The 72089-nt window shown below is 36.5% G+C and overlaps 1 protein-coding gene across 2 annotated transcripts; it reads right to left on the bottom strand.

Annotated features, from left to right (window-relative positions):
- Positions 1–40083: 40083 nt before the first annotated feature.
- Positions 40084–60261, bottom strand: LOC141713069 (nuclear-pore anchor). 2 transcript variants are annotated; one of them, XM_074516300.1, is made up of 48 exons: positions 59794–60261; positions 59558–59704; positions 58592–58690; positions 58353–58481; positions 58178–58270; positions 58028–58093; positions 55803–55892; positions 55632–55709; positions 55307–55416; positions 54337–54457; positions 54037–54129; positions 53798–53846; positions 52642–52745; positions 52501–52569; positions 52092–52235; positions 51904–52008; positions 51686–51799; positions 51471–51549; positions 50981–51024; positions 50814–50887; positions 50499–50601; positions 50261–50395; positions 50036–50134; positions 49919–49960; positions 49785–49838; positions 49453–49632; positions 49317–49364; positions 49136–49177; positions 48579–48662; positions 48414–48488; positions 48125–48309; positions 47935–48037; positions 47199–47315; positions 46151–46243; positions 45784–45942; positions 45654–45707; positions 44983–45096; positions 44811–44888; positions 44581–44730; positions 44431–44502; positions 44190–44345; positions 44046–44099; positions 43826–43913; positions 43663–43739; positions 43448–43576; positions 43123–43224; positions 42287–42464; positions 40084–41826 (listed from the first exon to the last, which is right to left on the bottom strand). In XM_074516300.1, the coding sequence occupies exons 1-48, from the start codon at positions 60097–60099 to the stop codon at positions 40514–40516; spliced, it is 6198 nt and encodes a 2065-aa protein (XP_074372401.1). In that variant the 5' UTR covers positions 60100–60261; the 3' UTR covers positions 40084–40513. The 2 variants fall into 2 exon arrangements, with proteins under 2 accessions (XP_074372401.1, XP_074372402.1); XM_074516301.1 differs by having other exon boundaries at positions 48579–48644.
- Between the last annotated feature and the right edge of the window lie 11828 nt (positions 60262–72089).

Raw genomic sequence — 72089 nt, 5'->3', positions numbered from 1 at the left:
AGTAATGCTAACTATATCTTTACTTCTATGTAATGTTGTCTTTGACTTCTCTTTCTGACATGCCTCACATATTTCATCCTTCTTGAATTCCAGATGAGGCAGTCCTCTCACTAATCCCTTTTTACAAAAAAAAAGTTCCTTGTGTTGATGTTCAAGGATGAGAGCTTCTAATGCCATAACTAAACTTTTTTCTATTGAAGCTCTCCAGTCAAAACGGCTGACTCCGCTTTTTCTTGATATTCCCGGTCAGCTACGAGCATATACTTTCCTTCCTCTGTGAAGAGCAATATTTTTAACCTTTCTGCTTGAGATAAAATAGTAATCCTTCATTGAATTGACATTTTGTCATTTAATGTAGAACTGTCTGATAAGAAGTTTTGTGCCTTAATTCTCCAGCAAGAAATATGCTTCCAATTGTTATCATTGACACGATGATTAGTTGTTATCAATGATACCAATTATTGAATCCATGATGGCATTCCTTTTTTTATATAGCTTTGTCCCGTAATGAAAATCTTTATTGTCATCTCTAAAGATTATTGACGGAATAGATTTTGTCAATCACATTTGATTGTGAGGCTCTTTCTTTGATCATATGCCTTGAGTATCAATTATCACGATTACATAATTAACCAGTTATGTCATGCACTCACAAATAGATTAACAATTCTTGGTACCCAACTTATCTATTTAGGTCCAGATGAATTACAGATTTTATTTTTAAGAGTGATAACAACAGCTTCAACCATGACATGCTTATTCTTATCTTTGACTGTCCATTTTCTCCATTTTGATACCCTTGACAAATTTGTCTCTAGGCTTGGAGAAAAATGATTCCAACCTTACATAAGGAGGACTAGCAGTCTTTGCCCTATTATAATCCTAAAACATGCTTTTTTAACAATTAATGCAAGTACTAATAGATGCATTCATGAAATTGAAATAAGCAAGCATTGCATTAAGAATACATGGCATTCGTTGAGAAACATAACACATAAGAATTAAGCAAGACGGACATGATATGGAACAATAAGAATTAACAAATAAATCACTAATTCTATTTAGTCCAATCCTGTTATTCTATGTCATCTTACTGTCCCTATTACCTAATTAAGTCAGTTTAACAAATAGCTTGGTCTACTATATATTCTACTGACAATAAAGGTAATGTATCAATCTATTGAACTTATAAACCTTAACAAATAATTCAGAAAAAATGAGAAAATCAAATTATGATAGGGAAACAAAATATGAGCTTTAAACTAAGGTCTTATATGTTGGAAAACATATATCTCACTAAAGCAATAAATCTTGTCCAACAAATATTTAAACAATTATTTAAGATCATCTAAAGTATCATGCACAAGTTAAACATCATTTCTAGTTACCAAAAAAATATTGTAGAGAATTAGTTTGGCATTATCTACGTGTGATGTTATCATGCTTGTGCGTGTGTTAAACATTTAAACACTAAGATCTTAGTCATGCATTGAATATTGAAAACAAAATATTGCGGTGGTTCAAGAAATTGAAACCTGAGATATCTGAGGTGAATCATCTTCAGAGATTGCTCTGAAAGTAAGATATTCATGATCTTCCTTCTCATTATCTTATCCATCCCAACGTTTTCCTTAAGCAATATTAGTTTTAATTGGCTACTTCCTTATAAAAATATTCCATATTCGTCTCAACTCGTCAACTGAGTCCCTACTCATCCTTGTTTGTCAAGCTTCTTGTTCTCTTGTAGCAAAACCCCTGATAGTTACTTGATACATATTTCTTGTCATAACTATAGTTGTCAAATCTAGTTTTTGTCACAATCTCAGTCTTGTAATCACCTCTTGAACTAAATCCTGAAGAGTCTTTGCTTCGAAATAGATAGGCTTGATCCTTGGATATAGCTTATGTATTCCTTATCTGATCCAACTAAACTTCCCTGACATGTGTAACACTGCCCTGTAGTCCAGTCCCTCAAGTCTATTTAAAGTGTATAATTCACTTTCATCTACATGAGCTTCCTCTTATTCAACTATTAGTAACTCTTCTACTTTGTCCTGAGGTTCCAACTTTAATGCATATAACTGAGATGTTTGTATGTCCACACTATTCTCCCTAACCTGCTTGATTCTTTTTTTATGATCTCTTTGATTCCCAAATAAATATAGCATTGGTACAAACCACTATGTGACTGTATAATCTGGAATCATTAGAGTTACCGTAAAATCTTTGAGAAAAATTGCACTCGTGAAAACTTCATTCCTTTCCTGCATATGAAAATCCAGTGGTATCCTGCGGAGTAATCCTTTGAGTAAACTTCACAATTTTCTTCTATAGGTCTTGAAATCAGCTTCAATGGAATAAGAAAACCATTATCTTGAATTTTCGTGTTCGGGAATTTTTCGTCTGAATAGCACATGGTCTTCATTTTCTTCAAAGTACTAAAGTCATCTTTAACATTCGGAGGAATCTTGAGTCTGCCAATCCCTTAAGAACCTTTGGCTTGGGTAAGGTCAAATTATTTAAATTTCAAAAATCTCAAGAGTTGATAATTTTTAAAAAAAAATCAAAAATATGAGAACTTGATTGTTTGGTCTAACACACCGGATCTGATCTGTATATCGATCAACAAGCTCTGATACCAATTATTAGGTCCTGAAGTATCATAGAAGGGGGGTTGAATACAATACTCACCGTATTAAAAAATTCTTTCGAATTTTTTGTGAATATATAATTTAGTGTTCGGTTAGTGGTTCTGTGTTCCTGAGTTGAATAGTGTTTAATACATTAAAATAAAGAACACAAGATATTCGTGAAAGTATATATTCATATATAAATCCTCGAGGGTGTTGCTACACTCTGATAGGTAATTAATCGGTTACAATCCAAGAACAACAATGTTCTTGCTTCTACACAAATTTATAAATCAAATCATATACAATATATACAATTATTTGTCCAAGAATTTAATTACTGAGTAACAATTATAATGCCCCTAAAATAATATACAAGATTAAAATCGGACATTATAACATTTCTCTGTTTAGAAGTTTAACGGATATACAATGTGCTTGAGCTTCTCTGCATCTCTTTGTTTATTGTTTTATCAGCTCTCTTTAAGGAAGAAGATGAACAGAATCGCTTTCTTCATTCTGCTTTAACTATAGACTTTATATCACTTTGAAACACGTGGCCAATTATTAACCAAGTAAATCAACTGATAGATATCAATAAATTGTTGCTTAAAGTTACTTGCGTCCAGGGAGAGTTATCACTTGAATTCTTAATAAAACATTCTAACTTGCGACTAGAAGCCCTAGGAAGGGTACCAAGGAGATTTCTTGTCACCACTTGATACCTTAGAACCTTTTTTACTTAGTCTATCACCTAAGTGACGACTCCAAACTTCTAGAAGGCCTTAATTGCGACCACGAGGAGCTAGAAAGAGATTTTACCTTAGAAAAATTGCTGAGTTACAACCACAAGCTCCCTAGGAGGTCTTAGATGCGATTCTAGCTCCCTTGAAAGCCTTAGTTGTGACCCTAGTTTCCTTGGAGGCCTTAGTTGTGAACCTAGATCCCCTTGGAGGCCTTAGTTGCGACCCTAGCTCCCCTTAGAAGTGTTTTTCCTTAGTTTTTCTCCCAAGTTGCGACTACAAGGAACAACATGCATTTCTGAGATAATTTATTTTCCCATTTCTTCCATGTTGCTCCTACTAGGTCAAAACCAATTCTAGTACTTAGTTTTTGAGCTGTACTTCAATGTTCTTGCTCCTACTAAGTAATAGAATGGTCTCAGTGACTCATATTACAAGGTAGGGATCACTTTGACTTAGTTTTTATAGAACGGTTTGTTAGGTCACACACACTGTAGAAGGGGGTTGAATACAGTGTTTACTACAATCAAAACGAATATAAGAACTTAAGTAACAGAAAACAGATTTTATTCAACACAATAAACTTTGTTACAATATGGAACTGTTCTCTCTCAGTGATGAACAATTTATCACGAGAGCTGCTAGGGTTACAAAGAATAATAACTTCGATTAAGATAACACTTATAGTGTAAACCCTATGCCTGTATTTATATACTACACAGTTACAAGATAATGTTCTAATTGATATGGAATATAATTATGCTTCCTAAAATATATCAAATAGTTATCTTTTCTTCCAAGTATTCTATTCTTCATAGAATTCTTTCTTCATGCATATTTCTTCTTGTCTTAGCCTCGATCTTCTTTCCTTTCAATCAGCCGTTTGCCTTATCTGAAAGTCACCTTTAAGTCCTGATATTATCTCCTGATAAATATCTTCTGATAACTTAAGTTCTGATAACTTAAGTTCTGATATTGTTATGGATTAAAAACTAATATATATAATTGCTGTATTTAATACTAAGGAACGTGAGCTTCGAGGCTCGATTTGACTGCTCTTGTGTTTCGTGACTCAATCTGCCTTAACAAGATGCCTACGTACCTTGCTGATTGCCAAGGATCAAGTCAAAAAACGTAGTTCTGATTTGTGGGGTGAGGCCCCTTATATAGATATGGGAGTCCTTGAATTGGACTTGGTATAGGAGACTTGGTGGACAAGCCTCTGAATTAGGATAGACTTAGGAGTCCTAGGAAGTAGGAAGCTGATTCCTTATCCTTTTAGGTCCCCTTGAGGCTAATCTATAAGGATTTATATCCTTATCGGGACTCTTCTCAATAGCTGATTTTTCCCTTATTAATTAATTATGAAATTAATTAATAATCAGGGCTTTTGGGCCTTTTTTATTCCACCAGGCCTGATCTGGTCCATCAGGCTTAACCTTTCTGGTCTGAATATTATACATCTTATTATTGGGCCTAGCAACCCATTAATTATAAAATCAGGACTTATTTATCCCTATCATTTGCCCCCCAACTTTTGGGAAACATTGATTAGGTTTCGCAGAAGTTAAATCTATTCGTTCCCTTACAGGGTTTCGTTTTTGCGTAAAGTGTGGAGCGACCTACACATTTACAACGAATCTTCCTTTTATTCAGAAATTATCTTAATTTCCAGGAATTTTTCCCTAATTTTCTGGAATTTTCCCTAATTTTCTGGATTTTTCCCTTAATTTCTGGGATTTATCCTAATTTTCTGGATTTTTCCCTTAATTTCTGGGATTTATCCTAATTTTTCTGGATTTTTCCCTTAATTTCTGGGATTTATCCTAATTTTCTGGATTTTTCCCTTAATTTCTGGGATTTATCCTAATTTTTCTGGATTTTTCCCTTAATTTCTGGGATTTATCCTAATTTTCTGGAATTTTCCCTAATTTTCTGGATTTTTCCCTTAATTTCTGGGATTTATCCTAATTTTCTGGATTTTTCCCTTAATTTCTGGGATTTATCCTAATTTTTCTGGATTTTTCCCTTAATTTCTGGGATTTATCCTAATTTTCTGGATTTTTCCCTTAATTTCTGGGATTTATCCTAATTTTCTGGATTTTTCCCTTAATTTCTGGGATTTATCCTAATTTTTCTGGATTTTTCCCTTAATTTCTGGGATTTATCCTAATTTTCTGGATTTTTCCCTTAATTTCTGGGATTTATCCTTTAATTTCTGGGATTTATCCTAATTTTCTGGATTTTTCCCTTAATTTCTGGGATTTATCCTAATTTTTCTGGATTTTTCCCTTAATTTCTGGGATTTATCCTAATTTTCTGGATTTTTCCCTTAATTTCTGGGATTTATCCTAATTTTCTGGATTTTTCCCTTAATTTCTGGGATTTATCCTAATTTTTCTGGATTTTTCCCTTAATTTCAGGGATTTATCCTAATTTTTCTTTTTTTTTTTATATAACTTTCGACCAGGAATCCATTCGACCAGGATTCTGGTCGAATTAACCCCCATATTGCCCTGGTCGACAGCTTTTCGAGCAGGAGTGTTTCGAGCAGAGGTCCTGGTCGAATTTCGGCCAGGATTTTTTCCTTTTTTTTTTTTTTTTTTATCGACCAGGAATTTTTCGACTAGGATTTTCGTCCCTTTCGGTCAGGATTCTTGTTTTTCTGACCGAATAAACCATCTTCCTTGCCTTGGTCGAAGCTATTTCGAGCAGGGCTCGTTCGACCAGGATTTTCCTTTGGTTTCTAGTCGACAAGGCTTCAGGCATAGCTTTCTCGATCAGAATCCTGACCCTTTCGGTCAGGAATCAATATTTTGACCGAATTAATCTTTCTCTCAGCCTTGGTCGATGCCCTTTCGACCACAACTCATTCAAGGAAAAATACAGTTCGTGCCTTGATCGAATTGGGTCAAGAACATGTTAATGCATATATTTTCTTAGGGTCATACGTCTGGGCTGGACTCTATTGGGTCCTTGATTTGGGCCTGGATTTTTTGGGCCACCCTCTTAGTGGGTCTTAATCCTGGGCCCATTCCTTAAATCTGGGTTTTGTTTGTCAACTAATTGGGCCCCCCTTTTTTGGGCTGGTTTTATGGGGCTATCCTTTGGGCCCATTGTTTTTAACTGGGCTTTTAGCTCACGGGCTTATTTTAACCCTATTCCAATATACTGGGCCTTTCAATTGGGTCCCTAGTTCTGGGCTTTCAATTTGGGCTAATCCTTTTTTGGGCCCGTTTTCAGCAGCCCTCTTTTTTCTAACTTGGGCTATTTTGCTGAGCCTTTCAAACACTTGGGCCCTTAACTGGGCTTATTATTTTCTCAGGAACATTTCGGTCATAATCAATATTTTTGACTGAATTAACCTCCTTTTCTAGCCTTGGTCGAAGCTTTTTCGATCAGGATTCATTCGATCAGGATCCTTGCTTACTTCCTGGTCGACAGATTCTCTTGGTGTTAGGATTCAAAATCCTGACTCTTTCGGTCAGGAATTAGGATTTTGACCGAATTAACCCTTTTTTCTTAGCCTTGGTCGAAGCCTTTTCGATCTCAACTAATTCGACGATGAATACAACATGAAACCTGATCGAATTGGGTCTGGGATTTGGGATATATTACTTTCTGTGACTCCATATATTTGATTTGGGCCCTAAGTCTGGGCTGGATTTTTTCCAATCTCAAATTTGAGCCTAAGATTTGGGCCTGAATTCTTTTATGGGTACTTTATTTTTGACCCTGGGCTTGATTTATTGATCCCTATACTGGGTTTTTTTTTTTTTTTTCTAATTCAAGTAGGATTAGGCCTTATTTTTGGGCCTTCATTTATCCAAATCCTTTTTGGATTTGGGACTTATTTCTGGTTTTTGAAGATAATACTCATATATATTTTCTTCCAGTTTTTGGACCCCGGGTGCTGGGCTTTGAATATTTGGGGCCCTTATCTGGGCTTGACATACTTCCAGGCCCAACAAGTTTTAACCCTTTTTTTTTTTTTTGAATTGGGCCTTTTTATAGGGCTTTCATATCATGCATCTAATTTAATTGCCATGCCATAGAGATTCAAACATATTTCGAAAAATTCTCTGAGCTTCAAAAATTGTTTGGGATTCATCCCTTACACAAGTCTTAATAAACTTCATAATAAGACATATAAATCCTAAGCAAAGCTTCAAGGTGCTTTTCAACCTACTCTCCATCATGACAAGTGAGAATCGTATCCAACTACCCTACACATAGTAAACCTTCAGGTTTTGTGTATGCCAAGTTCTCGGGACTTCAAAACCATCCATAGTCTCCAGCTTGTAGGTTCCTCTACCCTGAACACTCTTGACTCTGTACGGCCCTTCCCAATTCGGGGCAAGCTTCCCTTTTTGTCCTACACCAGATGCTTCTATCTTCCTCAAGATTAGATCGCCTTGTTTAAAAAACCTTTCTTTAACACTTAGGTTGTAGTAGAATGAAGCTTTTTTCTGATATTCTACTATCTTTGCATGTGCTTTATCTCGCACTTCATCAATTAAATCCAGGGCTAATCTCTGCCCTTCCTCATTTTCTTTCTCATCGAAAGCCTGAATCCTTGGAGAGGAATGTGATATCTCCACGGGAACTACTGCTTCCGCCCCATATGCCAACATAAAAGGAGTTGCATCTGTCATGACTCTACAAGTAGTCCTGTAGGCCCATAATATTGGAAGTATCTCATCTACCCAATTATTTCTTGACTTCTCGATCCTCTTCTTTAGTCCATCCAGGATTATCCGATTTGCTACCTCTGCTTGTCCATTGGCTTGCGGGTGAGCCACAGAGGTGAATCGTAACTCGATTTCATTTTCTTCACAATACTTCTTGAATTCCTCATTGTTGAATTGTGTTCCATTGTCAGTGACAAGGATACGGGGAATTCCATATCGGCACATAATGTTTTCCCACAGGAATTGTGCAACCTGCTTAGTAGTGATTTTGGCCAAGGGTTTGGCTTCAATCCACTTGGTGAAATAATCAATGGCTACAATCAGAAATTTCCTTTGTGCCGTGGCCATAGGAAAAGGCCCTAGAATATCCATCCCCCACATGGCAAAGGGAATAGGCGAGTTGATAGAGGTCAGCATCTCAGGGGGTTGTCTAACAATTGGTGCATGCTTCTGACAGCGGTCACACTTCTTTACATATTCTTTGGCATCAGCCATCATTTCTGGCCAATAGAAGCCTAAACGAGTTATCTTATGAGCCAAGGCCCTGCCCCCCAAGTGTTGTCCACAAATACCTTCATGCACTTCTTCAAGAGCCAAGCGTGCCTCATCGGGCCTGAGACACCTCAAGTAGGGAACCACGAAAGATCTTTTGTAAAGAATCCCATTTATCAAAGAGTATCTTAGTGCCCGAACAGTTAACTTCCGTGCTTCAGTTGCATCACTTGGCAACCAACCGGTCTGAATGCGAGCCTTGATGGGATCAATCCATGACGTCCCCAAGCCTATGGGAGCCACTAGCTTAACATCTATGCTCCGTGTCTTCAAAACACGGAAGTACACACTTCCTGAACTTTCTTCAATCTCAGACGAAGCGAACTTTGATAGCGCATCCGCCTTAACGTTTTCTTCCCTTGGAATGTGTTCAACATGGCATTCATTAAATTGGGTCATCACAGCCCTTACTACGCGGACATACTTAGCCATCGTATCATCCCTTGCCTCAAATTCTCCCTTTACCTGGGATATGATCAGCTTCGAGTCTCCACGGACCTTTAAGTTTTTGACTCTAAGTGTCCCAGCTAGACCAAGGCCAGCTATCAGGGCTTCATACTCTGCCTCATTATTTGTGGTTGGAAAATCTAACTTCATAGCATACTCAATTAAGAACCCATCAGGGCTTTGCAAAACCAACCCTGCTCCACTAGAATTTGTTTTTGATGCTCCATCAAAATAGAGAACCCAATATTCTTTCTCCTTGTCATTCTTCTCCCTGTCCCCATTGTCGACTTTCTTGTCTTGAGGTATGGTATCTTCCTGCCCCCCGACTTCTTGGTTGGGTATGGTACATTCCACCACGAAGTCAGCTAGTGCCTGGGCTTTTATGGCCGTACGTGGCTTATACTTGAGATCGAACTCTCCCAACTCTATTGCCCACTTAATCAGTCTCCCACTTGCCTTGGGACTGTGAATGATATTTCTCAGTGGCTGATTTGTTAGCACTTCAATTTGGTGAGCTTGAAAATAAGGACGCAGCTTTCTTGAAGCCATTACCAAGGCCAAAGCGAATTTCTCAATGGCTGAATAATTCAACTCAGCACCATGCAAAATTTTGCTGACATAGTACACGGGTTTCTGGACTTTCAGTTTCTCCTTAACCAACACAGCGCTCAAAGCACTCTCTGAAACGGCTAAGTACAAGTATAAAACTTCATTTAAAGCTGGTTTGGCCAACAACGGGGCCTGGCCCATATACTTCTTTAACTCTTCAAATGCCTTCTGATTTTCCTCACTCCATACGAAGTCTTTGATGTTCTTTAGTGACTTGAAAAATGACAAGCACTTGTCTCCTGACTTGGAGATGAATCGTCCTAATGCAGCAACCCTTCCTGTAAGCTTCTGAACATCCTTAACAGTTTTTGGTGGTTCCATGTCCAGGATTGCCTTTATCTTATCCGGGTTAGCCTCAATTCCCCTCTTTGAGACCATCAGTCCCAAGAATTTTCCAGATCCTACTCCGAAAGCACACTTCGTAGGATTCAACATCATCTTGTGGTACCTCAGGACCTCAAAAGCTTCCCTTAAATGGGCTATATGATCATTCTTTACTAGACTCTTGACTAACATGTCATCAACATAGACTTCCATAGTCTTACCGATAAGATCCTTAAAAATTCTATTCACCAACCTTTGATAGGTGGCTCCTGCATTCTTGAGACCAAACGCCATAACAAGATAACAATAAACACCAAAGTCAGTGATAAATGATACCTTTGGAATGTCATCCTTATGCATTTTGATCTGGTTGTATCCGCTAAACCCATCCATGAAACTCAGCATCTCATGTCCAGCGGTGGCATCAATCAAGGTATCAATTCTAGGCAGCGGAAAACAGTCTTTGGGGCATGCATCATTCAGATCGGTGAAGTCTATACACATCCTCCACTTTCCATTAGCCTTCTTTACCATTACAGGGTTTGCTAACCACTCCGGAAATTGAATCTCCTCAATGAAACCAGCCTCTAAGAGCTTTTCCACTTCCTGCTTTATAGCCTCTTGTCTTTCCGGGGCAAAATTTCTTTTCTTTTGTTTCACTGTCTTCCGGCTTGGATCCACGTTTAGCTTGTGAGTAATTAACTCCGGGTCTATGCCTGGCATATCAGCTGCTGACCATGCAAACATATCATTATTTTCTAGCAAAAATTTCACTAATTTCCCTCTAAGGGGCTCCTCTAATGTGGCTCCAATGAAAGTCATCCTCTCAGGATTCTTGGGATCTAAAGGAATCGAAACCAATTCTTCTGCTGGCCTTCCTCTATTCTCATCATTTTCTCGAACATCCATATCTTCAATAGGAAGAACCTGCCCCCCGACTCCATCTTCCCTCAAAGAGGCCACATAACAGCTTCTAGCCATTTTTTGATCTCCTCTCTCTTCTCCAATCCCGTTTCGGGTGGGAAACTTCATGACTGAATGGTAGGAAGAGGGGACTGCCTTGAAGGCATGTATCCCTGTTCTCCCCATGATAGCATTATAAGTTGAACTAGCCTTTACCACCACAAAATCCAGCATCTGCGTTGCTTGCCTTGGCTCCGTACCTATGGTGGTTGGAAATTTAATTATCCCTTCCACAGGACATTCTACTCCAGCAAATCCATATATCGGCATGTCGGTTGGTGTCAACTGGGAGTCGTTATACCCCATCCTTAGAAAGGTGTCGTGGAGCAAGATATCCACAGAAGCACCATTATCCACAAGGACCCTCTTAACCGGGCTATTTCCTATTATCGGCGTTATGACCAGCGGGTCGTCATGGGGAAACTTCACACCCTCTAGGTCGGAATCATCAAAAGCCAATGTTACTTCTGTCCTGGCCCTCTTCGGGGCTTCTCCAACAATATGCATAACCTCTCTAGTATATGCCTTTCTGGAATTTTTGGACAATCCAGCAGCAGTTGGACCTCCAAAGATCGTGTTTATCACAGGCCCTCGAGGTCTCGGCCCTCCATAAATGGTGTTTATAACTGGTCCTCTAGGTTGGGGGTTTCGCCCCTGATCGTCTTGGTCCCTCCTACGATCTTCAAAGTTCTTCCTTCCATTATTATTTCTGTCCCCTCCATCTCCAGTATACTTGTTCAATCTTCCTTTTCGAATCAAAAACTCAATTTCATCTTTCAATTGCCTACACTCATCGGTGTCATGGCCAACATCTTTGTGAAACCTGCAATACTTGCTCTTATCTAGCTTGGCTGGATCGGCCTTCAAGGGCTTAGGCCAACGAACATCTCGATCTTTCTCGATCTCCATCAAGATCTGGCTTCTGGGAGCATTCAGCTTAGCGTATTCGGTGAACTTTTGCCCAGGTCCTCCCTTCTTGGGGGTTGAATCAGGGTTTTGTTCGGTTCTAGGATACTTATCCTTAGCGATATACTCCAGATCAGTTTTCCGCTTCTTGCCTCCAGTGGGCTCATTACTTACTACGGTCTTCCTCATGCTTTCTTCAACCTTGATATACTTCCCTGCCCTCTCTTGGAGCTGCAACATATTTTCAGGGGGACGTTTGGCCAAGGACATCTTGAAAAACTCATCCCTAGTTCCTTGTTGCAGTGCTATCATAGCTACCTTATCATCAAGGTCTGGGACTTTAAAGCCTCCTTTGTAAAACGATTCAGGTAATCTCTCAAGGATTCCTTAGCTTCTTGCACAATACTCATAAGAGATGCTGAACTTTTCTCATGGACTTTTCCACTGATGAACTGCTTAATAAAAGCCTGACTTAACTCTCTGAACGATCCAATAGAGTTTGGGGGCAAGCGACTGTACCATCTTTGAGCCATACCTGACAGGGTTTGAGGGAAGGCCCGACACTTTATAGCATCATTCACGGGTTGCAGCAACAGTGCATTAGAGAATGTCCTAACATGGTTAGCGGGGTCTCCCGTGCCATCATAGGCTTTGATAGTGGGCATCTTGAATTTCCTTGAGATATGGGCATTCATTATCTCTTCTGTGAAGGGTGGAGTTGGATCATCAGGATCTCCAAGGGGAAGGAGATTGCTTGGATCAGTTCTTGGGACAACAGCCCTTCTTCTTACCGGACCATCCAGGTCTATGACAGGAGGAGGATTTCTCCCCCTAGGAGATATCTCGGGTCTGGTGGCCTGGTGAGCCTCCAAATCACGCCTCAGCCTTTGGATTTCAGCCTCATGAGCCCTGATCCTTTCCTGCACTTCTTGGGGATTCGCCCCTGGGGTGCTTTGGGGGCGTTGCCTTCCATCGGTCATTGGCTCTTTTCCAGGACGCCTCCTTCTCGGGGCCACTTCATCATCCGAAGATTCGGAGTTTCTCTCAGTATAAGGACCAGAAAATTCCCGATCCTCAGGAATAGGACCCAAACCTCGTATATAGGGGGGTGACTGCCCTCGTGCTTCGCCTCGCCTAGCATATCCGCTTCCTCCAACCTCAGGGCGAAGGGGCATCCCATAAGGGGGGTTAGTAGTAACAATAGTTGAATATTCATACCCGACGGGTCGAGAATTCACAGGTATATGTATTTGTTGATCTTGAGGATTCGTACCTTGAATAGTCGGGGGAGTTGTCCCTTGTGGCTGAGGATGAGTTGCCCCTGTCTGGGCTTCCCCCTGAGTAGATGCATAAGTTGAATGGGGAGGAACCTCCACGGTTGATGAAATCACCTGGGTTGTCTCTGATGGTGTTCCTTCCTCTAGAGCTCCAATTGTTTTCCGTGTTCTCGCCATGGTTGTTGTTGCTTTCCCACAGACGGCGCCAAATGTTATGGATTAAAAACTAATATATATAATTGCTGTATTTAATACTAAGGAACGTGAGCTTCGAGGCTCGATTTGACTGCTCTTGTGTTTCGTGACTCAATCTGCCTTAACAAGATGCCTACGTACCTTGCTGATTGCCAAGGATCAAGTCAAAAAACGTAGTTCTGATTTGTGGGGTGAGGCCCCTTATATAGATATGGGAGTCCTTGAATTGGACTTGGTATAGGAGACTTGGTGGACAAGCCTCTGAATTAGGATAGACTTAGGAGTCCTAGGAAGTAGGAAGCTGATTCCTTATCCTTTTAGGTCCCCTTGAGGCTAATCTATAAGGATTTATATCCTTATCGGGACTCTTCTCAATAGCTGATTTTTCCCTTATTAATTAATTACGAAATTAATTAATAATCAGGGCTTTTGGGCCTTTTTTATTCCACCAGGCCTGATCTGGTCCATCAGGCTTAACCTTTCTGGTCTGAATATTATACATCTTATTATTGGGCCTAGCAGCCCATTAATTATAAAATCAGGACTTATTTATCCCTATCAGATATCTTAAGTCCTGACTTTAGTATAAGTACTGATTTCCAGTTAAGTACTGATTTGTCCTGTTAAGTAAGATCCAAAAACTAAACACAAATCATATTACACATGACATCACAAATATATCTAACAATCTCCCCCAACTTGTAAATTATCATAATATACAAGTTTAACAGATATTTGATGATGTCAAAAACATGAGGTACAAATGCATGAGAATTTGACTAGATAACTATAACTTACCGTCCTTTTAGCTTTACCATCTTAAGGTCTGATAACAGCTTCAGTCTGTATACACTTTTAGAATTTAAGCAGTTATAGATCTTTGACTTGGATTCAATTTCTGATCTCTTTGATGTCAGGAGTTGTTCTGATATAGTTCTTCAAAAGACATCTCTCAGCCTATTCAAGTTCATTGACCATCCTCCTTTTAGCATTTATCAATTCAGCAGTATCTTCACCATTTTGAAAAATAGCTGCTCTGAGATCATTTATCTTAGCTTTTCTTATCTCCTGATCTAGTCTGATCAGATATGCCTTGTCAGAATCTAGATTGAATTCCACAGCCTTATAACCCAGAAAAGTAGTTATGATCTTAGCAGAGTTAGGCTTCATTTCGACAATATCACCTTTGTGATCTCTGTAATTCGGACAGTATGTGCTGTCAGGCTTTACAGAATAAAGCTTCTTCTGTCTTTGAATTTGTGACTTTAAATAACCTGCAGCACTATCTGTTAATCTGTCTTTCACTTGAAGTAGGAATAGAACATGTTCCAGTTCCTCAAAATACTTCAGTGGTATAACATTCTGCCTGATATGGTATACCCTTCCATCTGTCATAAAATATAACAAGATATATTCTTTCAAAAAGGTATGGTAAACCATTTGTACAGATTCAAGTTGATTCAATCTTTCAGGAGTTGCTCCAACACCTGGTTCACTTAAGGAAGTTGGATCATTGGTAGTGTTATGTACTCTTCTTTCATCAGAACTACCCAATCCAGTTTTATCTCTTGCTTCCTTTCCTGTAACAACTCTTGCTTCAAAACCACTTGTTGCAGTCTTCAAAGATTGAGTATGTTTAGCTTTGGTGAATCCTGGTAGGAGTATCGTTGAAGGTTTAACATGAGAAATGTCAGAGGTTTCCTTTTCCTTATCTTCTGATATCAAGTCAACTTGAGCTATGTCAGAGGTTGCTTGCTTCACTGTCATATCAGAACTTACTATATCTTGACTCTGAACAACATGAGCCATGTCAGAGGTTGTTTGAAAAATCTTCTTTTGCATCATAGTAAGACTAGCATCTTCTTCATAATCAGTTATTTCTTCATCCAGGTCTGGCATATAAACCTTTACAGGTTCATCAACTTTTTCTTTGCCCTTGGACCTTTGATCAATTTCCACTTGTGATTTGGCTTTGGTTGCCTCAGAATTTGTTCTTTCTTTTATCACAATACCCTTAGGCTTTGGAAATTTCTTTTCAACAACAGAAGCTTTAGATTTTATCTTGACACCTTCTGTATTGAGTCTAGCTTCTTCTTCCTTTAGACTCTCAAAGTCCATTCCTGGATTTTCATTAAGAAATAACTCCTTTGAAATTTCTTCATCAAGTTCCAAATGTTCACCAGAACTTATCCTTCTCCCAGTATCAGAACTTGTTCCTTGACTTGTAATTCTAGCTTTACTTGATGAAAATCATTTGCCTTGACCTTGACCTCTGCCCTTATCAGGGTTTCCCTGGTCATCATCTCCATCATCCTTTCCCTTCAGTGTCTGAATAGATTTGCATTTGGACTTAATCACTTTCTCCCCCTTTTTGGCATCAGCAGGTAAGAGAAGAGAGACAAGCAATTCCACTGAGGATTGGATCTCATTGAGTTGAGTTTGCTTAGAAGCTTGATTCTTTAGAATTTCAGAAATCTAAGCTTGTTGCTTCTCCTGAGTTTTCTCAATGTTGGCAGTTATGTCAAAGGTTGGCTTGAAAAATATGTTCTTTTCAAGTTTCACATTCATATCTTTCTGGATCAAGGTTTCTTGAATTTTATTCACCTTGGCATGAGTTGTTGAGTCTTGACCTTGAAGGTGCCTAGTACTTAATGCAGTAACTCTCAGTTGTGCCTTGAAATCATCATTTATCAGCATTTCATCAGCTTTTGCCAGATGCTCAGTAAGAATCTTTTCAGAAGGAACAAAACTAACTGTGTTCCATTCCTTAGTCCACTCCTTTCCTCTAGGAGTTTCACTCCAAGGTACTGGTGCTTCCTTAACAAACTTCTTGATTAGATCAGCATTATTAACTGTTTGTTGGGGTGCATGTCCTGATAGACCAGCTGCATCAGCATCTAAATTAGCAGCAGCTTCACCAGTAATATCTTCATTGGCAGCATCAGAACTTGTAGATCCTGCAGTATCAGCATCCTCTGACAAAATAGCAGTATGTGAGGCTATAGAGGCTTCAATATCATCCTCTAAATTCTTATCTGCAGCCAGGTTCTGATCAACATCTAAAATTGATGTTGTTGGTGGAGTGAGTTGAATTGGTGGAGCTTCCAAGTACAAAACCTCAGGCACAATCAAGTTATGAATATCAATTTCAGCACTTGTACCTGGTTCTTCAGTATGTACTGGATCAACTATAGGTGACATAGGAGGTGTAGGTATTCTGTCTTGAGCAGTTTCTAGTTGTGCAGAAGGAAGTGATTCAGAAGGAAGTGATTCAATAACAATTGGTTCTGTTGAGATCAGAGATTCCTGATCCCCTTCCTTAGCTGCTTCCACTACATCCTCTGAATCTGACTCAACTATATCCCTGTGAGCTCTCTGTTTCTTCAATTTCTTCAAAGGTGGAGACACTGTAGGAGCTTTATCATTAGAATTTAACTTTCTAAGCCTTTTGAGGGGCCTAGAACTTCCAGTTACAGTATCTTTCTGAGAAGAAACCTTTTCAGCTTCTACAATAACAGGTTCTGAAATTGGAACCTGTTCCTCAGTATCTGATTCATCTCTTAGAATAATTCTCCTCTTTTTCTACTGAGACTGAGGTACATTCTTTGTCCTCTTTGGTCTTGAAGATGAAGGCCTCGCCGTAGGTGCTGAGGGTTGCGGTTGAGAAGTTTGAGGTGTTTGTGTAGAGGTGGTAGGTGCTGATGGATGAGGTTCTGATGGTTGGACATCAGGATATAGTTCAGTGTATTTAACTGGATCATAGGTTATTAAGGCTTGTTTGACATATAAAGGAACTAGGAGGGGTCTTAACACAGCCTTCTTATTATCAGTAGATAATAAGTCATTAAAAGCTCTTTTAGTTAGTATGAATGATGAAATTAAACTAGCTGATTGGGACTTATCATCACAACAAAAACTATAGATAAGCTGACAGAATCTAACAAAGTAAATAGTATTTCTGTCTTCTGTCATTCTATCCCCAATGAAACCTAAGACAGCACTTGCATAATACAAAATCAGTTTGGTTAATGAGAGCATACCCGATTTATTGGCTGAATATGGGGATTGCATCAAAATTAGAACATTTGTTTGCAAAAGCCTTGGTTATGCAGTTAAAGAAGAAACTCCATTCCCTCCTTATGTAAGATCTCTCCAACTGACCCAGCTTTTCCAATGTCCTCTCATACCCCATACTGGCCATCATGTTTTGAAGAATTGGCTCCTCAACAGTAGAATAAACACAGTTCTCTGGCAGCTGCAGTGCTTGTCGAACCGTGCCCAATGTCACGACATGCTCATCCTCCCCTGATGAAAAAATTATAATTGGGGACCCTTGAGCACCACCATCATCATATACTCCGCTTCTCCAGAACTCCAACACTTGAGTACCAGAGACTTCATTCGGTTCGGTCAGAGCGTACCCAATATCAGAACTAGTAAGAAAGTCCTGAATGAAGTGAAGTTCTGATGGGGCTTCTGACTTGTTAAGAATAGCGGAGAAGTTATTAGGATAAAACTTAGCCCCATTGAAAATTACATCTTTTGGTGCCATCTCTGTAAGAAATTAAGTGAATAAGAGTATGTTTGCAAAGTGTTTGTAAAAAGTCCTGAGAGAAAAACAACTTCAGAAAATAAGAGAGAGAGGGAGAGAGAGAGAAAAAAAAAGAGATTTAGAATAGAAAAGTAAGTAAAAGATTAGAAAAGCTTTATCTCTCATATATATACTCTCTCCACTCAACAGTTGTATTTTTGAAGCATGGGATACACTTTACACCTGGCACCATGTGAACAGTCAGTAAACGATTAGAACAAGAGTTAATGGGCACGTAACATAAGCAATAATTACCGTGCACATGTGGTTTTTCAGGACATACACGTTAACCACTAACCCATAATGATTATGACCGTTTTATCTCACATAAACCAATATTCTGTAAAAATATTATCGTTCAAGTAATGACCAAAAATAAACCAAGTAAATAAATACAGATAAGAAGCACTATTCTAGTTTTTGACTTAGTAATAAGATACACAAAGTAAACTTAACTAAGCTCAATATCAGAATTTGCTTGTGTTAAATGATTTCCACATAAACAATTACTTCAAACATGTGATCTTTAGTATATTAAAGACAACTAGGTCAGCATCTAGCACAGTTATCCTCATTGGATTGAATAGTCACAGAAACATTCATATCACTATCAGAGTTTAGAAATTCACATCAGACAACAATCAGCACTTAAGCAAATTTCAATTTAAGCACAGAATACACAGAGATAGTAATATCTGTAAATACTTATCATAAATTCTAATGTATCAGAACATAAACTAGGCAGATTTAGAAAAAGAACTTGAAATTATTCCAAGTTCATTTACCAATCTTGTAAAAGTAGCTTCACACAGTAGTTTTGTGAAGATATCTGCTAGTTGTTGATCTCTTGGAACAAAATGCAATTCCACTGTACCTTCATCCACATGTTCCCTTATGAAGTGGTACCTAATGCTGATGTGCTTTGTCATTGAGTGTTGAACTGGATTACCTGTCATAGCAATAGCACTTTGATTATCACAGTAAATAGGGATTTTAGAAAATTCTAGCCCATAATCCAGTAACTGGTTCTTCATCCAAAGAATCTGTGCACAACAGCTTCCTGCAGCAATGTATTTTGCTTCTACAGTTGATGTGGAAATTGACTTCTGTTTCTTGCTAAACCAAGAAACCAATCTGCCTCCAAGAAATTGGCAGCTTCCACTTGTGCTTTTCCTGTCAATTTTGCATCCTGCAAAATCTGCATCTGAGTAACCTATTAGCTTAAAGTCTGATTCTCTAGGATACCACAATCCCAGATCAGCTGTACCCTTAAGGTACTTGAAAATTCTTTTCAAATCTGTTAAGTGAGGTTCTCTTGGATCTGCTTGAAATCTTGCACAAAGACAGGTAGCATACATGATATCAGGTCTACTTGCAGTTAGATGAGTAGTGAACCAATCATACCTCTTTAATCATTAATATCTACTGATTTACCTGTATCCTTATCCAACTTTGTTGCAGGGGCCATGGGAGTGGATGCACTTAAACAATCTTGCATTCCAAACTTTTTTAACAAATTTCTGGTGTACTTAGATTGACAAATAAAAGTTCCTTCTTCATTATGCTTGACTTGAAGGTCCAGAAAATAGTTAAGTTCTCCCATCATACTCATTTGATATCTTGACTACATCAGCTTGGAAAACTTTTTACAAAGTCTGTCATTTGTAGAACCAAAAATGATATCATCAACATATATTTGCACCAAAAGTAAGTCCTTTCTATGGTTGAGATAGAATAAAGTTTTGTCAATAGTCCCTCTGTTAAATCCACTTTCCAGAAAAAACTGAGCTGGAGTCTGGTACCATGCTCTTGGAGCTTGCTTAAGGCCATAAAGTGCTTTATCAAGTCTGTAGACATGATTAGGAAATTTGGGATCTACAAAGCCTGGAGGTTGTTCAACATATACCTCTTCTTCCAATTCTCCATTGAGAAAAGCAATTTTCACATCCATTTGAAAAACTTTAAACTTCTTGTGAGCAGCATAAGCCAAAAATATCCTTATGGCTTCCAATCTAGCAACTGGTGCAAATGTTTCATCATAATCAATTCCCTCATGTTGAGAGTATCCTTTTGCAACCAGCCTTGCTTTATTCCTTGTAATTATGCCATTACTGTCAGTTTTGTTTCTGAACACCCACTTTGTACCAACAACAGACCTGTTCTTTGGTCTTGGCACTAGGGTCCAGACTTTATTTCTTTCAAATTCATTTAACTCTTCCTGCACTGCTTGCACCCAATCAGCATCTTGAAGAGCTTCTTCCACTTTCTTTGGTTTAGTCTGAGAAAGAAAAGAATGATAGAGACATTCATTTGATGTAGCTGTTCCAGTTCTGACACCTGCATCAGGATTTCCAATAATTAAGTCAGGTGTATGTGCTTTAGTCCACTTCCTTGCAGATGAAAGGTTATCTCTAGAACTGAATGCTCCCCCATAATCCATGTTGTCTCCATCAACATTTTCTGATGCTCCCCCTGAAATTATGATGTGTCTCCATCAACATTCATTTGATCTAACTCTGAAGTTGGATCCTTGAGAATTTGAGTTTTCAGAATTATCAGAACTTGGCCCATCAGAACTTGAAGAGCCTGTTGTAGGTTCTGATGCTTCTTGAGATGTGGTTGGATCTTCAGTATGCTCCCCCTGCACAGGTGCATCTTCCTTTGGCGTAGTCACCACAGTGTCAATAACATCAGAGTTTAATCCATCAGAGTTTGCAATATCAGGATTTAGACTGTCAGGATTTACAGAATCAAATTTTAACACTTCATTTTCGAATCTCAGCTGATCATGATCATTGAAATCTTCAAGTCCAGTAATCTTCTTATCATCAAAAGAGACATTGATAGATTCCATGACAACCCTTGTTCTTAAATTATAGACTCTGGAGGCTTTTTTGGAAAGTGGATATCCAACAAAAATTCCTTCATCAGCTTTTAGATCAAATTTGGATAGCTGTTCGGGATGAGTCTTAAGAACAAAACACTTGCATCCAAATACATGAAAATACTTCAGATTTGGCTTCTTTTTCTTCACCATCTCATATGGTATTTTTCCATGCTTGTTAATGAGTGTAGCATTCTGAGTAAAACAAGCAGTCTGCACAGCTTCAGCCCAAAAGTAGGTTGGTAACTTTGCTTCATCAAGCATGGTTCATGCAGCTTCAATAAGAGTTCTATTCTTTTTTTAACCACTCCATTTTGTTGTGGAGTTCCAGGAGCAGAAAATTTCTGCTTTATTCCATGGTCTTTGCAGAACTCTTCCATAATCAAATTCTTGAACTCAGTGTCATTATCACTCCTTATGATTTTCACAGAGTCTTTGACTAATTTATCCAGTTGTTTGACATGATCAATCAAGATAGATGCAGTTTCACTTTTTGTGTGCAAGAAATACACCCATGTGTATCTGGTGAACTCATCCACTATGAACATAGCATATTTCTTCTTTGCAATAGACATGACATTCACTGGACCAAATAGATCAATATGTAGTAGGTGATAAGGCTCAAGAATTGATGATTCAGTCTTGCTCTTGAATGAAGATTTTCTTTGTTTTGCCTTCTGACAAGAATCACAAAGGCCATCAGGAGCAAACACTGATTTTGGTAGTCCTCTCACAAGATCTTTCTTGACTAGTTCATTTATATTGTTGAAATTTAAATGAGAGAGTTTCTTGTGCCAATTCCAGCTTTCTTCAATTGATGCTCTACTTAACAGACAGATTATAGAACCATCAGTACTTGTTGAAAGCTTGGCTTCATAAATGTTACCATGCTTGTATCCTTTCAGAACAACTTTGCCTGTAAATTTGCTTACAACTTCCCAGTGTTCTTCAAAGAAATCCACATGATAACCTCTATCACAGATTTGACTAACACTCAGCAGATTATGTTTAAGTCCTGAGACCAGAGTTACTTTTTCAATGATGACATTCCCAAGATTGATATTGCCATATCCCAGAGTTTTTCCCATGTTTCCATCTCCATAAGAAACACCTGGGCCAGCTTTCTCCACAAAGTCTAATAGCAGGGCTTTATTTCCAGTCATATGTCCTGAACATCCACTTTCTAGAACTAGGATGTTCTTCATGTTGCCCTGCAATCACATAGACCACTAATGATTAGTTTTAAGGACCCAGACTTACTTGGATCCTTTGGCCTTATTAAGTTTGTTAACATTTGCAGCGGATTTAGCATCAGAGGTTATGTTAACAGTTTTGTTATCAGAATTTGCAATATCAGACTTTGCATCAGAACTTACACTAGAAGGAATAATGCTAACTTTCTTTACATAAGGTTTTATTTGATAATAATCATAGTACAAACTATGATATTCCTTACAAGTATAAATGGAATGCCATAAACTACCACAATGAAAACAAGGATTTTATGGCTTATATCTAACAGACTGACTATTAACTCCTGACTTTGAGGGTAAGGAGTTTATGTTCTTATTCTTCCTGCAAAAAGAAGCCAGATGGTTAGAATTTCCACAGTTATGACATGTTTTTCTAGGAGCATTAGGAACAGGCTTATAATTGTTACTTTTGTTCACATCTTCCTTTCCATTCCTATTTTTCCTAGGTGGCTTTACCTTGTTTACATTTTTAACATGTTTTAGCTTATGCTTAAGCTGCTTCTTGGTCATTAAGCCTATGTTAACTTCAGTTGGCTTATCCTGTTTAGGTTTGTTAGAAGTTAATTTCTTCTTAACTTCTGATTTCTCAATATCAGACTTTGCAGTTACAAACTTAACAGGATTTACCTTTGGTTTTTGTTTAACAACTTTAGGCTCAGTTTCTACAGTTCCCTTACTATTCTTATCATCTCCATAATTTAAGCCCTCTTTCCAGTTTCCACTACTAAGAATATCCTGAGTTGCTTTACCAGAGTTAGTCCAAGTCCTGATAATCTCTCTTTCGTTTTCTAACTCAGTTTTTAGAGATTCATTCATTTTTAGCACTTCATCCCTAACATAAAAGGCATCATCTCTATCTTTCTGAGTTTGATGGAACATGACTAACTCTTTTTCTAAATATTCATTCCTCTTTTTATAAGCAAGATTTTCAGAAGTTAATCTTTCACATGTTAAAGTTTGATCTTTATAACAAATAAACATGGTTTTTATAACGACTCGTGTATTTTTATTTTATTTCTAATACTTGGGAGTGTAATAAAAGTTTAAGTAAATAAATAAAAGGTGTGTATTGATTTTGGAAGCGGTTATTGATTGTTATCTAATTATTTATGATTTGTTGATATGTGGGCTTGGAATTATGTGATTTATTGGTGAGTTATATGATTTTATTTCGCTTGTAAAAGTGATTTTATTGTAATTAATTCCATAAATATTTGGGTTGTCTTTAAAATTGGTTTTCTAATTTTATAATTTCGATAATTATTTTTAGGATTTTACAAAATTGAGAAATCAATATTTTGTTAATTATTCATTTTTAAATGATTTTCTGAGTGTGTTAAATGCTAAAATCCATATTTAATTATGGGAATCTTTAAAAATTATGAAATTTATATTTTATTAAGTTCGTATTATTCGGAGAATTTTAAAATTATTTCGGGAATTTTCGGGAATCGTTTCAACCGCGTGTCGTCTCGTTATTTATTAAAACGCGTGTATAAAGCGCGCCTCAAAAGTGTTTTTAAAAAATTCGAAGCTTATATTTTATTAACTTCTGGATATCTAAAATATTTTTAGACCATTATCGTTATTTTTCGAAATTATTTTAAGGATGCCTCGGTTCGCTAATTTCAAATTCGGGATAAAAATTCGAGTCCCCGGGTATTTTGGGACACATGTTAACAACTTATAATAAGAAGTTAACACGTATCCCATTTTCACAGGACACGTGTTGGCTGCAGTTGTTTTTCTTTTGTGCCATTTCAGTCTCTCTCTCTCTCGGTCTCAATCTCTCGCTCTCTCTCATCTATGTCTCTCTCGCACTCCATCTCTCTCTCGTTCTCCCTCTTCTCTTCTCTCCTTCTCCTGATTATTTCTCTCCCCTGTTTCTCCGTTTCTGTTGTCGCCGCCGCCGTGTTGTCTCCGGTGAGTTTTCGGTCGGCTGGTGTTGATCAGTTCTCTGGTTCCTTGATTGTTGCTTCTGTAATTGTATATGTGTATACATATATATGGGTGTGTAATTTGTGTGTGTGTGTCGAGTGTTGTGTGTGTGTACCAGTGTTTGTGTGTGTGGGTTGTGGCGGCGCGTGGCCGCGTGTGTGCGATGCTGTGTGTGTCTGTGGGCTGGCTCCTTGCTGGGCTTGACCTGTTACAGTTGGGTCTGTTGCAGTTGGGTCTAGCTGTTGTTGTTGGGCCTCTAGCAGTGAGGCTAGTGGTGTGTAGTTGGATTATTTTGTTTGGGCCTTTTGTTGGGCCTGTTCGTGCAGCAGATCGGTTATTGTAAATTAATTTTGATTTTTTTTATTTACTTAATTTTCTGCAGGGAAATAAATGAGTATCATTTGTGAAATAAAAGAATTTTGTGGCGAGAAAATAATATTAATCGGTATGATTTATTTGGGAACCCGTATTATATCAGGCGCCAATGAATTGTGCCGCCGTTGACAATGAACTTCGGTGAGTCAACGGTGGACGGTAATGACGATGTTCTGAGTCCTAAATTCTATAAATAAATAAAATAAAATAATTATGTAAAATATTTTTGGATTTAAATAACTAATTTTGATTGGTGTGGGGTTGTACGGAATAATGTTGTGGATTGTTGAGAATTGTTGACGTCGATTATAATCGACGGGTAGTCTTATAAATAAAGAAGTTGCTGCCAAAATTTTCTAAAATATATTTGTAATCGTACATAATTATATGTTATGTGTTACCCCTATTTATGTTCGAGAGATGTGATTACATGAATATTTATATAATAATAATATGAGTCGGGTTGTCGGATTTGGGGTTATTAGGATTTGAGGATATCAAGCATGTCGGTATAACTAATTAGGGTATTCTGTAATTGTAGATCCCAGTCGAGTTATTCCAGGATCAAAGTCAGCGTGAAAGCTATTTAGGGTTTGTAAAGCGTTGCAAGGCAAGTACCCCTGACCATTCTTTTATGGTTCAGTACATATGAATAGCTAAATGTTTATTCTCGTAATGGAACAGAAACGTTTTAAGTTACGTATCCCCTGTAGTTATAAAATTACTATTTTCAAATTGTTTTGGGGAAAAGTAACTTCGAAAGGTACCTATCTCGAATGGAATGATTTGCGAAACGGATTTTATATGTGTGTTGGTTAAATAAATGATTTTGAAAATGAGATAGGTACAAGTGTTTTGAAAACTGGATAAAACGGTCAGATATGGGTACATTTGGGCCAGAGTAGGCCTATTGAGGTGGCGTAAGAGGCTAATTCGGTTGCGCGCACTATAAAACTGATTAGTCCAGCAGGTCAGAGACCTAGCTAGTCTCTGAGTTCCGGAACAGGTAAATGGGATGGCAGTCAGAGCCGTCTGGTGTTGATAGCCTGATCAGCTGTCTTCACATATCCGCTATATATCTGATTGGGATTTGTGAATTATATAAGAGCATGATTGATTGATACAGCAGTTTTATAAAATGATTAGCATGCTAAAATTGGACTCTGGTATTACACAGCACACTACAATGTTGTTTTCACAAAGCATGCTAATTAGTGATATCCAGTTACTTTGATTATCATTATGAAATGTTGATATTATGATTACAGCTCTGTTCCCATTATTGTTATATTACTGTTTTAATCTGTTATTCATATTTGGTACTGCTGAGCGATTATGCTCACCCTTGCAAACTGTTATGTATATTTCGCAGATGCCTAGAAGATCAGTCAGACCGACCCATGTTCCCGCCCCTACTGGACCTGGCTCCTCTGAGGTAGTTTGTATCAGACCATGAGGTCTGAGGAGTTGCTGAATAAAGTTAGTGTGTCTTAGATATTAAATAAAGAGTTGTAATAATGAGAACCTGAATTATACTTGAACCTGGATCGGATCTTGGTTCGGGGTTAGTATATTTTAACAATTATTTTGTTGTTTATATTTTTGGTAATTGTGTTTAGTGACGTCAACTCCTGACCCCGGGGTTGAGGCCGTCACAGTTGGTATCAGAGCTACAGGTTCAAGTCCCTGATTCAGGTTAGGGATTGTGTCGAGTAGGCGATAACGTGAGTCTTTAAGTGTAAGTCAGCAACTCATATAGAGGAGCAACCCTTTAGAGTCAGTCGAGGGTTCCGACGGCGTTACCCTGGCATTTATTAAATGTTTTGATAGAATTGCCTTGACCTGGTTGTGTCTTGTCTGTATATTATTATGTTAGCAGTGGCCTATTTCGATTTCGAGCTCTCCATCTCGGGAGAATCCTTCTGATTCGGATAGCTCAGATTCTAAGAGACCCCTTGATGCTGTTACCGAGGAGACCCCTATGCCTCCTCCACCAGTCCCTTTTTTTGTGCCTCGAGACACCCCTGGATCTGGTCCTCGTCCCCGTTGGGTACGTAGGTCTGTGTCTGCTGTCGGGGATTTCCCTCCCGGCTGCGGTCCCAGTTCTTCCATGATGAGACCTCCGGTACCTCATGTGGCCCCTAGTGGTACTTCTTCACCGATCCCTTATCATGTCCATAGGGTGGTGAATACTTCCTTTATCAGAGATCAGAGTCCAGAGTTTGCTGCCCAGTTGGACCAGGTACCTATTGCACCATTTCAGGGTATTTCTGCCCCTTCCCCTGAGGTGCGAGCCCGTGTGAGAGCATTGACCCAGATGGTTGTAGAGAGGGCTAGATCTGTTGATCGTTCATTAGTTCAGAGTTCAGAGCTGTGCAGTATCAGGACCTAGAGAACTGGCTAGTGTTTGAGCTAGGTTCCATTGGAGGCAGTGGTAGTGGCTAGACAGAGCTGCAGTAGAGGGATGCAGAGCTCAGAGTTGACCTCCAGGAGTTCTGCAGTTGTTTACTTTGTCTACGTACATTATGTTGTGATAGGTTATAGTAGGCGAGGCTGTTATGACAGCCAATTTTGGTGTGTATTCGGATGGTTCTTTTTAGTTGGATTTTCAGTTGTACTAGTTGGATTCTATTGGTTACTGTAGTTCAGCTGCTTTATATTATTGTTCAGTTTTTATATATTGTGCGTTGCTACTATTATTGTTATTATTATTGTTGTTTATGTTGCTGGCATTTTTAGACTATAATCATTCACTCAGGACGGATCTAATTATAATGGGGGATGAGAATATTGTCTTAGTGGCAACGCTCTCCTGATGCATAAATATAAACTGTTGGAGCAATCCATTTTCTTATATATGACTGTTATGTTCCAGGAGATGCCACCAAAGAGAAATTCTCAGCCCAAAAACGGATCTGCTGGGGATCCTTCCAAGAGTGATTTGATGAACTTGTTGCGTCAGCAGACTGTACAGCTGGCCCAACAACAACAACAATTCCAGCAACAGCAGCAACAATTGCAACAGCAACAACAACAGCAACAACAGCTCATACAACAACAACAGCAAATCCAACAGCAGCAACTACAAATTCAACTGCAACATGAGATGAGAGGGGCAAATCAAGGTGTTAGTTTTAAGTCTTTTCAAGCAGTGAAGCCCCCAGAGTTTAAAGGAGAAGTAGATCCTGTCGCTGCCAGGATATGGTTAAAGGAAATGGAAAAGGCGTTTGCGCTCACCAAGGTGAGTGAGGATTTAAAAACTGATTATGCTAGTTATTTTCTGAGGAATGATTCGAATTATTGGTGGGAATCTATGCGAGCCTTAGAAGGAGAAGGTCCAGTTCCCTGGACCAGATTTACAGAATTGTTTTTGGAAAAATACTTTCCAGCCTGTCTCCAAAGTCAAATGGAGATGGAATTTTTGGAGCTGAAACAAGGAAATAGGAGTGTCACGGAATATGAAGCGAAGTTTACTGAGTTGGCCCGTATAGCACCGGAATATATGAGTTCAGAAGCTCAACGAGCAAAGCGGTTTCAACAAGGGTTGAAGCCAGAAATAAGGAGTGGAGTTGTTGCCTTACAGCTTAAGACTTATACTTCGGTAGTCCAGGTTGCCTTGGTGATAGAGAGGGATCAGAAGTTAGCTGCAAAGGAGCAGGGTGAAAAGAAGAGGAAATTTGAAAGTGGACCTGCAAAGTCAGAATCAGGAATAGCAAGTCGAAAGTTCCAGCGTTTGTTTGGAAAGAATAAGAATAAAAAGTTTAAAGGGCAGAACTTTCCCCAAGTTAAGCCCTGTACAACATCAGTTAACTCTGCCCCGACGAGGATGAGTAAGCCAGTGGTTGATTGTAAGACGTATGGGAAAAAGCACAGTGGACAGTGCCGAGAAAATGTTAATTGTTTTAAGTGTGGACAGAAAGGTCACTATTCCACGGAGTGTAAGTCTGAGATTCAAGGAGTTACCTATTTTAGTTACGGAAAAGTGGGACACATAGCTAGGAATTGCAAGTCAGTGACTCAAGGTAATATTGGAAAGAGTGTGTCCCAAGGACCAACAACCAGTACTGCGAGAGCTAGGACTTTTAAGATGACCCATAAGTCTCCAGTTCATGATTCTGATGTGGTGGAAGGTACGCTTACTCTCAATTCCGTACCTGTTAACGTTTTATTTGATTCGGGAGCGTCCAAATCTTTTATATCTGTAAATTGTGTAAATAAAATGCACTTGATGTTAGAAGACTTAGACGAACCTCTAACTATAGAAGTGGCTAATAAAGATAAGGTACCTGTAAAATAGTTTTATCCTAGTTGTTTCCTAGATATTTCGGGGTATATGTTCCCTGTTGACTTAATACCCTTCGAGTTGGGAGACTTTGATGTTATTTTAGGTATGGATTGGTTGTCTCGATATAGGGCAAATATTGATTGTAAGAAAAAGAGATTTGTTATGTACACCTCAGATAATAGAAGGATCAGTTACCAAAGGCAGAGGCAAGATAGGAAGTTTCTCTCAGTGATGCAAGCAAGAAGATTGTTGAGACAAGGATGTGAAGCGTACTTGGCTCATGTAGTGGATACGAAGAAAGAGACCCCTATTTTGGATGAAATCCCTATAGTAAGAGAATTCCTTTGACATTTTTCCAGAAGAATTACCAGGATTACCACCTGATCGTGAGATAGAGTTTTCCATTGATTTGATAACTGGAGCTGAACCAGTTTCTAAGGCTCCATACAGAATGGCCCCGATGGAAATGAAAGAATTGGCTAAGCAACTTCAAGAATTATTGGATAAAGGAGTTATTCGACCCAGTGTTTCCCCGTGGGGTGCTCTAGTGTTATTTGTGAAGAAAAAGGATGGAAGCATAAGATTGTGCATTGATTATAGAGAGTTAAACAAGTTGACAATAAAGAATAAGTATCCATTGCCACGAATCGATGATTTGTTTGATCAGCTTAAGGGCGCATGTTACTTCTCAAAGATTGATTTAAGATCTGGCTACCACCAACTGAAGATAAAGCCGGAAGATACCCCAAAAACCGCATTTCGAACAAGGTATGGCCATTATGAGTTTCTAGTGATGTCATTTGGATTGACGAATGCGCCAGCAGCTTTCATGAATTTGATGAATAGGGTATATAAGGAGTATTTGGATAAATTTGTTATTGTATTTATTGATGACATCCTCATATATTCGAAGAATCCAGAAGATCAAGCAGTACATCTGCAGATTGCCCTTCAAAAGTTAAGAGAAAAGCAATTGTATGCTAAGTTTTCTAAGTGTGAGTTTTGGCAGACGGGAGTACAGTTCCTTGGTCATGTAATAAGTAAAGAAGGTATCAAAGTAGACCCGGTAAAGATTGAAGCCGTATCAAAATGGGAGCAACCGAAGACACCAACAGAAATCAGGAGTTTTCTTGGGTTAGCAGGATATTATCGAAGATTAGTGAAAGATTTCTCGAAGATTGCATCCCCATTAACTAAGTTGACCAGGAAGAATGAGAAGTTCGTTTGGACGGAAAAGTGTGAAGAGAGTTTCCAGGAGTTAAAACGAAGACTAGTGACGGCTCCAGTGTTAGCATTGCCAGATGAGACGGGAAACTTTATAATTTATAGTGATGCTTCTTTAAAAGGATTGGGATGTGTGTTAATGCAGCATGACAAAGTGATTGTGTATGCCTCCAGACAACTAAAGCCTCATGAGCAGAAATATCCGGTTCATGACCTTGAATTGGCGGCTATAGTATTTGCTTTAAAGTTATGGCGTCACTACTTATATGGCGAGAAATGCGACATTTATACAGACCATAAGAGCCTGAAGTACATATTCACGCAGAAAGATTTGAACATGAGGCAGGGAAGGTGGTTGGAGTTGATTAAAGACTATGATTATTCGATTAATTATCACCCAAGTAAAGCCAATGTAGTGGTTGATGCCTTAAGTAGGAAGGAAAGGCTGAATATGGTTAAGATTGCGGATGAATTTGCACGAGACTTAGAAAGAATGGAAATTGAAGTTCGAGGATCTAACGGAAGTCAAGAGCAACTATATGAAATTACTTTCCAGCCGGCCTTGATGGAAAAGATTAGAAGATGTCAAGAAGGAGTTATGGAACAAGAGTTGGATACTTTGACAGGAGAACAGTTGTGTACTCAAAAAGATAGTCAAGGTTTATATAGGTTTTCGTCCAAAGTTTGGATTCCTGATATAACAGAGTTGAAGAACGAAGTATTGCAGGAAGCACATAACTCTAGGTTTTCTATCCACCCTGGTAGTACCAAGATGTACCAGGATTTAAAGAGAAATTTTTGGTGGCCAGGAATGAAGAAGGATATTGCCAATTGGGTAAGTAAATGTCACGTGTGTCAGACGGTGAAAGCAGAGCATCAACGACCGAGTGGATTGTTACAACCTTTGGAGATTCCCCAATGGAAATGGGAAGACATTGCTATGGATTTTGTAGTGGGATTGCCAAAGACGAGAGTGAATCATGATGCTATTTGGGTAATCATTGATAGATTGACTAATTCGGCGCATTTCCTTCCGATTAATGAGAAGTATTCGTTGGAAAGGCTAGTGAAGTTATATTTGGATGAGATCGTTACCAAACATGGAGTTCCCGTTTCTATAGTGTCGGATCGAGACCCTAGATTTAATTCCAGGTTCTGGACTAAATTCCAAGAGTGCCTAGGAATGAAATTGAATATGAGCACCGCTTATCATCCTCAGACGGATGGCCAAAGTGAGAGGACGATTCAGACCATAGAAGATATGTTGAGAGTCTGTGTTTTAGATTTTAAGGGTAATTGGGAAGAGCACCTACCCTTGATTGAGTTTTCGTACAATAACAGCTACCATGCCAGTATAGGGATGCCACCTTACGAAGCTCTGTATGGACGAAAGTGTAGATCACCGTTGTATTGGGATGAGGTAGGAGAAAAGAAAGTGCTAGGCCCTGAATTGGTTCAGCAGACTAAGGATGCCATAGTGTTGATTCGGAAAAGGTTGGAAGCAGCTCAAGATAGACAAAGAAAATATGCAGATTTACATAGGAAAGACATGGACTTTGAGATAGGAGCTCTGGTGTTACTAAAGGTATCACCTTGGAAAGGATTAGTACAATTTGATCAGAAGGGTAAACTTAGCCCTAGATTCATAGGACCCTTTGAGGTTTTGAAGAAAGTGGGAAAGGTCGCTTATGAGATGGCGTTACCACCACAGTGGCAGCACATTCATAATGTGTTCCACGTGTCTATGTTGAAGCCCTATGTCCCTAATTCGAATCAAGTTATAGAATATGAATTGATTGAGCTTCAACCAGATTTGTCCTATGTAGAACAACCGGTTCAAATCCTAGACCGTAAAGAACGAGTCCTTAGGAATAAGTCAATTCTTATAGTAAAAGTTTTGTGGAGAAATCCTTGAGTAGAAGAGTCTACTTGGAAATTAGAGTCAGACATGCTTGATAAATATCCTCATTTGTTTAGTTGAGCTAGATTCTGGGGACAGAATCTTTTTAAGGGGGAAAGGATATAACGACTCATGTATTTTTATTTTATTTCTAATACTTGGAAGTGTAATAAAAGTTTAAGTAAATAAATAAAAGGTGTGTATTGATTTTGGCAGCGGTTATTGATTGTTATCTAATTATTTATGATTTTTTGATATGTGGGATTTGAATTATGTGATTTATTGGTGAGTTATATGATTTTATTTCGCTTGTAAAAGTGATTTTATTATAATTTTAATTCCATAAATATTTGGGTTGTCTTTAAAATTGGTTTTCTAATTTTATAATTTCGATAATTATTTTTAGGATTTTATAAAATTGAGAAATCAATATTTCGTTAATTATTCATTTTTAAATGATTTTCTGAGTGTGTTAAATGCTAAAATCCATATTTAATTATGGGAATCTTTAAAAATTATGAAATTTATATTTTATTAAGTTCGTATTATTCGGAGAATTTTAAAATTATTTCGGGAATTTACGGGAATCGTTTCAACCGCGTGTCGTCTCGTTATTTATTAAAAAGCGTGTATAAAGCGCGCCTCAAAAGTGTTTTTAAAAATTTTGAAGCTTATATTTTATTAACTTCAGGATATCTAAAATATTTTTAGACCATTATCGTTATTTTTCGAAATTATTTTAAGGATGCCTCGGTTCGCTAATTTCAAATTCGGGATAAAAATTCGGGTCCCCGGGTATTTCGGGACACGTGTTAACAACTTATAATAAGAAGTTAACACGTATCCCATTTTCACAGGACACGTGTTGGCTGCAATTGTTTTTCTTTTGTGCCATTTCAGTCTCTCTCTCTCGGTCTCAATCTCTCGCTCTCTCTCATCTCTGTTTCTCTCGCACTCCATCTCTCTCTCGTTCTCCCTCTTCTCTTCTCTCCTTCTCCTGATTATTTCTCTCCCATGTTTCTCCGTTCCTGTTGTCGTCGCCGCCGTGTTGTCTCCGGTGAGTTTCCGGCCGGCTGGTGTTGATCAGTTCTCTGGTTCCTTGATTGTTGCTTCTGTAATTGCATATGTGTATACATATATATGTGTGTGTAATTTGTGTGTGTGTGTCAGTGTTGTGTGTGTGTGTGCCAGTGTTTGTGTGTGTGGGTTGTGGCGGCGCGTGGCCGCGTGTGTGCGATGTTGTGTGTGTCTGTGGGCTGGCTCCTTGCTGGGCTTGACCTGTTGCAGTTGGGCCTGTTGCAGTTGGGCCTGGCTGTTGTTGTTGGGCCTCTAGCAGTGAGGTTAGTGGTGTGTAGTTGGATTGTTTTGTTTGGGCCTTTTGTTGGGCCTGTTCGTGCAGCAGATTGGTTATTGTAAATTGATTTTGATTTTTTTTATTTACTTAATTTTCTGCAGGGAAATAAATGAATATCATTTGTGAAATAAAAGAATTTTGTGGCGAGAAAATAATATTAATCGGTATGATTTATTTGGGAACTCGTATTATATCGGGCGCCAATAAATTGTGTCGCCGTTGACGATGAACTTCGGTGAGTCAACGGTGGACGGTGATGACGATGTTCTGAGTCCTAAATTTTATAAATAAATAAAATAAAATAATTATGTAAAATATGTTTGGATTTAAATAACTAATTTTGATTGGTGTGGGGTTGTATGGAATAATGTTGTGGATTGTTGAGAATTGTTGACGTCGATTATAATCGACGGGTAGTCTTATAAATAAAGAAGTTGCTACCAAAATTTTCTAAAATATATTTGTAATCGTACATAATTATGTGTTATATGTTACCCCTATTTATGTTCGAGAGATGTGATTACATGATTATTTTTATAATAATAATACGAGTCGGGTTGTCGGATTTGGGGTTATTAGGATTTGAGGATATCAAGCATGTCGGTATAACTAATTAGGGTATTCTGTAATTGTAGATCCCAGTCGAGTTGTTCCAGGATCAAAGTCAGCGTGAAAGCTATTTAGGGTTTGTAAAGCGTTGCAAGGCAAGTACCCCTGACCATTCTTTTATGGTTCAGTGCATATGAATAGCTAAATGTTTATTCTCGTAATGGAACAGAAACGTTTTAAGTTACGTATCCCCTGTAGTTATAAAATTACTGTTTTCAAATTGTTTTGGGGAAAAGTAACTTCGAAAGGTACCTATCTCAAATGGAATGATTTGCGAAACGGATTTTATATGTGTGCTGGTAAGATAAATGATTTTGAAAATGAGATAGGTACAAGTGTTTTGAAAACTGGATAAAACGGTCAGATATGGATATATTTGGGCCAGAGTAGGCCTATTGAGGTGGCGTAAGAGGCTAATTCGGTTGCGCGCACTATAAAACCGATTAGTCCAGCAGGTCAGAGACCTAGCTAGTCTCTGAGTTCCGGAATAGGTAAATGGGATGGCAGTTAGAGCCGTCTGGTGTTGATAGCCTGATCAGCTGTCTTCACATATCCGCTATGTATCTGATTGGGATTTGTGAATTATATAAAAGCATGATTGATTGATACAGCGGTTTTATAAAATGATTAGCATGCTAAAATTGGACTCTAGTATTACACAGCACACTACTATGTTATTTTCACAAAGCATGCTAATTATTGATATCCAGTTACTTTGATTATCATTATGAAATGTTGATATTATGATTACAGCTCTGTTCCCATTATTGTTACATTATTGTTTTAATCTGTTATTCATATTTGGTACTGCTGAGCGATTATGCTCACCCTTGCAAACTGTTATGTATATTTCGCAGATGCCTAAAATATCAGTCAGACCGACCCATGTTCCCGCCCCTACTGGACCTGGCTCCTCTGAGGTAGTTTGTATCAGAGCATGAGGTCTGAGGAGTTGCTGAATAAAGTTAGTGTGTCTTAGATATTGAATAAAGAGTTGTAATAATGAGAACCTGAATTATTCTTGAACCTGGATCGGATCTTGGTTCGGGGTCAAGTTAGTATATTTTAATAATAATTCTGTTGTTTATATTTTTGGTAATTGTGTTTAGTGACGTCAACTCCTGACCCCGGGGTTGAGGCCGTCACAGTTTTAAGATATCTTCTCAACTCAGTAATATCATCAGTATGAAAGGCATAAGTAGTTTGAGGTACCTTTAAGTCAGCAGTATCAGAACTGCTATCAGCATTTGCCATCAAGGCATAGTTTTCCTCATCCTCAGAATCTGAAGCATCTGACCAGCTTTTCTTCTTTGTGACAAGAGCCCTTCCTTTGTCACTCTTTCCTTTTCTACAATCAGGAGATATGTGGCCTTTCTCGCCACAGTTGTAGCATTTAACATTTGAGTAATCTCCTCTGTCAGACTTTCCTCCTTTGCCTTCTGATTTTCTGAAACCTTTCTTATCAGAACTTGCACCTTTCCTGGAAAACTTCTTTCCTCTCCTGAATTTCCTGTATGCAATCTTTGTGATTCCTTTCACCATAAGAGCACACAGCTTCATCATCTCTTCATCAGGGTCCATCTCAGGTATACTCTCAGTTTCTGAGTCATCATGAGTATCTGAACTTCATGACTCAGTTTCAGACTTTGTGATGAGAGCTTTTCCCTTTCCTTTCTTCGAGGCAGCAACTTTGGGACTTTCCTCCTCAGCCACAAAGGCAACTGTCCTTGACTTTCTTCCATTCCTCTTGCTTCTTTGTTCCATCTCAAGTTCATGAGTCTTGAGCATCCCATAAATTTCATCAAGAGCTGTTTCATCAAGATTATAGTTGTCTCTTATTATTGTGGCTTTCAAATCCCATCTTTCAGGAAGAGCTAACAGGAATTTAAGATTTGAATCTTCAATATCATACTCTTTGTCAACTAGTGACAAATCATTCAAGAGTTTGACAAATCTGTCATATAAATCAGTTAATGACTCATCAGGCTTTGAGTCAAAGTGCTCATACTCTTGAGTAAGTATTGTCTTCATGTTCTTCTTGATTGAATCAGTTCCCTGACACCTTGTTTCCAAAGCATCACATATCTCTTTTGCGGTCTTGCATTGAATTACCCTGTTTGACATGACATTATCTTACCTTTGCATCCTTCGCAATCGATGAGATATCTTCAGCAGTGTAATCACTTTTCTCCTTTGGTACAGACTTTGTTGGCTGACCTACAACTTCCACAGAGAGTTTGGTTGGCATATTTGGTCCTTCATTAATCTTGTCGAGATATTCTGGATCTGTAGCTTCCAGAAACACAGCCATCTTTACTTTCCATATGGAATACTCAGAAGGTTTCAACATGGAAACTCTTATAGTCTCATATCGACTATGGGTTATGGTTTTTTGAGTTACTTCAGTTTTGGTGGGCTTGGTTGGAGTTTCTTCTTCAGACATGATTGTTTTTGGATCTTAAACTGTATGTGTGTTAACAGATCAGCTCTGATACCACTTGTTAGGTCACACACACTGTAGAAGGGGGTTGAATACAGTATTTACTACAATCAAATCGAATATAAGAACTCAAGTAACAGAAAACAGATTTTATTCAACACAATAAACTCTGTTACAATATGGAACTGTCCTCTCTCAGTGATGAACAAATTATCACGAGAGCTGCTAGGGTTACAAAGAATAATAACTTCGATTAAGATAACACTTATAGTGTAAACCCTATGCCTGTATTTATATACTACACAGTTACAAGATAATGTTCTAATTGATATGGAATATAATTATGCTTCCTACAATATATCAACTAGTTATCTTTTCTTCCAAGTATTCTATTCTTCATAGAATTCTTTTTTCATGCATATTTCTTCTTGTCTTAGCCTCGATCTTCTTTCCTTTCAATCAGCCGCCTGCCTTATCTGAAAGTCACCTTAAGTCCTGATATTATCTCCTGATAAATATCTTCTGATAACTTAAGTTCTGATATCTTAAGTACTGACTTCAGTATAAGTACTGATTTCCAGTTAAGTACTGATTTGTCCTGTTAAGTAAGATCTGAAAAATAAACACAAATCATATTACACATGACATCACAAATATATCTAACACAGTTTAACCCTTAAACTATCCGAATGGTCTCAGTGACTCATATTACAAGGTAGGGATCACTTTGACTTAGTTTTTATAGAACGATTTAACCCTTAAACTGTCTGGTCTTCAAGTCTTCTCTCCGAGTCTTTGTATAAGCCATATAACCTTCATATTCTGATATGAATTCTCACTGAACAATTCTTCTAATGATAATACTCAGATTCCTTTCAGGAACCGCTGACGCCTAGTGCAACTGGTCTGGTTCACGGACGACTAACTTCGATGCAGGTCTTCATATTGTATTATTAATTACATTGTTAAGCTTGCAACAAATTTATGGCTTCGAACACTGACTGTCAATAAAAAATTGTACTTTCATTTGAATCTTTTCAGGTACTCAGACAACGTCTTCATTGCTACTAAAATATTGAATTCTTCATTAACTGTTCTTCACTGACGCTTGAACATATAAATGAACTCCTTTTAGTGAGTATAACTTCAAGACTGCAGTTATCTTCTTTGACCTCTGTCTTTACCATGTTTTCAATTCTTCAAATTCCTATACTTCAAAGACTATCTATCTTCAATCAATGATTTTACACTATGATCTTCTGGTGGCACTTTGACACTGAATCTTCAACATTTATGAAACCCCGAAAGCCTTTAATCTTTATTCTTCACTGAGGCATGAACATATTAATGAACTTCTTTCAGTGACCTGTAAATAGACTTCAAGCCTTTTTTAATCTTTTGGTTCTTTATATTTGCCTTATCTTCATTTTTTCCTGATTTCTTATGTAGACGTAGTATTATTTACATGTCATGTTCTAGCGTTGAGTTATCACGTCTACTGTTTATACAGATTCGCAATCTCAACAACGGCTAGAAGAAAGTGCATCGTCATAAAATATTTTTCAACTATATAACATGTACATAATTCATTAACATGTAAATTTAGAGAATTTCCGTGACTAGCACATGTTCTAAAATACACATGTCGAATAAAGTCATACTTACAACAAACATACACAGACTTATATAACTCCTCAAAAGAAGAAATATGTTCTATTTCACAATAATGTTAATTTAACAATATCCAATTTTTCTCGGAACAAAAGTGTATTTCATTTCTCAAGTATGTTTATAAATTCGACTATTTGATATTAGATCATGCTCGTGCCTTGCAGGGTTATAGGGCTAGTTTAAATTTTGTGCCCTCCAAATTAAGAAAATTATGCAATTCTGAGTAGATAGATATACATTTATTATTGTATTTAAACCAAACCAAAAAATAATCCAACATATTATTCAAACTTATCAATATGACTGTAGTTTATTGAATTTTAAAAAAAAAATAACATGCACACATCTATACCATTATATTAAAGACGAAATATTAATTATTTGATTTTTGGTACTTAATTACTCAATTCAGAGTCGTCAGATCAAACTGATGAGAACCACTAGATACAATCATAGAAAATATTATGTAAGAAATATAAGGTTCGAATCCTAACAGCAATATATTAAAATTATAATTTATAATATGTAATGATAAAAATAACCGCGGTGCATTGTAAAATTATTATACAATCCCAACAATAATATATTAAAATTATATATACGATATACAATGATAAAAATAATCATGCATCGCACGGGTTATATACTTGAACTTATTAATATATAGTTGTTAATAAAAAAGTTTTTTTATGACTAGGTATAGCTTCGATGAAATTGTGAAGCGGTTTGAATTTCGGATAATTAAAAAAAATAAGTCTAAAATATATGTCTAAGATGTCCGTATAATCGAAGGAGAGTAGTTAGCATTTATAAAAAAAATTGCATTATTATCTAACGATGATGAGATGCGCGAGATTAGGTGGCATCCTATTCGAACTAGAAAATACATTCATAGTTCGAATCATTTTTAATATATTATAAATTTAAAATATTCGTATAATCAAATGAGAGTAGTTTGAATTTATAAATAAAAAATATATTTTTATTTAACAAGGCATCATATTCATATATACTATTATATTATATACGAAATATTAAAGTTTGATTGTTGGTTATTGATCACTCAATCCATACCCGTCGGATCAAAACTGATGAGAACCGTTAGATCTAATCTTATAAATTATTATACAAGAAGTATAATATTTGAATCCTACCAGTAATATATTAAAATTATAATGTACGGTATATAATAATAAAAATAACTGTGATGCATTGAAAAAAAATTATACTAGGGATATAAGGTTTGAATCCTAACAACAATATATTAAAATTATATTTATAATATATAATGATAAAAATAACCGTGAATCGCACGGGTTATATCTTAGTTATAAATAAAACATAAATAAAATAAAAAATTGGGCATCATACATCTTATCTTTAGAACACCTTGCATTCACGGGAATCTCACCAATAACATAACCCAAACAAATGTCACATCATTTGAAACAAAATTAACCAATGCCACGTTATTTAAAATAAAATTTTGATACCGGATTTGGTATATCTAACACGACACTTATCTTTAATAAGAGGAACTCCAATGTAGGATGCCAAAAGAGGTGTCAACATCATTTGATATGTCATGGTTGGACATGTTATTAGCAGTTCATTGGAATTGAGATCTGCCATTATGATACCAAATTAGTTGGCATGAGATGCCAATTTTACTCCAAGACCGGCCACTGTGATGCCAAATAAGTTGGCATGGTATGCCAATTTGGGGTGTCAAAAATTGACATGCCATAAATGGGGTATCAACTTCACTTTGGTCTCATGTAATCCCAAAGGAGCATAAAATATATTTTCTCTAATATACTTCTATTAGGTATTTTTTTTATTGAATTAGTAAAGTTGACATCTTAGGATATCAATTATTGAAGTATTTTTTAAAAAAACCATACTAAAAATGATATTGAAGAAAAGGAATTTAAAAATATTATATTTTTGATTATGTTACAAAATTGACACCCTAAGTTGGCACACTTCGGGTGTCAACCATTGGATGCTCTAAGGTCATATACATGGTCAGAGTGCAGCAAAAACTGGAGGGGTAAGATGCTATTTGCCTTGCACAACATAAATGCATAATGGGTACATAAATGAATTATTTAGCTATCTCCATTTATAACTCCAAAAATCATTGAAGGTTTAGTTCCGAAGCTAATATCAGTTTCTATTTAAGAATTTACCTAAATATACCCAAGTGCACATACCTATCCTTCTGGTGAAAGAAACATAAATGACATATATTACTGAATATTGCATTCAAAAACAAAATTGCACGAGAAATAAGAACATAAGATCATGTACAAAAATACGTAAAGCTAACTTCTTCACATCTAGCAAAAGTAGACAAGTTAACAAAGCTTTTCTTACCAACAAGATTCATGATAAAATAAAACTTCACAGCTTCGAAAAACCAGCAAAAATAGTCATTTGTTAGCTGTAAAGAGACCCCCCGAAAATTGTGCAGTTGCCATTACTCCATAAGATATCTTGCTGCTAATGATTTTTCTCGATTCTTGTTTGAGAAAGGAATTTCTTTCGCAGAGCGGAAGCCATATTTTCTCTATCTACTGTAATATATTACTGATGACACTACCACGAAAATTCAATTCTTCATCTACAAAGCCAGCTGCTATATTAGCCTTATTGACCAGATGTTCCACGCCCACGGAAACCACGGGGAGGAGCACGCCCTCGTATTGTTCTTGCTCGCCCTCTAGCTACTGATGTAGAACCCCCACGAGCTTGTGGACGCTGCCTTAGCGCAGACATTTCTTTTGCTCTCTCAGATAAATTGATAGTGGTTGAGCTCTTATTAGCAGGCGACACCTGCTCAACAGATGGTGACCTATTACGAGAAGGTGATGCCTGATTTACTTCGTCATGTGCCGGCACAACAATGCTCCCGTGGTCTGTGATGCCAGTTATGGCAGCACTACTCGAAGTTCTCCCCCCAGAATCTAAAATTGTAGCAATTTGTTCACCTTCCGCAGCTGCCAGATCAGTGACCCCAGTTGATCTATCAGATGGTTCAACAGTCTCTTCCATTATCTCACCTTCTTCATTCTTGCTGTCATCCCCAACTTGAGGGGAACTTATTGCCTCAATATCATCAGTTACAGGAACAACCGTTTCATCAGGTGAATCATCAGGAGCTTCCACCTCCTCATATTGACATTCTGGTTCTGGACTTCCGGCACCTTCAAGATCCCCACCATCAGCAGCAAGTTCACCCTCTTCCCGATCACTTCCAGATTCTGCTAATGGTTCCTCATGCTCACCCTCGGTAAACGGATGAAGGTCTTGTCCCGCTGTGTCACTAGGTCCGGCCGAAACCTCTTCGCCCATAGCTATCTCATTCTGCAGCTCCACTTCATTCTGACCATCAGATTTTGACAGCTCAGCCTGCTCGGCAATGGTCTCCATTTCATCCTTCCAACCAGCACTAGCTTCCTCTTTGGAACCATGAGGTAAAGCAGTGACATCAACAGAAGCTTCAACGGCAGGGAGTTTAGGGGTTTCAATAATCGGGGAAGATTGTGATTCTACGCCCTCAATAGAGAAATCTAAACCTTTAGACTTCTTTTGTAGAGGTGCAGAGAGCTCCGTATTACTATCATGTGCAATAGCTGCCTCTTCTTGCAATTCCGAGGTAGATACGCGTTTCCGAGTAGCAGGTTGGGTCAATAAAGTAGGATTGCAGTGAGTTTCAACATTCTGAGATAATGTAGGCTTTCCACCATTGTTAGGTTCCTCTGCTTCAGACATTTCAGTATCAGCTGGAGGTTCTTCAGGTTTCACAATACGAGGACGGACCAACTTCCTCCCAGCTTTACGAGAGTCAGCATATTGTTTCGTTAAATTTGCCCTCCTCTCTCTTTCTTCCGCTGTTTTTGCTGGAGGGATGCCTGACAAAGGGGGTACTTGAGCTGAAGCGGGTATAGGGACTGTGTGACCTGTTGATATTGACACTTGTTTACATCAAGAAATTATGGCAATAAACATTAAAATATAAGAGGGGCTGGGACATAAATTTAATTAAAAGTTTAATAAATGAAAGAGGGGCTGGGACATAAATTTAATTAAAACATATAATAGAAGTGCAAGTTTATCAATGGAAGAATGTGGCAACAAGAGGTGACCAAAAACAAATTTTTCTATGTTCAAAAGACACTACTGAAATCATTGAGATTACCACAAAAAATTAACAAGTTCTAAAACATTAAAGAGTAACAGACGATGTGATTTGTCGCATCAAGTGGAAACAAGTGTTACCACAATGTAAAGTGTGGGTAAGTGAAGCAAAAATTTAAGGTTCTGAAGGCCTTTAATCTAACACTTTCACTAAGGATGGCAGTTACATATTTAGACTACTGTCCTACACATGCTAGAATTAACTTCGGAAAAGATGGGAACCTGAAGAAGATCCTGAACCCAGGATGTCTGCAGCTACGGAAGAATCTGCAGGAGCAGGATGTTCAACTACGCTAATAATTGGCTGTGCAAACTGCTCAAAATTCTCAATCGACAGTAGATAAGCAGTAGCCATCTCATCCAAGAGGTTTCCAGAAAATACCTGAACAGCCGGTGTTCCCTGGGATCATCAATACAGATTTCAAATGTGTCAGGAAGAACAGTATTAAAAAAGACATGACAATAGTTGAAGGCGTCAAGCTTTCAACATCAATAGTTCCTAGTATTCAAATTACCATGAAGAAGGTTATCATAAAATGGAAAGTCGAACTTTTTGTTTAGAAACACACAAATTATAGTTAAATAATAGAAGTCAATTACACAGTTGACAATGTGTTACTTCACCATTGGACTTTGGTGATCAAGGCATTTAGTGAATCAACTTCACAAAGTGATTTAAAACCCTCACTAATTTGAAACATAGTATATGGGTGAATGTAAACTGCAAGGCACTGCATGTTACATGTACAAACCACTAGATTAAATATATATAACCAAGTACAAAATGTTGGAATGATCCACTTAGTGGCTTTATCCCCTACACCTTAATGTTCTGGAAGAGACAAGACATCTAACAGGGGGTACGAATTCAAGAAATTTCTACACCTTAATGTTTGGGAAGAGACACGCATCTAACAGGACAAATGAATTCAATAAGAGTTTGTTTGCATCTAGATTATTACTTTGGGTGCTTTTTCACAGTTGAGTATGCATGATAAGTAGGAAGATAAATAAGCCAGGGAGAAAAAATACATCATATGCTCGGTGTAATAACAAACCTCTGGCTGACTACCACCATGATTCAGCGTCTGAACTTTTTCTGAAACAATCCTCAGAGCATGCTTATGTTTTGTTAGCTCTTCTTCCAGCTTTTTCTTTTCCTAATTTACACACAAGTAATTAGATTATGATGCATATGAGTCTAACAAGAAAGTAGAAACAAAATTTCATATAAGAAATTGAAAAAAATAATGTTCGAAATTTAGAATTGTTCATGCCTTACCAACAAAGAAGTATATCAAGTTTTATTTCTTAGTACAGAAAATATAAAGAATACAAAAACCAGAGCAACTAACCACGAACATTTATATTAACTATATGTACCTGATTAATAGGATGACACAATTCTCTTATTGTGTTTTGGGTTTTTATGCGCTGGCTTTTTTCCATTTTATACTCATCCTTCTGCTTCCTCAAGTCATCTCTCAGCTTCTCCACAGTTTTTTCAAGCATCTATTCATTAATTTACACCATGAATGGTTTGAGGATGAAAAGAAAACCATAGAGATAAATTATAAGGATGATCAATATAAACAAACCTGGATTCTAGTATCCTTCTCTTTCTCTTTTTCTCTCATAGTCTGTTCACCTAGAGCATCAGCAACATTCCTCTTTCCTATTATAAAAAATAAACAATGAATCAAGCAAGCATGTGGGCAGATGATGGCACAAAAGAGTAGCTTATGGCCATAAAATATCCACCTTGCTTAAAGTCCTCTAACTGCTTGGACAAAGATTGGTTCTCTTTGCTCAATTCTTCCTTTTCCTTGGATAAGTTTTCTAACCTCCTCTGCATAATATTTAAGAAAACATAAGAAACAAAACTAAGAATTTTATCAAGAATCTAAAATCCACCAACTATGAGTGTGCATCATAACATGTGGATCTGACACTAAGAAGAGAATGCAACATCTCAGTAAACCTTTAAGTGCAACGACATTTTCTTCTGCTTTTCCACATCAGACTTCAGAGATGCCTGCATTTAAAGCAATTGATTACTCATCTTATACATGTTAGGTTGTAATCACAGCAACCTAGTTGTAGTCAGGTGGCTGGTCTAGAGTACCTCAACTTTCAGGAGTTCATTTACTCGCTTCTCTCTGTCATCTAGTTCCTTTCTGCTTCTTCCCACTTCTTGCTCCAAGTGCAATATCTGTTCTTCCTTCTCGGAGATGGATCTCTGGATTTCTTGTAACTGGGAATCCTTACCCTTTAAATTTAGCTGATGGAAAGAGGTTAAAGAGAATATGATACACCAGTACATTAATGTACTTCAACAAAGTAAATGGAAAGAGAACTGGGATTACCTGCATGTGCTGAATATCTATTTTCATGCGATCATATTCCTCTACACTGATATTTTGACATCTCTCAAGCAGCTTAAACAATAAATGATATTTAAGAAACCAAAGAGTTAAATGAAAAAAAAACTCTGAACAATTAATATAATGGATTACCTCATGAACCCTCTTCTCGAGGTGCTCCTTCTCCATCTCTAGTATTTCCTTCTCTTTTTTCAGAGCTTTCACGTCATTCTCTCTCACTGCAATTTTTGTCTCTAAATTCTCAATTTCAGTCTTCGCTTTTTGAGAAGTTTCACGTAGCTTCTGTGAATATGACAACAATGCTTGTTAATAAAAGCCGCTAGCATGACATCCTATATAGTCCGAGTGTATCTACTACAAACCTGGCATTCATCAAAGTTATGCTTGTTCTCCTCCCTGAGTTGGGCATTACTTTCACGAAGCAGGTTCATCTCCCTGACCTGTTCATAGTTAAACAGAACAGGGTGTGATAAAACAAGCAGATTAAAAGTCAACGAGGGAACAAGAAACATCATTTCCCACGGTAAGTAAAACCTGAAGTTGAAGCGACTTGAACTCTTCGTCTGAGTACAACAATGCTCGTGAATTTTCTCGCTCAGCTCGAAGTGATGCCTGGGATGTCTCTGCCGTCTTTATAGCACTGTCAAGCTGTATAATAAATACAGAATATATAACCCACAATAAATTCATCTTGGCAACAGTTCATGAATATGACGTGAAGCAAGGAGGATACAGACAAGGATCATACAGATGGAAAAACCATTACCAAGTGATGCACATTCACGAGCTTATACTAACAGAAATGAGTAACAGAAACCAAATGGTAAAAAACTATAGAGATCCCAGATTCTTCTAAGTGCTCCAAATAACAAGAAGAAATGTGTCTGTTTGCTGCCGTACTCGAAAAAAACCTTTTTCTTTTGATTCTTTTTATCCCGAAATAATGAATATGAAAACAACTGAATAGGTCAATCATCTCGTCTGCTCTGTTTGTTGCAAAATTATTAATGAAAGGAAGGATTGAGTGAAGGTACTTGTGTAACAAATCTCACAAAAGATTTAAACAACTCAATTAAACATAGATCCTTAAAAAATTTGCAGACATAAAGAATGTACAAAAATAGGGAAGAAAAAAAAATATTAGGTAGAAATACAGTTAAAGAGTAATTTAACCTCACAGAATATAAATATATAGGTGCACTAACCTGTGCTTGCAGCCGAAATTTCTCCTGTTTTAACAGAGAAATCTCTGTCTCTGCCTGAAAATTAGCAAACAAGAGCATTAGTGAACCCTCAAAATGCAAACAATCAACAAAGATTAGGCGCAACTCTCACAATTTCCTTTGTCCGTCGCAGATATTTCACCACATTCTGCAAACCAGCATCACCAGGAAAATCTTGGTCAACATTTCTGGACGAATTTCCAGCCGAACCATGTTCCCTCTCAGCTAACTTAATGTGCAAGGCCTCAAGTCTACTATGAAGAATCACATTCTGAAGTGCAAAAAGTATCACCGTTACCATACAGAGTAGAGCGAAAAAGGGATTACAGAAAAAATTCTGTGCCACTAATCTATACACTGAAGTGAAAGGACATAGCATACTCTAAGTAATGAACAAGCACCTGAATGTTTCATTAATAAGAAGTATCTAACTGCCAGTTTCCACAGACTATAAAAAAAATTCTGTTTTTGCACTATACCTGCTCGTTAATTTCATTACATTTCCTCTCTGCTTCACTCTTTAAATTTTCAAGCATCAGCTTCTCTGTTTCCCACTTGGCTTTCAAGTCACTCTGTCATACATGTGCTAGATCAGTAAAAAAATCAGGAGGGTATAACACAACAAATATAGCATTTTGTTAAACAATGTGCCAACTTTACAAAAATCACAAACATAACTTACTGCTTACTACACTAGAAGAAATAGAGAACCAAACACAGAAAAACTGAATCTGAGTCCATGAAATAAGCATTTGACTACCATCCAAGTTACCAAAAGCAAACCCAAATGTAAAGAATCTATTTCCTTTAGTAGTACAGTAGAAGAGGAATTCCCCAAAAAATCTAACTTGCATGTTTTTATGTGGGACAGAAGTCATAATTGTTCTATTTTTGAAGATGTAAAATTATAAAATATAGGGTCACACAAAATACTGCTACTGGAACCGCAAGAAGACTGGATATATCATACTCAAAAAACAAAGCAGGTATCGTTAAGAAGTACAGATACTTGTCAAGCTCCTATTTTGTTAACATAATACTGCTAGATTAGAGCAAAAATAGTTGTAGTTATTGTTAAAATTTAGCACCAAAAGTGCTAAAATAGCACGTTATCTCCAATGCATACTTCGAAATATAGCTAACTTGTTTTAAATTTAACTTACTCTCTTCTCTCTACTTTTAAAATAGATGATGTAGCAAATATAGCACAACGCTATAATTTGTTCTATATACAGCACAAACTATAGGATTGTGCTATTTTAGCACAATATGTAGCACATTGGATTAACAAATTTTAGTTTGTCATATTTATAGATATAGCACACCGTTTAGGATACAATTGGACATGCTAGGGCACCCAATTTATTCCATCTGGCATGCAGTTCAATGATTTCAAACTCATCAAAGTTTAAAACACTACAATGATGTAAATCCATCCAACTTCTGCTGCATAGTATATAAATTAATCCTCATAGTAACCCCTAGCAAACAACTAACACACAAAGCTACTTCGGACTAGAAAGATACATTTTCGGCCTTAAGCAAGTTTGTGACATTGCGAAGGTCTGATGCTTCCTTTTGTAGTGATGCCAGAGCTTGCGATGTTTTTGTTAACTCTTGTATAGTCTCCGACTGCAGTATAACCTGAATACAACACAAAATCACTAAGCGAGATATGCATGGATATTATTACAGGTTAGAGGACATATTGAACACCAAGATCAGAATGTAAGGTAATAACAGACACTTAAAAAGCAGCAACTACCAACAGTAAGGCTTTCGACACTGGGTCCTCTCGAGAACTACCAACATAGGAATCTAACAGCTATCTCAAGAAATCCCCCACTAATTTACATAACAGTCTCGCCAAGAACTACCCATAATTTACCAAGGGTGAGGGGCATGGGCCGTAGGGCCAGCGCCCAACCTAGGGCAAAAGCCCTTTAGTCAGTCGAGGTAACTTTCATTCCACCAAAGAGTTACTGATTGAGAAAGTGCATTACAACTTCAACATTATCAAAACATGCACCAGCTTTGCAGTTATCAAACTAGCACAATTAGGACATTAATTTTTAAAAGTGATGGGGCTTGAAAAATATAATTAATAAAATAATTATATAACATTAGGGTAGGCCAACGAAAGCATATACTAATTCTTTAATTTGACCCAGTTAACTTCCGCAACAAGTATTTGACTTGCTAATTTAAATATATACAGTCTACACATATTACTATCATAAAAATTCTTGAGGTATTATGTGACCTGTCTTTCATAATTGTTCTGAGCAGTCCGCCACTTTTGCTGCTCCTCCTCCAAACTATCCTTCATAGCCAATAGCTGTGTCTCCAAAATCGTAATCTGGGACCTGTGTGGAGAGCTCAACCGTGACAATCCAAAAGAAAAGAAAAACAAAAAAAATAAATGAAAAGACAAAGTTGCCTGATTAACAAACATTTTTGATGATATTTCTTCCTTTAGCAGGGCAACTTCAGACAACGAAGAAGCATAAATTTCCTCTTGAAGTGCAGCTGCAGATGCTGCTTCTTTTCTCTTTATACTATACTCAGCCTCGAGTTCATTGACCCTTTCCTGGAGCGATGTGATCTCTGACTCGAGAGACTTCTTTAATTTATCCGCCTGACAAGTAATTTCACCATGCTTGAATAATACAAAAATTGATAGGAAAAAAAAAGATATATTCAATTACGAACACATAATATGTAACAATAGCTGCTATCTACCTCTACTTTGAAGTTCTCGTGAGCAATTTCTATCTGTTTAAGAGCAGATTCATTCACCTGTGCTATTGCCTTATACTGCCATTAACAAGCACTCCAATTCAGATATAGTTCATCACTCAATCAGTCATCGCTAAATTGAAAATTTTCAATATGAATTGTAAGCACCTGTAGCATATGGTCTTTGCTAAGCTTCACTTCTTCTTTCAACTTAAGAATCTCTTCTTTTGCAGACTGCAAGTCAGCAACAGCCTGAATAAGCATAAAGGATAAGCACTTGTTCCCGTAGCTCTTCATAGCAGAGCATGTATATCTCACATAAATTACACAAACTTCAACAAATCACATTAAGTCTAAGATAACTTTTGAAAATTTTGTATTCCTTTAACATTAATATTACAGTTTTTTTTCCTCTTTACAATGATGTGTCTATTTTCCATTAGTCCTTTGCTCTTACAAAGTTTTGATACAAATCTATAGCTCACAAGAAAGATACATAACATGGGTAAATTTTCGTAACTAGTCTGCAGCCTGGTCAATTAATATGTGAACCTATAACTTTTGTCTCACGTGCAAAAAAGGAAGCAACTACCAATTTTAGCTCTACCTATTTTACCACTCAGGTAAAGATAAACTAAAACAGAAAACAAAATACCTATAACGAGTGCTTACTGAAAGCCACTTGCATGCATGATGCTTGAAAAAATGCAAGTAAAAATACACACCTCATCAGTTGAACCTTGGAAGTGTTCATCATTTGCAGAGACCTGCAAAGAAACAAACACAATAGCAAACATAACTACTACTTCAGGCTAGCAGTGAAGTTGGTAAGACACTATCCACCAAACTTGATTCAAACAAGTCCACATTCTTGTTATAGAGTTAAATCAGAAGTTCTAAAATTACCTTTATTTCTGAACACTTGATCTTCTTCTCCAGATCAGAAAGCCGGGCCTAGATTCAACATGTACTTAATTGTGAAAATTAAGAGATATTAAAAAAGACCAGTAAAAGACAAAACTGCCACGAAAAATCTCCAAACCTCGGCAACAGCAGCTTTTGATTCAGCTGTAGCTACAGCATGCAAAGCATTTGCTAATTCTTTCCCCTTGTCTTCCACTTGTTTCATGGCACTACTTAAGGAACCTTCTCTTTCAAGTCTTAAGGTGCGAGCATTATCCCGCTCTTGCTGGAGATCTTTCTTTGCCTCAGCCCATTCTTTCTGCATATATTACATCTCAGCATTTGTTAAGCTAGAAGTGCACAAGATAAATTACATAGGTTAAGTGGCTAACAATATGGAATAATAGCTTCTGCCAGAAGAAACCCTAAATGATGTACAATTTAAGTACTAGATACCAGAGAACACATCACCTCTATTCGTTTAATATACTCCTCATGTTTTCTCCTCTCGCTGCCTCTGGCTTCCTACAGATCCAAGAGAAGTCATTAAAAATTATTCAAGTAAAAAGGTTGACATAAAAATGATGTACCAAAAAAAAGGCTACCTCACGAACTTCTTCTGTACTTTGAATTGTTTCTAGAGTAACCTACACAATAAATTAATTTGTCAATAAATTAGGACTACACATTTACGAGCCATATTACAAATTTTATGAGGAAACCTGTAATCGATGAACCCTCTCTGACAAACTACGAACTTCATCTGAAGCTCTCTTTTCAGAGTTCATTAAAGTTTCCTTTTCTTGTTTCAAGACAGATACCTGCATGCAATCAATTTCGTTAATAGTTAAATAATAAATAGTAATAGTACGATAGGAAATATAACTAGCCAAGTAAAAATAAAATTCTTCAACAAATATCAGCAATATAAAGAAAATAAAGTTCACCTCCATAGACAGCTTTCTTGAAAGTTCTTCAGCAACCTGTATAGAATCTGAACTTTCACGCACTTTCTGTTGATAGTGGACTAACAGTCGTTGGAACTCGATATTTCTTGAAATAAGGTTATCCATATCAGCTCTCTGTCATAGGATAACAGTGAAGATAAACAGATTGTTGCAAGCAAACAGTAATGTGAAAAAGTAAAGACAAAATGAAATTTGCACAAGTTCAACAAATGCTCACCTGGTGTTGGAACTCTTTCATAGATCCATGAAGTTTTTCCTGTGCAAACTTTGCTTCTAAACCCATTTTGTCTCGCTCCATTCTTAGTGTCACAAGCTCACTCCTTCTCACATGTAAATAAAAGCAGAAATGAGAATTAAAGTATAAAAGCATTATAAAAGGTTACCCTTTCACAATTTTACGAAGATAAGCAAATGGCTATTCTGACATCCAGGCTCAATAATCCCAAATTAACAAGGAGAATGGATAGGCGACTTCGACTAAGTGAGAGAGGGAGAGAGAGAGAGAGAGAGAGAGAGAGAGAGGGAGATGTACCTTAATTTGGCCGACTCTTCTTCAAGACTCTTCACCCGTGCATATGCCTGCTCGTGAGCTTTTCTTAAAGCTTCCTGCAGTATGTAGATGTGCATGAATGTGTGAAAACTACTCGAACCAGCATTAAACAAAAAAAATAGTCAATTAAAAAACAAACTCAGTCTCACCTCTGAGCTTTCCTGTAGAAGCCTGACGACATTCCTTCGACTTTCTGAGAGCACAAAAAAACATTATAAGCAATGAAAAAGAGAAAACATGTACTGGGCCAATTTGAGAGAAGGGTCATAATCTCAAACATGAACATGCATCATACAGAAAGACGTTTCCCGAGGGAGGAAGGAGCATTACAGAGGTACTATATTCTAAAATTTGGCTAATCAAAATCCATTTCTAACATATATGGCAAGTAAATAAGATAATACAATTGTACACCAAAGATGAAGGATAAACACAGGATAAACACAGACACATTCCCTCATTTATGACCATGACAAATGGAACATACCAGCTTACACCATGCAAATGAAACACAAAGGAAATTTATAGTGCAAATAATAACTATAGATTACAAGCCTAAGCATCAATAGCAGCCAAAACGTCAAGGAAATGATTAATAACGAAAGTCAATGACTATTATAAATGGAAGCAAAAGAGCACCAGGAAGAGCGTCCGGTGAGCTAGGAGATGAAGAGTGATGTTTCTGTTCATCCTCATATAACTTTTTGTACAAAGCCACCTGTCCAAATAGAAAAGGATGCAAAGCAAAATCAGAACAGCTGTCTTCTACATTATTTCCGCCTTTATGAGATGAAAACATTAACGTAGTATCAACCAAATAAGCCCAAAACTTAGACTGATTAGTAGGCTCTCACCGAACCATGAAGAGACTCTATCATGCGCTCTTGCTCTTCAGCTCTAGCTAATACTGCATCAACTCTGGAGCCAGCTTCGGCCAAATGTTTTTGGAGTTCCTCCTGAAAGTTTACCTGATATTGGAAAGAAACATGATTTTTGATAATATAGAAGGTATATAAAACATGTAAAACGTACATAAGATTTACAGTAAACAAAGAAGTTTGACAAAGGTTACCTTCAGCTCTGCTTCTCTGTTCTCAATCTGGTCGGATAGCCTCCTAACGAGGCTACGCAACTGGGTATTCTGTTCAACTAATCCATTCATATCCTTAAAAGTCACCTGTTAAGCAATAAAACTCATCAAATCTGTAAATTATTTTCACTAATACTTAATACTTGTGTGCCACAACCGATTGAGCATACCAGACGCTCAGATATAACCCTTTGAGCATCAGACTCGGCCATTATCTGATCAGCAGAAATTTTCATGGCTTCCCCATCAAGGTCACTGTTGGCAGACCCACATCGAAGCTGTATGTCCCGACATTCTTTTAGGAGCACCGTCACCTGACAAAAAAGGAAACCAATTAAGCTTGCATCCAGCAATTAACCATAGTGCAGATGCAAAATACATCACATTCGACGATGCCAGATAACGAAATGAACAGTACATGCAATTATTGAAATAACTTATAGATTGAAGTAAATGTTAGCATTGGAATATTCAGCTGAAGCTAGACCTTTCCAGAAAATATTGCATCTTGGTCACAAAAAGATACTATTAATTAGCCATAAATCAGACCGAAGAATAGCTATCACTACAAAAGAAAACCTGTTTCTGGAGGTCGACAACTTCTTTCTGTGATACAACAAAATCGCGCTCACGCCTCTTCAAATCCGCCTGAAACAACATGCATGAGCACAAAATATAGACTTATTTTGGTGAAAGAGAGGAGCTAAATAACCAACAAACCTTCAAATCCAGGATTGTTTTCTGTAAACTAGTTTGTTCTGATAGGGAATGCTGCAATTTTTGGTTAACTGCGGAGTAGGCCTCCATCAATCTCTCATGTTCCGCTGCAAAACAATACAGCCAATTGCATGATTGAACAGTCGCAACGACACTGTACCCTTAACATGAATTCACATAATGTGTGCTTTCAAACATAGGTAACAGACTCGTTCATTCGCAAATTGAAGTGAAGTTTCAATAGCCAATTCTCTTTTGCAGAGACAACAAAACAGCCATTACTTGACACTAATAGTGCAAATCAATACTTCAATCTTTGCTTCACATTGCACTGCAGCAAGATGCAAAGTTCCAGTTTGGTTAAAGCTTTAAGCCGGAGCTTAAACTAATTTTTCACCTTGAAGTAAAAAAAAATTTTGTTTGTGTAATAAATTGGAAAATGACTTAAAAGTTGAAAAAACAGCTTAAATTCAAAAGTTGGTAGGAGGTACTTTTTTAAACTACTTATTTTATTTTGATGATTTTATTTGAAAAAAGTTGATATCATCATTAAAATAAACCAATAATCATATTTTTAATAACTTAACAGAGTAAATTAAATCTAAAGAGAAGTTATCGAGAGAAGGAAGCTTTTTAATTTTAAATCATGCAGCAGAAGTCATGTAAAATTCTTATTAGGATGCAACAGTATCAACATATAATTGAAGGGATGGAGAACTCAAGATTGATCAAAAAATAACTCTTTTGGGATTATAAACCCCCCCCCCAGGTTTCTAACCTCTTAACCATCACAGCCCCCCCCCCCAAAAAAAAATAAAGAGACCTGTACATCGTTTATTTTCAAAAAAAACGTATACATTGCCCACAAAATTTAATTATATCCAAACAAATGCAAGACATGTTGCAATACTCACATTTGTACTAACAAATATTAAGGTAAGCCTCCAGGAATAACAAAGACAAAAATAGAGCTGAGCAAAAGACAAATTATATATAAATCAAATCACAAGAAATAACCCATAATATAATAAAATGGCAATATTTCGTAAATTACTATGTATACACATTAAGCAGCCTCGACTAGGTGTGGATTTTGCGCATTACAACAAATTAAGTCAACTAATCAGAGAAAAAAACTCAATTACATGTATGCACATACCTCGTTCATCCAATATTAGACCAGCTTTCTCTTCAATCTCATATAGGACCTATATAACGAATATAATGAAAATAAATAACTGAGAGTAGCTTGCATAAGCCCTTAGATCAACAATGAACAGCATAAACATTTATACATGAATAAGCACAGGCACCATTTCATATCAAACATGTAATATTAAGCAAAAAAACATCAATGAAATCATGTCATGCCAATTATATGAATGATTATGACTGTACCCGCTCCATTATCGCCTGGGCCTCCTTCCTACCTAATTCTTCATGCCGTAAAGCATCAACAGCTTCTTGGTATTTGGCATACATTTTGGCTAGCTACAGATGATAAAAGTAGCAAATTGGAATAAACAAAGAAAAGGGAAAGTAGGAAAGACAGAAGAATAGTTGCTTAATGATAAGCACCCTTGCCCAGGTTTGTGATCACAATGACAGCCGTGAAAGCACAAACACCATCTCCTAACGAAAATTCTTATATAAAAAATAAAAAAGAAGCTTAAAAAAATAAAAAGGCAAGTAGCATACACTCCATCCATCTCGTAGAAGTGAAGCTGCTAATGCTGTTCCTGAAACTCCTGCAGGAATAGCAGGCACCAGCATATTATTACCCTCAGCTGTTTTACTTGTTTCTTCTGTGTCAGCCCATCTGTGACAAGAAAAAACACTAGATGTAGTACTGCTCGATCATAAAATACAATCAATAAAGAATCAAAGTCACATGTCCCTAACAGAATAACAAGAGCAACAAAACTGTATACAAGACCATTAGCTGTTGAACGTGAAAAATGACGGACCTATGGATCCATCTCTAAGGAGAATTCAGCATTGCAACCCTTACACATAGATTAACCCACCAAGTTAAAATTTCACTTTAATTAAACTAGGGAGAAAGAACCAACATCTAAAGACTAAAACTGCAAATTAAGTGAATAAATTGTAGGTTTTACCATTTTAACAAATATCTTGCAATTGTAATGCTGCATTCTAAAAGTATCTGACACCAAAACAATAAATGCAAAATTTTCAAAGGATGCAAGTATGCAACATAATTTAATCAAGTAACATATCATTACATACCTATGAATGCATCAGGTATTATACTATGTGTCGTATTTTTGGAACATACAAATAAATATTATCCACTTAAAATTGGAAATGGTCCATTTGAATTTTAACTTTAATAGGTGCCTTTATAAGTTACACACATCTAAAATTAAACTATTCAAGCAAATAACAACTCACAAGTAAAAAAAATTCTACTCAAAAATTTAAAATAGTAACTTATAAGTATCATGTATTTATTCATTTTGTTTTAAGAAGCAAAGAACCTATCCTCATAAAATGTCTCAGATAATGCTTCAATACAAACCTCAACCATCAGCCTTGGTTAATAAATGTATAAATTCAAGTGCAGTGCTTGGTCGAGTTTGTTAAATTTTCTTAGGAGAAAAACTGCATAGAGATTATTCAGGTATGATCATTGAAACTGACTTACATTTTATGGCTAGCAGCCCCCAAAGTTATAAGATTCATTTCACTTGAACTCCTAGCACTTTCCAGCTGTACTTCACACTTCTCAAGTTTCTCCCTCAAGGATGCAACTTCCTGTAAAATATCATGTAAGCGGCAATGTGCCAACTGTCAACATCAATAAACTAGAAACAAAGTTTACTTGCAAATTACACATAAACATAAATTCATATATTTAGCTTGTGAACTTGGCCAATACCAAGCTATTTTCTTAATACTAGTAAGGCAGATTATTGATCTTTTGAGAGTTAAAACAATGGATACATTACAGATACCAGCCAACTGCATACCTTTTCTAACTCTTTCTTTGCAGAAACTTCATTGTCAAGCTTTTCTTTATAATCACTTTCAACTTGACTAGAATGTGTCTGCAAATAAAAGCATGATCAAATGACTTCAAACAACTTCCAGACATACAAGGTACAATCATATATCTGACAATATACAGTAGATAATCTAACCTCCAAAGCCTTGATCACAGCCTCTAGCTCTCCAGCCTTTTTAGACCATTCCTCTATGCTCTCTTTGTACAGATCAACAAGCTTTGTTAACTGCACAGACGTGAGCAATAAAAGACATTGATGCCAAATAGATGTGTCAACAAGAAAAGGGACTTCAATGGATACTTTTTGTACTGGGCATGAAATCTTGAGTATATTTAAACTAGTTTTGTAAATTTATATTATAAGAATCTATAGAGCGCAAAACTGAAGGTATAAAGAAAAAAGGCAGCTGTTTTCGAATTTTTATTTATACTATTGGTTACTAATATGTACATACAAATGCATAAATATGTTTATACATCAGTTTCCATAAACAAACATATTTGAGCACAATTGTAACAATAACTACAGAAAGTGATTTTAAATTTCAAGTACAAACGGATTTATCTAAACAAAAGAAAAAGGTTTTCTTTATTGAATACCTCCTAGGAAGCACGGATGCGGGTGCGGGGATACGCGGTGCGGGGATTCGCGAATTCGTTAAATTTGAAAATATGGGGATTCGGGTGCGGCGGGATACGGCAAATAAAATAATATTTTTAAATATATATTATATATATCTGATATTTTTAATATATTATTATTTTCTTATTTAAGATAATTTAATATCTATTTAAATAAATACATAAAAATGAAAAAATTCTCAAATTCAGTTGATTTATAGCAAGATACCTGGGGTAATAATACCTGCAATTACTTAAAGTAACCTTATTCCCTGCCTAACTCTTTATTATTTGTGGGCCTGTGGCACATCCGACAACTCCTGACTAACTACTTGCACTCACCACTCAGTTTATAACAGTATTAATATTATTTTTAACTAGAAAACCGTGCCACCCATGTTAGTTGAGTGACCAGTAACCAAAATTCTACTTTATTGACTTTTGTTTCCTCATAAAGTACTAATATACATACGTCAACATACAATAGATAACCCCCAATATAACCCTCTTATCAACTATGAAGAAGATGAAGACGTCCGAGAAAGAATATCGTCAAAAATCAAGGTCGGAATTTACAACTTCTGCCACTGCTGCACCCCCTCTGCCGCAACCCGCCATGTTTCTGCCCTAAAATTCCGAGATACGCCAGGCGGCGAATCCCGTACGCACTCGGCCGCACTCCGGCGTACTCCCGCACCCCTGCACGGAGGGATACACAGTTCGTCACCTAAGTGGCGAACCCCTGCTTTCCAGAACACCTCAAATTGACATCACACTAACACTAAAACCAATAACCAGCAAATTGACATGATAATAACTCAGACACCTGACCCTACATCCACCACTCAAAGGTACGCATAACCATTACAAGATTCCATGTAGACAATTAATGGCCCTAAAACCCATATTTCAGCAGCATCTTCGAGTATACTATAATTCCAGTACATTAGAGTCCCCGTGCAACATAATAAAAATCTCTTATCCTCCGCCTTTTTCAAATAACTAAATCCGAGTAAATCTGTGATCATAAATATTTTTATTGCTCTACCAAGTTCCCCCAACACTTTGTTTTTGTTTTCACTTTCATAAATGGCACCATGGCCAGAGAACAATTAACATCTCGAGGGTTCCTTTAATATATATATATATAGGAAAAATAGCATATCCGCTTACCTGACCAAAACTTAACACAAATCAAACATTTCCCACAAGTCATCCCTATTTTCCAAATGTGTATTTAAAAGGGATCCCGTACTTGCTTTTTTTCACACATAAACCCTGAGCTTCTTGCAACAAAATTGTAATTAGAGCATAACCGATAGTCAGACTCACGTATCTCATTAAACAACTAAGTTCATAGATAGAATCTTTAATCTTCACATACATATTATTTAGCCTCTGAAATGCTTCAAAACACATCCCGGTTTGACATACGATTTAGCAACAAAACTTCAAGTCATGGGCCTAATGCCTACCAACTACCAAGGGAGTTGGTAACTGAAAGATTGCACACCATGAGCCTTCCTACAGAAGTACTAAAAACAACACACTAATTCCCTAGTAATTGGAAGGTTATTTCAGATTTTCAAGATTGAAAATTCAAGATGAAAAAATTAACTTCTGTTCAGTGAGTTATTTAGCATCACTGTTCGACGCATCATTTACTAACACATACTTTACTTCATTTAACAAAAGAATTTTAGAAACTATCTGAAAAGCTATTAAGGCAGGTAAATTTACCGTAGCAACTTCCTTCTGAAATCGCTCCTCAGCAGATGCAGCCTCTTCCTTTGTAGAACACAACTCCTTCATAGGTCAGCAGGACGCATGTGAATAACAAATATTCAGAATTCCAAGCAGACATTAAAGAGACCATAACATGGCACTAACCTCTTGCAAGGATGTCAGCTGCAACTCCAGATCTTTAACCCTTTCTTGCTTTCGCTCCAAAGAGCCACACGTATGATTGTACTGTTTCTCAGCCTAATTAAATAAAATAGAAGAACCACTTTTAGGAAAATAATTAGAAAATGGCATACAAGTAGCACTCACCAATAATACTTACATCTGCAAGCTTAGAAGACATATCAGCCTCAAATTCATTATGTGCTCGACGAAGCTCATTGAAACTATTAATTTTTGCCGTCAGCTCATCATTAAGCCAAATATTATGTCTTTCAATAAGCTCTTTCTCCTGCTCGTGTCAAAGTATTAAATGGTCAAAACAGAAAAATCAACTAATCAACAAGGACTACATAATTAGCAGACAACACTAGAAGTGTAAATATTTACATAAAATTGAACCTGTAAAATACGAGCGCAATGAGCAGCAGAGCGCGCCAGCTCTGCTTCAGCATCACACAGTTTGGCTTCCCTCGTGGCAGCATTGTCAGTCAAGTTTACCTTTAAAATGCCAGCACATAAATACAATGCCTTAGTATAATATGAGGCAGGGAAGCAAAATGATTCATCATGATAGGACTTGGTTAAAAAAAATAACTAGTCTTCAGCCCCTATTCTGAAAACATTAAAAGATGTAGCACACTGCTTGAGATATCACTGACAACAGAAGGGATTACGTTTTAGTATAACTAGCACCCTACTTCTAAGTGGAACATTGGCATAGTTTAGGTTTTGTTTGATTTCTAACTATAAAAGACGTTAAACAATTTCATCAGAACTTAACGTGTAGACTATATGCATCTTAATCAAGTCATTAGTGGCACTGATCACAATTATTACCAAAAAAAAATCCGTGGAATATATTAACCTTAAAATACTCTATACTAGAAGTTGGTCAGATTTAAAACATTAAAATACATACTGCTGTGAAAGCATAATTGTTGAAATGATGCAGAAACATTCAAAGGTCATACATGCCACATTTAAATTTTGTGATACTTCCAAGTGGGACATTGGCATAGTTTAGGTTTGGTTTAGTTTCTAACTACGAAAGATATTATACGAGTTTATCACAACTTAACCAGTAGATTATATGCATCTTAATCAAGTCATTACTGGCACTGATCACAGTTGGTACCCCAAAAATCCGGTGAGAAATACTAACCTTATATTATTCTATACTAGAAGTTGGTCAAAATCAAAACATTAGAATACATACTGCTGTGAAAGCATAATCGTAGAAATGATGCAGGAACATTGAAAGATCATACATGCCACATTTAAGTTTCATTTTACAGGCTCATAACCAGCCAACACATTCACCTAGGCTTCCTGAGTAAACAATACAAAATTAAAAAAAAAACTCACAATCTTATCAAGGTAACTCTTCATAGTGACATTTTTCTCACTAATCTCAATATTCTTCTGCTCCAACAACTCCAGCAACTGTCTCTTAGACTTATGAAACTCCGACGACTCCGTATTCAACCTCTCGATCACTCCATCTTTCTCAATCTACTCTCACAACAAACAAAACACAGTCAGCTTCAACAACAGAAACTAATCACAAAAACCTAAAAAGCTAAATCAAAACAAACTCTCACCGATTGCAAATAAGTCTGGCGCTTATCGGCCTGAAGCTGTGCAATCTCCGCAACACGCATATCGAAAGAAGTCTGAAGCTGCGACTGTTGAGATTGTAGCGCACTGAACTCTCCAGAGAGTGAAACATACTTCTGTTCAAGCATAGAACAAGTCTGTTCCGCCGTAATAGAAGCCGCATCAGCCTGAGCTTTGACCGTCTCTAATTGATTAAACAAATCTCTAATATACGAGTCCGCTTTCTCCGCCACCAGAGCTCCGTCGTGCGAACACCGAGAGAACTCTTCGTCCGATAGAAAAATCGGCATCTCCGACGATTGTAATTGTAAATACGTACACGATTTGTATGAATGAGTAGTTTTGTGATGTTTATTTAATCTGAGAAATAGAAAGCTAGGGTTTATGCATCAGAGTAAGAGATGAAAGGGAAATTTGGGAGTGGGAGGTAGCAAGGAGCGGAGTTTATTTATTTTGTAGCCCGACCGTTCGTGTTGCTAATTCCAGATTTTTTTATGTATTTTAAAAATAAATTAAATGGCTGTTAAATTGTTAAATTGCTACTTCCATTTTTTTATGTATTTTATTTATTTATATTCATACCTTATCTATAAAAAATTGTACATGGTTAGAAATTGAAAATCAAATTCAATACGAAGAAAGATTAGTTGCAACATTTTAATCTATAATTAGGTTATCAAAACCAAACCCGGCAATTTTAGACAGGACACGACTTACCCGAAACAAAACGACACGAAAATTTAGTATTTATATTTGCCCTTTTAGTACACGACACGAAAATACACAAATACGAAAGTACACGATCGAAATTTAGTGTCGGTTTTGTATTTTCCCTACGAGTATACGACACGACACGAAGTATACGATATAAATAAATATTATAACTAAATATTAATATTTATAATGAATATATGTATATTTATAATAGATATGTGCATATTTATTTTCAAAATAATTGTTTAATTTTATAATATGTATATAAATGTGATCTAAATATATATTTTTAATATATTTCGTAAAAAATTTACCTAAAAAACTAATATTCTTATTTATTTATTTATTTTAATTTATATTAATATTCAATTTTACACGAAAAACACGACACAAAACGACACGAAACGAAAGTACACGTACACGAACCCTAAACATGTCGGTTTTGTGTTTTACCTTCAAGTACACTAAACACGAAAATACACGACACAAAAATATACGACACGAAAATGTACGACAAGAACAATTTGCCAAGTCTAATCAAAATGGATGAATGACCATTTTAGTTAATTCTAAATTATTAATTACCAACATATTTATCAAAGGAAACTGAAAGGCATGTGTCATAACCTATTTGTTTATTTGAGGATTTAACTCAACTCAAATAAGAATGTAACAAGTAAATAGTGGATCTACCGTCAAAGAGATCTCACAAAGTAACATATGTCAAAGGATTCAGAAACAATGTTCATCTACAAACTTGAGGAATTACTTCACTGGAAGAAGTTCAAGAAAATGATCAAGCCTCAGTGATATAAATTAAGATTGTGGATTTAATCAAGTGACAAAGATCTTGTCAGGGTATCGGATAATTACAGGGATTTAATCTGAAGAAAATCAAGTTATCAAAGTCAAGACATGAAAAAACATCAAGAAAGTTAGTCACTCATGAACCAGACAGTACATCGAGTGTCAACATTGAAGTGGTGGAATTGATTCATAATTGACAGTGATTTTCAGAAAAATGGTTGTCGTTGAATAATAGTATTAATTCTCTATTAATTAATTAAGTCATATAGTTTAATTAAGAAAATAAATTATATCTGCAAAGATTAATTTATTTATTAATTGAATTAATTGATTAATTAATTCTGAATTAATATTATGAGTTTTCATAATTGATTTTGAATTTATATTCAATATTAATTCAGCATGACAATCAATTGAACTGGTATGACAATCAGATTGTCATACCGAAAGTCATGCTAGTTCAAATTGATTGTCATACCGAAAGTTCTACTAGCTATGGGATTGTCTTGCTAGTTCAGGAGATAGTTATACCGACTGTCATGCTAGTTCAGGAGATAGTCATACTGATTGTCATGCTAGTTTAGGAGATTGTCTCACCGAAAGTCATGTCAATTAACAGATTATCTTACCAGTTCATTTCAGTTCTGTTGATTAAAAGTTAAAAGACAAGCAACAGACATTCAACACAGTCAATCAACACATTCAACCAACTCAAGAACACAGAAAGCAGCAGCCGCAGAAGAAATATTTTATCTCTCAAACTACACTTCAAGATTATCAATTTCTAGTTTTAAAGTTAAATCCAAACCACTAGAAATCATTCTCTTGTTCTTGTGTAACTATCTAGCGGATCAAAATCCCTAGAACTTAATCTCAAATTACTTTTAGCATTTGATCTTTTTATTGCAAAAATAGAAAAAGTTCATGTCGAATTTATTCATCCCTTGTAATCGATATCGTTGTTGTAACACCTTTCAAGTTTAATAATAGTTTTATTTAACTTGAATTTTGTTTCAATTTTTATTTCGCATTAAATTCGATTAAACGATATAGTTTGTATTCAACCCCCCTTCTACAAATATATTGGGACCTAACAATTGGTATCAGAGCCTTTGGATTAACGAACAAATCAAGATCATAGACTTTTGTGATTTTTCAACTCCTTGAATTTTTATTTATTCAAAAATTCATAATGACTTCACAAAAAGTTGGAACTGTTAAAATTCCACTATTCGATAAAGAGAATTATATTATGTGGAAGAAGAAGATGTTCTTGTTTTTACAAGTTGCAAATCCCAAATATCTGAACTTGTTAAAGAAGGGTCCAAAAATTCAGATGGTTATTGAACCAGAGGTTATAGTAGATAATGTTGTAATTACCAAAGCTATAACCTATGCAAAAGATCCTCAGGATTTTACTCCTGCTGAACAGGAAGAAGCCTCCTTGGATGTCAGCCTTCAGTTAATTTTAGTTGATTCCCTCGATCCCATGATGAACAGACATGTGTTGAACTGTAAAAATTCCAAACACATCTGGGAAACTATTGAGATGATTAACGAAGGCACAGAGGAAGTTAGGGAGAACAAGTTAGAGATCCTAACCTCTGAATATGAACATTTTAAATCCAATCCAGGAGAAGGAATTACTAAAGTGTTCGAGAGGTACAATGCATTGATCAACAACCTGAACATAAATGGAAAATATTATTCAATCAGGGAGATCAACAAAAAGTTCCTTTTAACACTGCCAACTCATCTTGAACATAGAATCACTGCCATAAGAGAAGCTAGGGATCTGAGTGAGATTTCTTTGGATAGACTCTATGGTGTGTTAAAAACCTATGAGTTGGAGCAGATTCAGCAGAAGGAAATCTACGGGAAAGCTAGAGTGGTCAGCACATCTACTGCTCGAGTAGCTGAAGGTCAACAACAACAACAACAATCTCAACAGTCAGAGAGAATGGTATAGTCTTCCAAGGCTGAGGAAAATATGTTAGTAGCAGAATATGATCCTCCTACTACAAATCAATCAGGTGATGATTTTTTCTCCTTGGAAGAGCTGGAGTAATTGGAAGATGAGTCAATGGCCCAGATTGTCAAGAGATTCTCCAATGTCAGATTCAAGAGAAATCCCAAGTTCAAATACAAGTCCAACTACAACAGATTCCAGAAAGGTGGATCTTCATCCTCTAACACCAGCAGTGGTGGATATAAAACAGGGATGGTTGATCGGAGCACCATTCGATGCTTTAACTGCAATGAGTTGGGACATTTTGCTACAGAATGCAGGAAGCCAAAGCAAGTAAGGAAGAACTCTTATGATTCAAATCAGAAGAGTAACTCTGAAAGGGCTTATCTGGCAAAGGGAAGAAGCTGGGATGATACTGATAGTGAAGATGAAGAAGTTGGGAATCTTGCTCTTATGGCTATTGATGGAAATACTTAATCGTCAAGAAAAGAGGTAAAATTTACTGATACTGAATTAGTTTATCATCTAGGAGGTTCCTTAGATTGTGCTCGTCGTGATAATGAACTGTTAAGTCAGCAGATCAAAGACCTTGAGAAAGAGGTCAATGAATTAAGACTTGTGCACATTAATCAAGCCAAATTAAAATAACAAGTATCTTTTCTAGAGAATAGAGTTAACTGTTATAGACACCTCGAAACTATTTTCAAAGACAAGATCACCGGTCTTGAGACTAAGGTTAAAGCTTACTTTAATTCTTGTTCGAAGGATAAAGAGTTCTACAGTAAGCAAGCTGTTAATCAAACATCTGGAATAGGTTTTGATTACAATGCTGCTATTGGAGAATTAGGCATAAACTCCCCTCCTCATGTCTGTGCTAAAGGTAGGAAAGTACCACATGTGCTTAAGAGTGTTGATAAACCCCTCTATAAGGATCAATTGCTGAACCATTTGATGAGACCTCCTTTATTATTCAAGAAGAAATATGTGTTGAAGATCGTGCTAATGAGAAGGTTGTTTCAAAGCCAAGTGTGTCGAAAGTTTCAGTCAAAGTTGTGAAAGCAACTGAGACTGACTCAGACACACATGAGTTGGATAACAAAAATGCCATATCTACCATGCATAATTTTCCTGTTGTTAATCCCTCTCATAAAGTATGTGGTGTTCCAAATTATATGTCTTGTGCTTTTAATTTGATGTATGCTTATTTTAATGGTAAGCATGTTTCTAGTGATAATACTACTCCCCGTTAGCATGTGAATAATAGGAAGCATGATAAGTCTAAGACTGCTAGTCCTCCTAAGGCTAGAAAGGAGACATTTGTGCCTAAGCCTAAACAGAAATTTTTTAATGCTGTTTACAAGGTCAAATGTCCAGTCATTGAGAAAGTTGAGAACATTAAAGTTAAGAATGTTGTTTTGCCTGACAAAGGTCAATTCTACAAGTATGCCGGACCCAACCAAGTTTGGGTTCCGAAGAAGGTTTAATCCATTTGTGTTACAGGGCATTAAACAGGTGGAATCGGTAGTGTGGATTCTTGACAGTGGATCGTCAAGACATATGATCGGAGATAGAGCCCTGCTATTAAATGTGGTTGAGAAAGTTGGCCCAGTGGTTACCTTTGGAGATAACAGTAAGGGTTTAACTGAGGGATATGGCTGTTTGCAAGCTGGTAATATTATCATTGAACTCAAACTTCTTTCAACATTAGTGATTTCTTATTTCATTTAAAAGCTTTTGAAATCACTATTGTACATCAACTCTCTCAAAAGATTAAATGTATAATTTTCATTCATTATAGATCTTAAGTACATTTTATCTCTATATTGCCACATGTTCTTTGATACAGGTTCAGCCTCCAATGGCCTTCTTTCATAGACAGTCACGAGGTTGAAAACCCACAACATCTATCCCAGACTGTAAAGACAAATATAGAAACAGAACCAACCAACACTCTCTTACCACTAAAATGTAGTATGAATGAGCGTGAGGGAGATAGTGCCTTAGTGCACCACATAAGGAAGGTTCTGAAGTCAACCCAGCATCTCTGTCTCCTACAAAGATGAGTAGTATTTAAACCGAGACAACTGCTAGCCCCCATATATCTTCTCAAAAAGATGTAATGGCTGAAAAGGCACAAAAATAGTTACTAGATTCATTCTCTCAACATGGTGCGTCTATTGAAATTTTCCTATCGGCCAAGGTATCCGATGTAGTGTCACCACCTCAAACGTAAAAAAAATTCTTGATGCACAGGGAAAGGTTACACACATAAAGGAGGAGTTGACGAAAACAAGAGTTTTGACCATTTTAAGGTCAGATTCGATTGTTCAAGGTTCTTTAATGGACCAATTGCCTTTACAGGTGTTAGGAGAGGATATTGATCCAATAGTCATATGTCAGTGGTCAGTGTCTACCTCCCCAGTCTTAAATCCCCTGGATGCATCTACGGATAGTGGATCTGACGTAGGCGCAGATCGGCAACTTGTTGACAATGATTCAGATATTACCTGATGAGTCACAAGGAAATGTCTTCACAGACATTATAAGGGAACCTTGATCTTTATGCTAAATTCTTTGGATCATTGTTTACCTTCCCATAGTTCAAATCTGGAACCCTAAACGGGAAACTAGCAACTTGTAGATTATGACTCAGATTCATCTGACGAGTTTAACAAGGATGGGGATTTGCGAACTCCCATTGCACTACCTGTGACCTCCTTAAGGACAGCTAAGGTGATTTTCCTTGCAGGTACAGCTGAATTTTGGAGCTATGAGAGGAGTGATACACTTGTGAGAATGAGTGTAAACACGAGTGGAGAGAAGAGTGAAACACATGTGAGGTATACTAAACAGAATCACACACTCACAGTGAGGAAGAAAGAGAAACTACTTGTTATTTCTTTTCCAACCAAGTGAAACATGAGAACCCCTTCAGACAACGGCATACATTCCTTCTCTAAGGGGGATATAAAAGCTTAAGTAATAGTTTGGAGGATTCCTCAACTAAGGGGAGAAATAGCAGGGAGGAAAGAAAAAGAAAAAGGTAAAGCATATGTACACTACACCACACCATTTTTGTTTGTAACTACGGATCCTATTGTACGGGAGAGGTGGTAAACACAAGGTGATCTCCTTTAAGCAGTTGATTCTCATAGGGGGAGAAGCAAGAGAGATATGCACTTCTCAACAGGAAATGTGGTTGTACAAAAGAAGATGAAACTACTTGAAGATATGTTCAGTCTAGCGGAACATCTATTTGGAATCTGGAAAATGTTAAATATTATCCAGAACTTTTCTGCTATTTACTTTGCATTTCTGTTTATATCCTTTTCTTATTTGTTAGTTGAGTTATCCTCTAGGTATTTGTTGTTATTTTCTAACAAACAAATAGGGGGAGATTGAAAGGCATATGTCATAGCCTATTTATTTATTCGAGGATTTAACTCAACTCAAATAAGAATGTAACAAATAAATAGTGGATCTACCGTCAAAGAGATCTCACAAAGTAACATATGTCAAAGGATTCAGAAACAATGTTCATCTACAAACTTGAGGAATTACTTCACTGGAAGAAGTTCAAGAAATTGATCAAGCCTCAGTGATATAAATCAAGATTGTAGATTTAATCAAGTGACAGAGATCTTGTCAGAGTATCAGATAATTACAGGGATTTAATCTGAAGAAAATCAAGTTATCAGACTCAAGACATGAAGAAACGTCAAGAAAGTTAGTCACTCATGAACCAGACAGTACATCGAGTGTCAACATTGAAGTGGTGGAATTAATTCATAATTGACAGTGATTTTCAGAAGATTTTCAGAAGAATGGTTGGTGTTGAAGAGTAGTATTAATTCTCTATTAATTACTTAAGTCATATAGTTTAATTAAGAAAATAAATTATATCTGCAAAGATTAATTTATTAATTTATTGAATTAATTGATTAATTAATTCTGAATTAATATTATGAATTTTCAGAATTGATTTTGACTTTATATTCAATATTAATTCAACATGACAATCAATTGAACTGGTATGACAATCATATTGTCATACCGAAAGTCGTGCTAGTTCAAATTAATTGCCATACCGAAAGTTCTACTAGCTATGGGATTATCTTGCTAGTTCAGGAGATAGTCATACCGATTGTCATGCTAGTTCAGGAGATAGTCATACCGATTGTCATGCTAGTTCAGGAGACTGTCTCACCGAAAGTCATGCCAATTCACAGATTGTCTTACCAGTTCATTTCAGTTCTGTTGATTAAAATTTAAAAGACGAGCAGCAGACATTCAACACAGTCAATCAACACATTCAACCAACTCAAGAACACAGAAAGCAGCAGCCGCAGAAGAAATATTTTATCTGTCAAACTGCACTTCAAGATTATCAATTTCTAGTTTTAAAGTTAAATCCAAACCACTAGAAATCATTCTCTTGTTCTTGTGTAACTATCTAGTGGATCAAAATTCCTAGAACTTAATCTCAAATTGCTTTTATCATTTGATCTTTTTATTGCAAAAATAGAAAATGTTCATGTCGAATTTATTCTAGATTTGTGATAATTTATTTGAGATTAATCCCTTGTAATCGATACCGTTGTTGTAACACCTTTCAAGTTTAATAATAGTTTCATTTAACTTGAATTTTGTTTCAATTTTTATTTCGCATTAAATTCGATTAAACAGTATAGTTTGTATTCAACCCACCCTTCTACAAACATATTGGGACCTAACAGAAACTGTAAAATAGGTGTATTAGAACTTACTCTAAAGTAGCATACCCTATAGATCCGTCATCGTTGGGATCAAAACGGAGATGGTTACATACACGTGAGGTGCACTGCTTTAAGGACGCAACTCATTGTCATTGATATGTTTTTCCTATATCGAATGGATATGTAATTAAATAGGGTTTCCATCATCGATCTCAATTTCTTAATTGGTGAATATATATGTATATATTAGTATACAAATATGTATCGAAAAACAGGATGATAAAGGTTTACCCGTAATATTATTTTGTTGTAGGTTTGTCAATGAATCAAATGTCTGACTAAATCCGATCATGTTGGATATGAGTTCACACACATAAGGGGGTTGAATGTGTGATAAAGGGTGTTTTTAAAGTTCTTTTGAATTTTAAGAATTTAGCAATGAGATTTACGAAACATAAATGTACAAAAAGAATGAAAGAAAAATATATAAATATAACTCTAATTGATTTGTATATAATTTTTGAATTCAGGTGAAAGAGTTCGGAGCGTCTTCTTAAAACTTACACAAAAACGAAAGATAAAAAACTCATGTTGTGTAAATTGTTTTATCTGTATTCTCTTATTCTTAGACTAAAATGAAATTTGAGAGCATGCTATACAATACAACTATGCACTATGTTATAAAAATATTCCTAAAATGGGCTAACATGTTTTTTGTGTATCGGATTGTCTTTTGCCGCAAATTTGGAACTTGCAACTCATGGACCACTCAATTTTCTATTATACAACCTTGCTTTGGTCCATCATATCCCTTGATATTTTGTGTGAACTCTAAGTTCTTTTGTAAGCTTGCCGCATGTTGTTCATAAAGTTATCTTCAAAAATTTTTGCGGTTTGATTTGTTTGTTTTCATAATCTTTAATGACCTATTGTGCTAGTTGTACTCGGTATTTTGTCGATTCCTCCAAATGTCATTTCCTGGTTAATACCTCCTCCTTTGTCGAAATGATTGAGATATTGATATCTAAAATGACTTCTCGTAAATGTGACATATCTATATATTGTTCTTGACATTACTACGTATGATAATGCAATCTTGAGTCTGTGATATTTAGTGAATTTGTAACATGCCTCGACATGGTACTTAAAAAAAATCAATTCACAACTTTCTTTCGTATCTGCAACCTTTATACATCAACATTTGAGACATGATCAGTTGATGATCTTCTTTCAAAAATTGATTTAATTGTAGCTTGAGCATTTTGTGAAGAGAAAAATATCCAAGTAGTGTCTTCTATCAATTTGGCAGACTTCTTTACATAATATAAAAGGTGTTGATCTTTGAAGACAAACATTATTTATCTTGGGGTGACATTAAGATATAGAATAGTCATCATATCAGACACATTTTTGTCAACAGATTAGTACTGATTTAAGTGGATGTGGTTGACCTTAAAAATAATTATTCTGAAATGTGATATGATTAAAAAATGGATCGAATATGGATTCAGGTCGATGTGATCCGTTCATCCACAATCGGCCAGTTTAATATATATATATATACAAGGTCTTACTCCAATGAGAAACCCCACTATTGTGAGATATGAGATGTAGTTTTATCTACTCATTTAAATACATCGTATTCATCTTTCTCACCGTTGATTTAATATTTTAATATTTCACCATATTTTATCTAATTCACCCATCAACCACCGTCACCTCCGATGACAATAATTTCCGGCCACCACCACCTCCGGCGACCATCATAAAATTACCACTGTTAACTAAAAATCACCAACAAAAAATGAAAAGCACCATCATAAAATAAAAAATCACCACCGATAACCGAAAATCACAACATCCCACCACCATTAATGTGCACCATATCCGACCACGGTCACTAACTCCGACCATTATACCAACATAATCACCAAAACATCATCATTAATCACCACTGACTACCACAACCTCCGATCATCACCACCAAATACTACTAGCACGCAACCACCACTAATAACCACCATAACCAACAATCATAACTGAATAAAGCTCTTAAAAGTCGATGTCATTGAACAAAAACTCGCCTCAACCGATCAATCTTTGTTCACTTTTGATATCGATCATATACAATAAAGTAGTGGTGACATTAAATTGATGATATGCAAATTGGCAATAAGATTCGATTTAGATCTGGTGGTATGAGAAGGGAGAATGGGGGACAAAGAGAGAGATAAGAGGGGGTCGCGGTGGTTACCATGTGGGTGTTGGTGGAACGGAACGGCGTGACGGGAGGTAGGGGTGGAGAGAGAGAGTTTAGGGGTGGGGTGGGTCAATAAGAGATAAGGGGATAAAGAAAGATTTGGGTGGGAGAAATAATGTGAGGTGTGAATTAAAAAATATAAAAAGTATAAAATTAAGAGCTGAGATTAGACATAACTCATTATAATAGAGGTTTTCATTTAAGATATATATATATATATGTGTGTGTGTGTGTGTATGTGTGTGTATGTGTGTATATATGTATATACATATGTATATGCATATGTATATATATATGTATATAAATATAAAATATTAAAAATATTTAATTTAATATTTTATATAATAATTAAGAGAATTAGAGCATTTTCAACAAGTTCTCTCTTTTAGCTTTTGACTCAAAATTTGAGAAGGAAGAAAACAAAAAAATGAGATAAGAGACTCTAACTAATATTATAATATATATGATCAGTGTTAGGTTCCCAAAAATATTCCCCAAATATTTTACAAAATGATGTGGCTAACACGTGGCAGATTTAAATTTGTGGGCACTTATTTATGCACACGGTGTCCCATTATATATTTAAGAAGGTTGTTATCTATCATGTGATGACACATCATCATTTGGGGAAAAAATTTGAAAAAAATTTGGGGAACCTAGCATTTCACATATATATATTATATATTGATAACTACAATCTCTTTCTCTGTCCACTTCCTTTATATTCTTATGAATTATAAATGTTTTTAATAATAAAAAATTGATTAAGGAGTCAACATAAAATATATTATTAGAGATGTGCACTTACGAAATATCTAAAATTCAGTTATTTATATTTATCTAGTTATATACTTATATAAATAATTATCTATCTATTTTATTAATTATCTATCTATTCTATTAATTACCTATCTATTTTCCATTATATCTATTATAGGGGAACATGAGTTTTGGGCCTATTTAGTAAAATAACTACATGCCCTTTTAAGCATTTTAATGTAAAAAATTGCTTTGAATAAGAATTAAACCTAAGACCAAATGGATAATGGACATGTGAACTAATATAACGCCCCCAAATCCGGGGTCAGAAGATTTGGTCGTCATTATAAAACCTCAATCCAAATTAACTTGTTAAATCAATAAATAAATGCCAGCAACTCAAATATAGCATCTGTGACCCCAAACTAATCTAAGATCTTTTAAGGTTACAGTTCTAGAAACAAGAATTCCAAATTTCATAAATAAATTTATCACTTTCTCTTAAAACTATTTTCAACAAATTCCAACTCAATACTAAACCCACTAGTATAACTCCGAAAAGAAGTATACTAGGCCCAAATACAATACACAACTATAGTATAATAAAATATAAATAACTTTACATAACAAAACTTACACTAGTCCGCAAACCCTGGGCTAACCACCTTCCAAAAGCTTCTTCTTTACTTTCTTGAATTATGTCGCAAAATAGCACAAGCTAATCCTCACTGGAGGTTAAATTTGAAAACAGGCAAGTATGAGCGAAAGAAATGCTCAGCAAGTTCATTATAGAATGTATATGGTCATTTTGATATAAAATCGACATCTGTATCAGAGCAGAATATTTAAAAATCATAATTGTTGAATCAGAAAATTTAGTTAAGGAATCCCAGAATTGATTCCTCCTCAGTATTCAAAATCCTTTTGATATTTTTAAGCGAAATGCTTCAGCAATACTTTGAATCTTGACGAGAATAAAACTTGTAAAACCGTGTTTACGGAATTATCGTAAACAACAATAACATGAACCAATGATTATGGACTGAATCATAAACC

The sequence above is a fragment of the Apium graveolens genome, chromosome 3, assembly GCF_009905375.1.
Source record: "Apium graveolens cultivar Ventura chromosome 3, ASM990537v1, whole genome shotgun sequence".
Lineage (NCBI taxonomy): Eukaryota > Viridiplantae > Streptophyta > Magnoliopsida > Apiales > Apiaceae > Apium > Apium graveolens.
Note: the sequence above shows the minus strand (reverse complement) of the source record. Positions and strands in the feature narration are given on the sequence as shown.

Excerpts from the sequence above, each read along its gene's own strand:
- LOC141713069 (XM_074516300.1), bottom strand. The coding sequence starts at position 60,099 with ATGCCGATTTTTCTATCGGACGAAGAGTTCTCTCGGTGTTCGCACGAC. Across the intron at positions 55,417-55,631 it reads CAAAGAAAGAGTTAGAAAAG|GAAGTTGCATCCTTGAGGGA; the intron begins GTATGCAGTTGG and ends GATATTTTACAG. Across the intron at positions 51,800-51,903 it reads ACAGAGAAGCAGAGCTGAAG|GTAAACTTTCAGGAGGAACT; the intron begins GTAACCTTTGTC and ends TTCCAATATCAG.